The 60,948-nt window shown below is 41.4% G+C and overlaps 1 protein-coding gene across 2 annotated transcripts; it reads left to right on the top strand.

Moving 5' to 3' along the window:
* The first annotated feature begins 4,188 nt into the window (after window positions 1-4,188).
* Dct (dopachrome tautomerase) lies at window positions 4,189-36,563 on the top strand. 2 transcript variants are annotated; one of them, XM_076872496.1, is made up of 9 exons: window positions 4,189-4,483; window positions 11,901-12,200; window positions 14,335-14,435; window positions 15,314-15,480; window positions 18,701-18,880; window positions 20,301-20,436; window positions 31,659-31,860; window positions 36,159-36,164; window positions 36,391-36,563. In XM_076872496.1, exons 1-9 carry the CDS (start codon window positions 4,189-4,191, stop codon window positions 36,561-36,563), a joined length of 1,560 nt encoding a protein of 519 aa, XP_076728611.1. The 2 variants fall into 2 exon arrangements, with proteins under 2 accessions (XP_076728611.1, XP_076728612.1); XM_076872497.1 differs by lacking the exon at window positions 36,159-36,164.
* Window positions 36,564-60,948: the final 24,385 nt, after the last annotated feature.

The raw sequence follows: 60,948 nt of genomic DNA, 5'->3' as shown, positions 1-60,948 counted from the left end.
CAACCACAACTATGATCTGGGATCTTCTTGGCTTACGTCCTTAGATCTGAGTTTATGTACATCAATTTCTCACGGATTCTCCTTGAATTCTTTTCTAAGTTGTGTCTTGCTTACCAACAATGATTTGGCTGGATGTTTATTACTTTTAGATTTACATAGAAATATAAGTGTGCATGTATGTAACACTCTGCCTCATTTCTCAAAGGATTTGAGACAGCTGGAGAAATACATAAATTTGCAAAAAGATAAAATAAGAATCCCAGAACTCAGGAACCCAAGGGAGGGAAAATATCCAACTAAATACTGCATAAATCAGCAGAAATACTGCATGATGTGGGGGCTGCAGGTTTGGCACTACACCTCCTAAGTGGCCAAGGCAAAGAAAGAAACTCATGAGATTGACAGTCCCTGAATGCTCAGGACAAGCTGGTTGCTATAAGGATATGCAGCTTTTCTGGATACTGAGTGCTGAGAGAAACCTGTCCACTGTAAGGTATATAAGATGACATAAAAAATACCTTACAAGCTTCACATATTTTCTCACCCTTCATAAAGGCTGACAGCTTGATATCCAAAGGTAATTCAGTTAATGCCAGGCTAGTAGGGATCCCACCCTCTCTCAAGTACCATCAATCTCGTCTACCAAAATGAGGATTTCTTAGTAATATTCTGATCTGCTGAGGGCCTCTGTAGTGTTATTAAACAATTCATTTAAATTAGAAGCATTTAAATTTAAGTAGTTCCTTATAATTTAAATGAGTTCACAGAAGGCAAGGAAGGAAATTTATCACTGTACATTGCATAGAGTAGGAGATGAAGAATTTTCAGTTTCCATCAGTTCCTTATTTTGAGGCACTGTGGTGACTTTGCCAGGAACATGAATGAGGCAATGCTGCAGGGTAAAAAGATCATGACCTTGGGGTCAGGTAAACTGTTCTAAGTTTGCTAACTCAGGTTTTGCAGCCTTGGTTTCCTCAACTGTAAAATCAACATAATACATGAATAAATAAGTGTTATGCAAAAAATAAAACAATGCAACATGGAAGAAAGCAGGTGGTTAGATGTAGGTGCAGATGTGTTTAGATGAGCTGTAAGGGAAGACCGTGCTTAAGAGCGAAACTCGAATGACAAGGAGGGACAAGGAGGTTTCTTCTGAGCAGGAATATTCCAGGCACAAGGAACAGCAGTACAGAGGTCAAGGTGGAAACAGGAGGGATGCGTCTGAGTAACAGAGTGATGGCACTATTCTGCCAGTGCAGAACAAGAGGAAGGGGCAAAGGGCGGGTCACGGAGGATCTTATAAGTCAGATCTCAAACGGTCTGTGGTAAGGAATTTTTAAAAAAACTACTTTTAATCACAGACCAACCTGGAATCCAAATGCACGTGACCATCTGCAGCTCATGCCACATGATCATCACTGTGCAAATTTGACAACGCACTAGCTGGCTTCTGCCCTCTTTAATAAGACTACTGATCATGTGCTCAGTGTGTGCCGCTAATCGCTATGGAAGTTTCTAAAGGCTGGCTCTCACTCTTGGTCCTCCTTGTATTTGATGCAGACCAGTAACAAACACACTATTCATGTGATCCACAGACCACAATTAGAGTAATGCATGGAAAGAACCCTGGGTCATATGGTAAGTACATTAGAAAGCATATGTGAGGAAGGGGGTAAGGTAAGAATCAAAGATTCAAGGGCTGTGATGATTCAAATGTTTACTAAGATGGAGAAGACCAAGGGAGGACAAACAGAAGGAGGAAAAAAGTCCTGCTTTGAACATTCTAAATGAGAGATGTCTAGACCTCCAAGGGGTCAAATAGGAAGTTGGATAGGCAAATCTGGGGCTCACATCTGAGGTCAGGCCGGAGATGCAATTTGGGGGAGTCATGACTCCCTATATTTAGAACCTCAGATGAGCTGAGGATCTAGCATGTATCATAATGAAAGAAAAGAGATCCCAGGACCTAGACCTTGACGGGGGTGGGACATTCTGATGTGACCATGCTGCCTCTATCTGTCAGTATTCAAGAAATTTGATTCTCACTTTTCTGGAACTCCAAAGCTTCATACAATGTAAAATAAAATTCCGAAGTGTTACAGTACTGGCAGGAAGTAGTCAGAGTGAGATCCAGAATATCCTTCCTACTCTGACATGTTATGGTTCTAGTGTCATTCACGTTTTTTTTATTTTTCCCCCAGTCCTGACATCGTGAGTTGAATGGTGGTCCCTCCAAGGATATGTCCATGTCCCAGAATCTGTGAATGCGGCCCTATTTGGAAAGAGTCTCCTTTGCAGATGTAATTAAGATTCTTAAGATGAGATCATCTTGGATTATCCGAGAGGGCCCTAAATCCAGTAACAAGTGCCTTTATAAGATACAGACACAGAGGGGAGAGACACAGACAGGGGAGGGGATGCCCTGAGATCAGAGTGCTGCAGACTCCGGCCAGGGAAGCCACCAGAAGCTGGAAGGGGCGAGGGTGCTGGAGGGAACGCAGGGTGCTGACACACACCAGCCCTTGCCAACACCTGGGTTGCAGACTTCTGGCTCCAAAATTGTGGGAAAACAAATTTCTGTGGTTTTAAGCCACCCAGTTTGTGAACATCTGTTACCGGAGCCTGAGGAGACTAACTACTCTCAGGCTTCGGGGCTGCACCTCGTTCTCACTCAGTGGCTTGAAACTTCGGCTGTAGAGTAGGATTGCCTAGAGAATGTATAAAGATGCTCAGATTATGATTCCATAGGACTGAGCTACAGGCAGGCATTGACATTGAGCCTGACGTGAGAACTGCTATTTAATTGGTCACAACAACTCAATATCAATGGTGAGGGACATGGATGTCCAGGTGGTGGATACCTGTATCGTTTTTTCTTTTTCCTACCTTCAGAATTTGCTCTGAAATCTAACCTCAGTTCTCTTTCTGTCCAGATATAAAGTGTTTTTATGAACACTGAGGCAGTGTCAGTCAGCGGTCTGTACAGACCCTAATATAGTCCTGTGTCTCCATGAAGGAATCCTCAGATGCTCTGATAGGTGGTCACCTCTGTCCCTCTGGTGCTTCGCTTGCTTCCTCCAGGAGCACCGGGGAGGTGCTTTCTAGACTGGCACTTGATAATGCCTAGCTTTAATATAAATTAGCAGATTCACCTGGGATCCTTCCCTCCCAATTCTTCCCTGGCCTTCCTTGTAACTAGATAATGGCCATCATGGATTTCTGAGGTGGGCTAGATCACATAAATGTTTTAAAAAGTCTGCTGCACATTTGCGCTGAACAGGAGAAGAACAAATTATTATTTGGAAGGAAGAGAATTCATAATTTTGAAACAAAGCAACTCATTGTACACCAGTCCTAAATAAATATTTCTTTATTTTCGAAAGTGTGTGACCTCCCGTGGTGATCTCTCTTGCACATCATGAGCAGTCATGAGGGCGATGTAGTTAGCAATGTGTGCTTGTCTGCAAAGAGCCTTTGACTGAAGAGCTCACTGCATCTATTGACTCCCTGGGAAGTCTGAGGTCACAAGCTTGGCTGGAGCACATGGGTCCAATAAAGAGGATGGTTTTGCCCTCCTGAAACCAAGCCAGAAACTTTATCTCCTTCATTGTGCGCTTTGGGTCATGTGCTAACGATGAGGATTTCTCTAATACTAATCCCCCTAATGATGGCTTCTCCCAGCCCTTACACAAACCCCACCAGGCCCCGTGGCTTGGCGGGCCAGAAAGAATAAAGGCAGCACGGTGTTTGGCTTTTGAACTGAGTTCAAGGCAATTAAAGTCAAGGACTAAGGAGGAAAGAGGGAGGCTTAGAAATACCAGCATAATAAGTAGTATGACTGGGGCGCTCTGTAAATTAACTCAATTAGACAAAGCCTGATTTAACGGGGTAAGGATGGTGAGAAGTGCTACCCTCATTAAATTGGGCTGTTAGAGGTGCCTCTAATGAAATTAAATTTGTGTTAGTTGTTTGAATCATAAAATAACATGTGCGTGTGCACGTACACACGGGCACACACATAGCTTCTGATTTTTGTGGGTATTTTTTTTAGAGGAGAGGAATAGAACGCAAAAACGATAAATACCAAAAAAGAGAAAGACTTGACAAGTGGATGCTTAAGGATTCAAGAGTGGAAGGAGGAGAAAGGCGAGACAGGAGGAGTGTGCCGGGTTCTCCCAGTTCTCAGCCATGAGCCCCATGCAGTGGGGGCTTCTGCTGGGGTGCCTGGGCTGCAGAATCCTGCCTGGAGCCTGGGCCCAGTTCCCCCGGGTCTGCATGACCTTGGACAACCTGGTGAACAAGGAGTGCTGCCCACCACTGGGTGCCAGTCCAGCCAACGTCTGTGGCTTACAGGAGGGCCGCGGGCAGTGTGCAGAGGTGCAAGCTGACACCAGGCCCTGGAGTGGCCCGTACGTCCTGCGAAACCGGGATGACCGTGAGCAGTGGCCAAGGAAGTTCTTCAACCGGACCTGCAAGTGCACAGGTGAGGCCCCTCTGGGCAGGTCTGGGCCAAGCTCAGAGCTTGGTGGAGAGGGTCTCCACTGAGACGAGACAGTTAACACAGACTGTCAGACCAGGCCTCGGGAGGCAAACCTGTATGTGTTTGGTAGCTCAGTAAGTCCTGGTTATATCGTATCCTCCAGTGTATCCAGTTATGGAAACTGAATAAATATCACATGGGCCAAGCCTGGTTTTGAATGCAGGCCAACATACCTTTGGCTTGTTTGTTGGAGGGGAAGTTAAAGAGCTGGAGAGTAGGCTTTGAAACTCAGAACAAGTCCTTTCAGGATGCATTCGGTGCCCTCTCCTGAAATGGGTTCCCACATGCTGAAGGGGGGGTCTGTGTGTGTGCAGCTTGGCATGTGGACAGGGGCCAGAGTGGCAGGCAGGTGTTCCGCAGGCCTGGCCTCAGCGTTTCTCAAGATCTGAACGGCTCAAACAGGCTCCGTCTTTCTCACTACGGCTATGCCTGGGCTGTGACTTTGCCAGCTCTGGGGAGACAAGGCAAGACTGCGTCCTCAGTGAGCGGGGGAGGGGGGGGTGTTGTTAGTAGGTGACAATGGCTTTTTTTTTTTTTCCGCTCTTGTCCAGATTTTGAACTGTGCCCATTACCAAATCTGCTCAGTGTCCCTCTTTTAGATGCTGGTCTCTGTCACAGCTGTTTCTTGGGAATCTCTGTTCTGCTCTTTCCTCTGGCTCTTCTGGACCTTCTCATGTCTTCCTCCTGGTGTGTCCCCTCGGTTTCTAGCAGCCATGCACCATTCAGAGGCTGGTGGGGCCTTTCAAAAACAAAATGCAGTGAAGTCCTTGGATGCTGTGCTTTGGGGGCCGCTGCATCAGACGTTTTCCTTCTGAGGACGCCTCATCCTTGTCTTCTCACGTGATGCTGGAACACAGGAGAGTGATCAAGCTACATGAGGGTCTGAGGATGATTCACTAAGGGAAGGGAGCCGTGATGCGGATGTAGGCTGTCTGTGTCCAAATCCCTAAAATACTTCCATAATTCCCACGACAAGATTCCCACTTTCAGAAGTTGGGAATCTCCATTTTATAGACTCCCGGGGCAGATTTTAGTAATCAGATATAATCGTTAATTCTTCTTATCAACATCTCCCTCATATTTTTGACCTGACTAGCAAATTTATTTTTAAAAGGTGGAGGTGGAAAGAATAGAGCATGCAGGATGGAAGGAACAACTGCAGTTCCCCTTTGCTGAGGGACTGTTTATAAATATTCCTCTAGAGGTGACAGGGACATAGAGTCACAGTGACCTACTCTCAGAACAAAAGGGACCCCCTTCTCCAAAAGACAATGAGCCAGAATTAAGTCCAGCCTGTCTGAAGGAGCAGAGCTTTCTCATGGTCCGTGGTCTCCATTCCCAGCCACTGTCAAGGCCATGGCCGCCCCAGGGCCCCGTCCTTAGGCTCTGGCTCATCTCTTCTCCGTGATTTACTTTTTCTTGACTCACTCAGGACCATCACGCTTTCCCATAGCAAGTTCATGTTTTCTTTTCTTAGATAACAAGGTTTGCCGTAGCTATAAATTTAATTTATGGGCTGGGGTTGTGGCTCAGCGGTAGAGCGCTCACCTAGCACGTGTGAGGCCCTGGGTTCGATCCTCAGCACCACATAAAAATAAATAAAACAAAGGTGTGGTGTCCAACTACAACTAAAAAATAAATATTAAGAAATTAATTTATTAGACTTTTCCTTTATTACCAGCATTAGTGAGGCAGAATTGGCATACAAAACATTGCACCTACATACAAGTTGGTGCATTTGGACATAGGGATATCTATGTTACAGTCACCACAATCAAGGTAACAAACATATTTATCACTTTCAAAAGTTTCCTTCTGCCTCTTCGCTTTTTGCTTTTGTAAGACAACTTAACACAATTGCTTCCCTGATAGCACATTTGAAAGTGCATGGTACCTTGTTAACTACAGGCATGGTGCTGTACAGCAGAGCTTTGGAACTTCCTCACTTTGTATTGTTGCAACTTGATATTCATTGTGTGTCAGCTTCCTGCCATCCATTGTCTACTTCTGTACCTTTGACTACTTTTGATGCCTCACCAGAAGGAATCATGCAGTATTTGTCTTTCTGTGACTGGTTCATTTCACTTAGTACAATGCTTTCCAGGTCCATCCCCGTCGTGGCAAATGGTAGCATTTCTTCTTTTTCAAGGCGAAATAATATTCCATTCTGCTTGCATACCAACCTTGAATGGCTTTGGTTATGTTGGCTAGATGGATTTTTTCTTTGAGTCTTAGGGCACCAGACTAAGTCCTTAGAGCCTGAGCTGAAAAGTGTTAGTAATTACCATTCTGTGATGGGTCAATTGTCCCAAAGCAGGACATGTGTCCTCTAGTTGTCTGGAGTGAGGTACTCGCCTTCTAGGATAATTTTTTTTTTCATGGTTTGAGGGGGAGTCTTTAGAGTTTAAACTCGATCTTGTGCTTCCCAAAGACTTTCCCTTCTGGTAGCCTCATAATGGAGTCCCTGAAATTCTCTTAGCATCCTCCAAAAGTTATTAAGGAAGAAATGCTGATTAGCTTTGGCAGTCAACTAATAAGTTAGCTTTTGTTGATGTTTTTGAATTTTTAGAGTTTACTTGGAAAAATAAATATCCCATAGTTTCCAAAAGCATAAAGCTGGTCAAAGTAATATTGCATAATAAGTAAAAACAAATCCAAATTCTGAGATTAAAAAAAAAATCCCCTAAATTTTAATGTTCAAATTCCCCTTAGAGAACTTCACTATTCTCTGCAGGGATAAATTGTAACACAGTGTAATTACTGAACTTAATTGTCAGGAAGAGCTGAATTTCAGTAAATTTTGGCACTAGCCATTCACCTTATAAGGTTTGCTTGCCAGTTGGCATTTATGAGGACATTTCAGTTGCAGCTGTGTCTCTGGGCTTTTGAAAAGCTTGGGTACCAAATAGTTTTGGAGCAGTTGGCTGAGCACTTCTTGTTTGTACAAGTGACTAAGTGCCTCCATTTTCCAATCTCTGAAATGGGGATAATGATGAAACCGCAGTTGTAAGATCCTTTTGAGCTCTGTAGATGAAAGGACCTAGGTAAGTATAAAGTATTGTTATTAAAATAATAGAATCTCTAATTAAAAGGAATAGGCTATTTAGGGTTCCTTGTAAATTCACTAATCGGGGGTCGTTAAGCCTATTTAGCCTAATAGCTTTCTGAGGTTGAGCTGATGCGGGGCGTGTAGGAACGTGTGGGGTTCAGTCGTTCCAGTCCTAAGTAGGCAGACAACTTTGACTCTTTAAATTTAATTTTTGCTCAAGGACATACTCAATGGTAGATTGGTATCATCTATCCCCACCTCCTCCATTTCCCAGTAAGAACATGATCATTCTAAAATGTCCCACCTCTCTCTCTCTCTCTCTCTTTTTTTTTAACTACTGGTGGCTTAAGGGAAGAAAATCAATCATGTTAAATTGACCTAAGGGCCTACCAGGAAGCAGAATGAAAGAAGCAAATGTTTCTGGTGCTGGGTTTTCACGTAGTCACACTTTCCGATCGACTTCATCATCTCCATAAGTTCCTTAGGCCAGATCTGTAAGCTCAACAATGAAAGAGACCTGGCTGCAGAGATCTGGTAGTTTTTCTCTGAGACCTGTTGAAACGGAATTGTTCTCTTTTAATTGAGTGTATCTCTGGGCCACAGGTGAGCTCAGATGCAGAGAAACGCCTTCTCGTTAGTATTTAGCTGGTAGCTGATGCTTCACCACGGCAGGGAGGCAGCTGTGGTCTCCTGAGTCAGGCTAATCGTGTGGTCTTCGTCATCCCACAGAGCGTGGTTTCTTCCCATTTCAGTTTTCCCACAGACACAAGGGATGCTTCAATGGGCGTAAGCCCTTCATCTCCATCAGGCACCAGCATTGTGCCTTGTGTGTGTTTGTACCCCCTGGTGGCACAGCCTTATATTTAGCTTTTCACTGATTCTTCCAATGCCAGCCCAGCCAGCACACAGAGAGGGGGATGGACCCAATGTCTTTCTTAAGATGTGCTTGGTGTAGTGATAAGTGAGACGGATGCAAAAAACAAAAACTTGCTACTCGTTTTGATTAGTGGCATCTAAAAATACTAGGGATGCTACCACTTAAGACAGACTCTGTACCAGGCGCCAAGCTGTGCGCTCTGTGTATTAATGTACTTGTTTTTCAGAAGAGCTGGGTGAGATAGAACTCTTATACCCGACCACAGGCTCTGAGAGGTTAAGTTCAAAGTTGCCAACTCATCTGAATCAAAGTTCCAAAAGTCATAGGAGCATAGAGGAAGGTGTGCTGAGATTTTTTTTCTCTTTCAGACTTTACAGTGAAACTAAAATTGTTCTAAAAGTAAAGTTGATCAAACTACAGGAATTGCCCAAACCCCCTGTGCCCTTATGAACAGCCTCGCCCACGATCAAATTCCCCTTGTCTAGTTTGACTGCTCCACAAGTAGCGGATGGTCAGGGAATTATTTGCTGCATAAATAATCAGTTATTGATAATTTTATTTCTATCAACCAAGAGCCAAGGCAGTGTATAGTTGCAAGATTCACCAAATAAAGTTGCAAATTACTCAACTTCAACAACACGACCCCCAAGATTCAAAAACAGTTTTTGCACCTTTATCTATTGGTATGTATTGAATTTACCATTATAAACCTTCAGTGTGTTATTTCTTGGCATTTAAAAAAATATTTTTAGAGCGGTTTTAGATTCAAAACAAAATTGAACAGAGAGGACATCTACCCTGCACCCCTCCGAGGTCCCCCACCCTTCACTGTCCACATCCTTCCTGCACTGGTATCACTGTGGTCAGTGACACATCAATATCACCAGGTTTCTTAGCATTTTGCAGCAAGGAACGACTCTCCAATTGTAGAGCAGTGACTGTACATTTATCTCCCATCATCTAACCCGACTCCAGGAAGACAGCTGGAAGTTTGACCAAATTCTCCTCTGGATAGTTAATATTCTTCAGGCACAGAATTTTGCTCCATCACTTGTTGAAAATTTTCCTTTTTATAGAAATAAAATCTGCCAGAGTAGGTTTAATCAAATTTGTTTTTAAAAATAGAGATTGTAGAATTTTAATAAGGTTGCCTGAGGGGAAATGAATAGATTTCAAGTTCCATGAAGCAGGAAGCATCCTGTAAAGCAAATAGTATTGTAGTAGCTGCTCAATAAATACTTACTAAATAAATACTATGTATTTATTAGCCTTATTCCAGTCATCCACATATATTTCATTATTTATCTCAGACTATTAAAAAACATGATTTTCAACCTGGAAAAATAATTTTTAAGTATTTTTTGCCTATTTTTACTTATGTCCTTGCAGAGTACTGAAACAGGAAAATATAAAAAACTGACTTATCTAAGAGTAGCTAAAATATTTTTATATGTAACAAGGGAGCATAGGAGCCAAATAACTAACTATTTTTATATTTAGTTCTCCCTATCTATTGTATTTTTAATGAAATTTTCTTTTCTATCAAAAAAAAAATCTGTTGGGTTAATAAAAAGGGAAGCCTCTGCATTTTCTTTGCAGGGTACAAGCGCAAATGATTTTGTGTTCGTGGTTTCCTTTAAAGGATCATACAGGAGGAGCACTTGCCCAGCTAAGCCTGTGTGAGGCCCTGGGTTCAAGGCTGCCATTAAAACAAAACAAAACAAGGAATGACAGCGTGGAGAACCCCTTGTGAAGCTGCAGGGACCGGTTGGTCACCCGGGCAGGGAGGAATTTAGCAGGACTGGCAAAAGTATTGCAGGCACAGGGAGGGGCACAGAAGCGCATCTGGAGGCCCGTGGAGAGGGAGAGGGTGAGCGCAAGTGGGTGGTCTTCAGCGAGAGGAGCATCTGGGCCTTTCCACCCACAGGAGTTAAATCTGGTCTCCGGCTTGTCACCACCTGAGGATGAGGCCGTGGTTATGCCCAAAGCCATAATCCACAAGCAGGAAGGGCGAGAGGGAAATCAGAGGGAGGCTAAAAGAATGTAGCCCAGGGAGCCCCTCGGAGACCTGCCTGGGGCTCCGTACCACTGGTGACAAAGCGGGGACAGCGCTGCTGGCCAGAAACCTGCCTGTCAGGGCCGCCAACTCACCTTTACCACCTGCCAGCCACCCTCGATTTCGCCTCAAGGCCGGCTCCTTGGTGAAGTAAACCAGCATTTAAATGTCAGATTTCACCCCAATTCCTGGCGGGCAGCTTGTCTCTTTTCTTCTTATGGGTCCACTTTTGCTCGGGTGCATTCTCTTCACTCTCAATGTTGCTGCACAGCTCTGGGCCAGCCCTGTGGTGTGCGCCACGTGGTCAGCCGGCTCCTTGAGGACATCCCGAGGAGGCCTGGGGGGACATCAGAAGGGACATGACCAATTTATGCACCATGGGTGTGTGCATTTGTAAGGAACAGGTTAGAACACGTTGTACGGCAGGCAAGAGGCTGCGGAGCATTCAGCGGTTTGCTGGGGCTATGGGAACCAAGTACCAAGGTGGGGACAGGGTGGCTGGGGTGGCCGGGGTGACAGGGGAGCTTAAACAGTGGAAACTTGCTTTCTCCTAGTTCTGGAGGCTGGAAGCCAAGGTCGAAGTGCCAGCAGGGTTGGTTTTTCGGAAGGTCTCTCTTGTTGGCTCACGGATGACGGTCCTCTCTTGGGTCTTCGCAGCTCTTTCAACCATACATGAGTCTATTTCCTCTTATAAGGACACTGATCATGGTGAATTAGGTCCCACTTCAATGACCTAATTTTGTCTTAATTACCTTATAATGTTATTTTTTTATTCTCATTCTTATTATGTGTGATACTTGGGATTGAGCCCAGGGCCTTGAACTTGCTAGGCAAGCGCTTCACTGAGCTTCAGCTCCAGCCCTTGATTTCCTCCCTAAGAACATGAGCTCTAAGTACTGTGACAGGCTGGGGTACTGGGGATCGGTACTTGTGCATTTTGAGGAGACACAGTTCAGCTTATAACAGTGCTCATGCATTTCATACCCCGTTTCTTTGCTGGGAATATTTCTAGCTGGCTTTTTGATGCTCAGTTCACTTGGATTTTGAGAGGAGACTAAGGGAAGTCAATTGACTGTTATTTGTTTTGGACTTTATTTCTTCACATTTGTTGAAGCTGGAAGTCCAGGATCAAGATGTCAACAGCAAGGTTTGTTTCTTCTAAGGCCTCTCTCATTGGCTTGCTTCCCGGCCAGGCTTTACCTGGTCTTGTGTGTGTGTGTGTGTGTGTGTGTGCACGCTACACATACAAGTTGACTTGTCTTTACCCTTTTCTAAGCACCTTCATGTTCTCTTCAATTCTACTCCAAGACTCCAATTCAGAAATTTCTTCCAAACTATATAACCCACATTTTCTTTCATCTTTCCCTTTTTATACTAGGAAACTTTGCTGGCTACAACTGTGGAGACTGCAAATTTGGCTGGTCGGGTCCCAACTGCAATCAGAGGAAGCCACCAGTTGTTCGACGGAACATTCACTCCTTGACCCCTCAGGAGAGGGAGCAGTTCTTGGGTGCCTTAGACCTGGCCAAGAAGAGGACCCACCCTGACTACGTGATCACTACCCAGCACTGGCTGGGCCTGCTTGGGCCCAATAGGACTGAGCCACAGATCGCCAACTGCAGCATTTATGATTTTTTTGTGTGGCTGCATTATTATTCTGTTAGAGATACACTATTAGGTGGGTTTTCCCCTTGGCTTAAGGTTTATTACAGGTTTGCGTTTGCTGGGGAGATGGGGTAGGGAGTCTTTTGACACTAGTTAATTAACAAGAGAGCAACCTCAAGGCAGTACTAGGTTTATCAAAGTCACGGAATCACCAAATGCTACCTGAAGGCAGAAGGCAGCAGTTTCTTCCTGTATGTTGACTACAGACATTTCAAAGGGTTCTCTCCTCTAGTTTGTTTGGTTCAAAGTCTAAGCTGTTCTCCATGAAGCCCTTAATCTTCAAAGGCATGAGTTGGTGAAGTGAGAGCAAGTTCCTTTCCATTCCAGGAAAAAAAAAATTACAAATCTGGCTATGGAAGCCCTCTCTGACCTCTTCTTTCAATTAGAGGAATTAACCGAACAAATGCCAAAGCACATGACGCTCCTTTGTGCAGAACTGGAGTTCTTCTGTGGGAGGTGGGTAGTACTATAACCTCCAGGGTCTTTAGACTGTAGTTATATCATCACTCATGGTTCCCAGGCTGTGTTAGGAATGCCCAGGTTTTCTGGAGTTGTATTGTCAAGGAAAAATACAAGCTGGTTCACAACAATGTTAGAGTTCCTCCTGTATGGCCTTGCAGACCACGGTTACGTTGGATGCGTGAGAAAACGTGAAATGCAAATGATACTTGAGAAATACCAGGGACCCTTCCCCGTCCTGGACAGGAGTTGGACTGGAAGATTGTCTGCTGTGAACCTCATTAACCAAACAGGTGCAGCTTCATCCTGAGTTATTTATCAGTTGAGAGAAGCCATCAGTTTGTTCCAGGAGAATGGATGCATTCTAGATTCTTCTCATGGCAGCTGTACACGCTTAGCTATACCTGCAACTGGTCCTACTTTGGAGTTCCCTCATTGGGATGAGGGTGAATAGAGACATTGAACTCACTTGAAATGGTGCACTTCTCACTTGGTATTGCCCACCTGTGGCATTCCTTATTCCTGTTTCTTATGCCTCCTCATTATTACTTTTGGAGGACTTGAAACTTTGTGCTAGATTAAAACACTTGAAAAAAAATAAAAAAGACTTTATAATTTTGTAGCCAATGGCAGCAATAGCAGTTTGCTTTTGGTATAAGTCTTTTTAAAACCTGCCTTTCAGGTAAGCATCTGTCTTTCTTTATCGATAGGGAAGGTGGCTCTTCCGGCTATCAACCTTTACAGTTTTCCTGTCATCACTCTGAGGAGTCTTTGCTTTATGAGAGGGTAGTCTCTCAAGAGGAAAAGAAAACTTTAGTTTCTGGTCATATCTAGGAATTAAATTTATATTCATGTCTGTTCAGCTCTCTGAAGTTATTATAGGTACTTTGAAAAAGAACTAAAGTTAGCTAAAGTTTCTACATAACCATCAAAAGCTGTTATGAAAGAGGGAAGAAGGATGGAACAGGCAGCCAGGAAGGCATTAAATTGCCCAAAGCGTTTCACTGAATTGGCAGTTCCAGTGGCCAGCCAAATTGGTTTGAATGTAGTTTTCTCTCTCTGGTCTCGGCAACCATGCTTGTCAGCTAGCTGTTGTAGCTGATTGATGGACAAGGATGAATCCACGAAAGTTCTCTTTTGGTTATACAAAAGCTGCATTAGGACTAAGTGTGGTCGAAGTTGCTATATTATTAATTAATGCTTCCCTTATCAATTTATGCATTTGCAAGGAATGGGTTAGAAGATGTCTTTTAAAAAGTATATATTTCATTTCGCTCCTAATAGTCTACACTTTGGATACTCTCTTTCTTCTTAATGAATTGCTGTTGTGTAATGGGGCTCTTGATGCTGAGCATGACTTGAATTTCCTGGCTTTCTGCTTAAAATCAGGCTTTTAGGAAATAAAAGGGATTTTAACCTAAAATGCTAGTGGCTTCTGAAATTCCTTTGTCATTATTGCTACTGTTGCTTTTGAAGAGATAAAAGCCATATTTAGAAAGAATGTAGATATTTTAGAAAAATATATTTATCTTTTATAAGCATATAAACATAAATATATTTTATATTTTATAAACATATAAAAAATTTTTTTCCTAAAGTATTGTAGCTGTATAGACACATCCCATATAAGGATTAACATTTTAAATATCCTATTCTGTGATCTCTAATATGTTTCCCAATTATTTTAGGACCAGGGCGCCCCTACAAGGCCATAGATTTCTCACACCAAGGGCCTGCCTTTGTTACTTGGCACCGGTACCATTTGTTGTGGCTGGAAAGAGATCTGCAGGTTGGTCAAAACTTATGTTTGATACTTCTAATAGAAAATATATATATTTAATGAGTACTGTACAACATGATTTTTTAAAAATATGTTTTAGTTGTCAATGGCTCTTTTATTTTATTCATTTATTTTTATGTGGTGCTGGGGTTCAAACCCAGGGCCTCACACATGCCAGGCAAGCTCTCTACCACTGAGCCACAACCCCAGCCCTGCAACATGATGTTTTGACATGCTTGTCTTGGTATCCATGGTAAAGTGATAAGTACAGTCAAGAAATTAACATATTCAGGATCTCATATAGCTAACTTTCTTTTTTAGTGAGTGTTATGAGTATCTAAAGTCTGTATAGGCAAGTTGCAAGTACATAGTACAATATTATGAGGCACAGTCCTCAGGTTGTACCTTAGACCTCTAGACGGATTCTTCCTGCACAATTGCAACTTTGTACCTTTAGATCTGCATCTTCCCTTCTGCCTCCCACTGCCCCATCCCTGGTAACCACCAGTTTCTATGTATTTGATTTCTTTTTTTTTAAGTAAGTGAGATCATGCAGAATTTTTCTTTCTCGATCTGGCTTACTTCACTTAGCATAATGTTCTCTATGTTCATTTTTATGGTTGCAAATGGTGGGGTTTTCTTTTTTTTATAAAGGCTGAACAATATTGCATTAATGTATTTCTTTTTTTTTTGCTTTTTTTTAAAATTTTTTTTAAATTAATTTTTATTGTTGGTTGTTCAAAACATAATGTATTTCTTTATTCACCCATCTGTCATACCTTTAATCTCACAATGCATTTGGTCAAGACACCTGCCAGTCTTTGCCTTGTATGCCTTCCCATTGCATTTGAAGAAATTTAACAACTGGGCCTGGCCTTTGCTTTTAGCGACTCACTGGAAATGCATCCTTTGCTTTGCCATACTGGAACTTTGCCACTGGCAAGAACGAGTGTGATGTGTGCACAGACCAGCTGCTGGGGGCAGCAAGACAAGATGATCCCACTCTGATCAGTGAGAAATCAAGATTTTCCAGCTGGAAAATTGTCTGTGACAGGTAAAGACATATGCATTGCAGTAGAGAGCCCAAGACTGTCTTTTATATTTTATTTAGAGACAAGGTCTCACTGAGTTCTTTGGGACTTGCTAAGTTGCTGAGGCTGGCCTTGAACTTGTAATCCTCCTGCTTCAGCCTCCTGAGTTGCTGGGATTATAGGTATGCAAACTACACCTGGCTAGATTTCTGTTTTTAATGTACCCTACGTAGGATTCTGTTAATGTTTCTGAAAATAACTTTCCCTTGGGAGGTGGAATTTTTAAAATTCTAAGCTCTTTAGTTAAAAAAAAAAAGTACATGTATCAAAATTACACTGTGAATTGAATATGCTTGGCCATCACTTTGAGATCAACTGTTTTAAAATTAGGAGTAGTTCCTGCATTCAGTCAACCTTTGCTAAGTACCAATCATGTTCTAGGGATGCAATACTGCTAGGAATGCAAGATGGCTAAAGTACTGCCTCCCTTTTTATATACTTTTGTATTTAGCAAGACAGATTTCTTGTAATGAATTGCCATTTAGTCTGAGAAGTACTATAACCGGTACACTTGCAAAGCCAGGAAGAGAGTCAGGACAAGTCCCCAACGAGTGGAAATGATTGTTCTGAGACTCAAGAAGGCACAGACCTCAGCCGGATATAGGGGAGGGTGAGGAGAGTGTGGGAGGGTGGCAGGTGTGTCCTTGGTGGAAGGAACATCGTGTGTGAAACTAGGAAAGTCTCTGGAAGCAGCCTGCTGTGTCTGGACCATAAGATGCAGTTGAGGGGGATGGGAGCATGTCCTAAGAACCCCTAAAGACCACATTAGAAGGTAAGTGACCTGCAGCCTAGGAATCATTCTTTGCTCAAAGACTCCCTGAACCCATTTCTGTCTCTGGGCACAGTACAGTTATCTGACTTCAGGGGGAGTGTGTACCGAGCTTCTGGGATTACAGGTGTGTGCCACCGCACCTGGCTTAAAATAATTTTTTGATTAACCTTTCCTCTGTATAGTTTGCATCTGCTTTTATGCTGTTCATCTCTGTTTGCCTGCAATTTGCCTGAGATGCTTTCCTAGATCCACATAGCCACCCCAGTGGATGCCTGAAACCTTGGCTAGTACTAAATCTTATATGCACCAGGTTTTTTCCTAGACAGACATTCTTATGGTAAAGTTTATAAACCAGACACAGTAAGAGATTAACCATAAGTAATAATAAAATACAAGTATAACAACACTATCATAAAAGTTATGTGAATGTGTTCTTTCTCTCAGAATATCTTAGTTCCTTAGTGTATCACAGTTATATTTTCAGATTGGAGTTGACCGCAGGTAACTGAATCCATGGAAAACAAAATTGCAGATAAGGAGGGACAATTGTATCTCAGAAAACAATCCTCCAAGAGGATCCTCTGCCTGCCTTTATTCATTTCTTTTCTCTCAAACCTCTCTTTTATTTTTAGTTGTAGTTTAGTTTAGTTGTAGTTGTCTTTATTTTACTTATTTATTTTTATGTGGGGCTGAGGATGGAACCCAGGGCCTCAAGCGTGCAAGGCAAGCTCTCTACCACTGAGCCACAGCCCCAGTCCCCTGCATGCTTTTAACCCCGCTACTCTGCCTCTCCATCTTTAGATTGCACCTGGGCACTGAGCTCAGCACGCCTCCCGGCCCATGGCCAGCACTGAGCCTGGACGGGTATGTGTTCTTAGGAGCCCATGCCCCATGCCCCTCGACAGGGACCTCATCTTCCACATTCCCCACATGTCTTGCAGCAGGACAGGGCTCCAGGCTCCATGATAAGTGGAAAAACCCATCTGTTTTTATCTGAATTTCTTAATTCCATAAAGTGCCATTTCCAATAGTGTCTTGGGATATTAATAGATGATGTGTCAAGAGGTGTTTGTGATCATGTATTTAGAAAAAGCTGAATTTAAGAGTTTTTTTTTTTAATTTTAGAACATCTCTGAGCCTTAGCTATCCTTAGATAAATGTACTATTATTCTTCAAGAGGAACCTCAGTTGATCAGATCTTATCTCACAGCCCATCTGCCTGTAACACACTTGGGAAACGCTGATTTGGAGACCTTTCTTGCTTAGTGTTTGGGTTCGGGCTGCTTCTGTCCGTGTGTGTGTGCTCATTCCATTCTCCACAGCAGACATGACCCCTTGGCTTTTAAAACTCACATTCGGGGCCCTGGATTTGATCCTCAGCACCACATAAAAATAAATAAATAAAACAAAGGCATTATGTCTATCTACAACTGAAAAAAAAACAAAACAAAACCAAACAACAAAAACCCTTTAAAAACCCTCAGACAGTAACATCTTTAAAGCTCTGTCAATGAACCATGGTCTGAAGGTGGAATTCCAGGTCACCATGGCTGTGCAGAATGTGTTTCATGGGACCTTGTCAGCCCCTTGCTTGTCATGTAGCCATTGCACGTTTCTGGAGATGATGTTCCTTCTTTTAAAAATGTTAATTATTATTTTAATTGTATAAATTATGGGTTACAGTGTAATAACTTGTATTACACAGTGTGTAATAGTCAAATTGAGGTAGTTAACATTTCCATCTCCTTTAACATTAAAATAATTTTTTGACAGGGTACCAGGGATTGAACTCAGGGGCACTCAGCCACTGAGCCACATCCCCAGCCTTATTTTGTATTTTATTTAGAGACGGGGTCTTACTGAGTTGCTTAGCCCCTTGATGTTGCTGAGGCTGGCTTTGAACATAGATCCTCCTGTCTCAGCTTCCCGAGCTTCTGGGATTACAGGTGTGTGCCACCGCACCTGGCTTAAAATAATTTTTTGATTAACCTTTCCTCTGTATAGTTGCATCTGCTTTTATGCTGTTCATCTCTGTTTGCCTGCAATTTGCCTGAGATGCTTTCCTAGATCTACATAGCCACTTCCACCAGAAGTGGCTTGGCTCACTATAATGTGACTTCTCCTGATCTCAACTGTGCTGTCCCAGATCCAGATGCCCATCATAGGAGTTGCCATCTTGCTTAAAGGGCCTCTTACTGTCTTTTCAGTGGAACAGTAATTATTATCACATTCTCCTTGTATTCATATTTTGTGCCTCTTACATTCTTAAACTTCTTGATCCGGAGTTATTTTCAGGGATAGTACTTTTAGCAACTAACAAAATTTTTTACCATAACTATGAATATGATTGTTTGACCCAAATTTATATTCATGAGTTAAAATATATTATTTTTTCATCTTCTAAATCTTAGTCTGGATGACTACAACCGCCGGGTCACCCTGTGTAATGGCACTTATGAAGGTTTGCTGAGAAGAAACCGACTGGGAAGAAATAGTGAGAAACTGCCCACCTTAAAAAATGTACAAGATTGTCTATCTCTCCCCAAGTTTGACAGTCCTCCTTTCTTCCAGAACTCCACCTTCAGCTTCAGGTTGGTGCTCAAGCTCTTTTACAACACCTTTAGATTTTCAGTTTGAAGCTGAGGTAGGCTGGAAGGAAATCCAGGGACTGGGATACTTCTCCAAGTTGAGTAACGGAGAGGGGCTTAATAAGAAGAAGTCAGGCATCCGCCTCAGGGAAGTCTTCATCCACACACTGGAGCCAATTGTAGAATTTCTTCCCTTTGAACTCAGCTGTCCCAAAGCACCTTTTTTATTTCTAATTTTTCTCTTTATCTAGATATAGTCTTTGGGACCATGGCATTAAATATAGTGCTTTAAAAATGCCCATGCCCCTTTTTTTTCTTTTCTTAGTTTTTAATGTTCACATTAGAAATTTATCAGCCACAGACCTTAAAATGTGAAGACCAGCCATTACTTTTCTTCCACCCCAAAAGACTTATGAAGAATTATGAGAAGTAGTATAGAAATAAGATTTTAATGAAGAGGAAGAGGACTTCCAAAAGGGATGGTGGATATATTTATGGTCTTCTCCAAAACTAGAGTCTCTCTCTCTTAACTTCATGTAAATTGTACAATTTGTCTGGGGCCAAAGGCATAGTAGGCTCAACTGAAGTGCAGAAGCTGTGTAGGGTAGCAGGGCCCAGATTCTTTGCGGGAGCTGGATACAGCAGAGTAGTGTCAAAGGTAGGGAAAGGGCAATATTTAATATTGTTTTTAAAAGGAACATGCATGTTTTTTATTATGACAAAAATACTATTAAATTAGCTTGCATTTCCTATGGATTAGAGTTAGGAGAGTGCTCCCCCCAAGATGTGGAAGCACTTGGGAATTGGTTAGAAAAATGCAAATTATTGGGACCCAGCCCACACCTGCTGAATCAGAAACTCTAGGAGTAGGGGGTGATTTTCTCTCCAGTGATTCCCAGGTGTGCTTAGATTTAAGGATCACTGAGTTAAGGATATATGCAATTAAAATTCCTGAGAAATTCTTTCCTAAGGCATAAAGAAGGATACTGGAAATACTGGGATATGTTTAGGATATTATGTATTACAGTCAAGGTGAAGATCTGTTTAGTTGAGAAATATGCATAGGTAAGATTAGATATTAATTTATCAGTCACACATCATCATGGCAGGATATTTGACTTCAGCTATTAAAAAAAGAGGGGAAACTCAGACCCTGACCTTCAAGAGCATGAGAGGCAGGTATGAAGGTAAATAATTGTCACGGAGTACACAGATAACATTTAACTGGACAGAGGCAGAAGTAGTGTGGATGAAGAATTCCTTCCCTATGGAAGATTAACATCACAGCTCTGGGCTTACTCAAGTAGCCTTGACAGAGCCTCTCATATGCCCTGGATTAGAAATGGCCTTCTAGGCTGGAAACCATGAGAAGAGGCCTTTCTCCATCTTTGCCTGCTGTCTCTGATGTTCTGGTTCCTCTCAGGAATGCCCTGGAAGGATTTGATAAAGCAGATGGGACGATCGACTCTCAAGTGGCCAACCTTCACAATTTGGTCCACACCTTCCTGAATGGGACAAATGCTCAGCCACATTCAGCTGCCAATGATCCTGTTTTTGTGGTATGTTCCAAGACTCTGAGAATAAGATGGAGAAGTTTCTAGAGAACATGTCAGGTTTACTTATTTTTCAATAACATTAAGGTTTGGTGGGGTTTCATTCTCTGTGGGAACAAGGTGACATAGGGCTTATATAACCCATACCCTCGGGTTGGCGAGCTGGTATTTGAAGCCCCTAATCAGAACGTCATGCTTCTGGGATGAGTAGCTTTTGGATGATCTTAGCCAGAGGTTTACAGTCCAGAGTTGAGTTCATAAATTAATGTAGTTATAAATGGTTTCTTGTTGGTTAAATGAGTGGTTTTGAAGTGGGTTAACCATCTTCAATGAATTAATTACCTGCAGGAAAGAAAGGGTCTGGTAACCTAAAGAGGGAAGGAAAATGGAGATGGGGTGCTGGGCAAATCAACTTGACAAACACCTTCAACAGTGGCAAAAAGACAGAAGCTCACATTTGTGGTACTTGGTTTCTTGGCTTCATACCTCTGAGTTGGAAGACAACCAGAAGAGAGATTTGCGCTTAACCAGGAGGGGCTTCATGGTTCTTTAACACCCCATGTGTGGTAAACTCCCGCAATACATTGGAGTCTAATTTCTGTTCTCCCTCTAAAACAAGAGGAAAAAAAATTGGTAAAACTTGACCGTGGAATGTAAAGTTGAGAATTTCAAGCTTTTATTTGTCTGTAAGAGATGTTCACCAATGGTTTCTCCAGAGACAAACAAAATTAGGGAGTGCCAGTCAGGGCCACGGTATTCAGCTGCCGGGTAATCAATGCCCTGTAGCCAAAGTCTTCTGGGAGCACAGCTGTACGTTAGCCCCTTGCCCACAGGTTAGTTAGCCATGGCCAAGCCTGGTTTGAAAGAAAGGCTAGCACAGTACAAGGTACTTCAAGAGGCCACATTCATATGATCTCCCTTTCTTATTGTTATACTTTCTGTATTGTTAATTCTTGCTAATCTTCTACTGTGCCTACTTTATAAGTTAAACTTTATCATAGGTACATATGTATAGGAAAAAACACTGTGTCTAGGGTTTGTTACTCTCTGTGGTTTCAGTCGTCCATTGGGGACTTGGAATAGATGGAGCCTCTGTTTTTCACTACTGTAGTTGAGCACAGTGGGTTTATTACTCCTCATATGGAGACAATGGAAGATGGAAGATGGTGGAGAGTCTCAGGCAGCAGAGGTTAGAAAGGACCGATGGTACTTGGGCATGTGATAGGTGATTTTGGGGAAAAGATAGAGTTTTGCTCTGGATTAGATGATGTCAGGAAGCAGGGGTAGTTCTATGATCGAAGACCTCAATAGTTCTGCACAGGGAGGAAGGACTAGGCTTAGGTTACCAGTAAATCAGTGGTCAGGAAGGAAAGAGTTGGGTATTTTGTGGCTTGGGTCATGTTCACATTTTGTCTAGGTTCAGATGTGGCTATGGAGTTGACTGGTTTTTATCCTGGTCCATCACAGAGTGCCATGTCTGATGTTCTGTGGAATTATTTACGTCTGACTAGAAGACATCGAGGCTTGGGCCATGGTAGTAGGCCACCTCCTAGATGTTGGGGTCTGCTTTGATCCTCTCAGGTACAGATCAGTAAATCTGGCTTAGGAGGTTTACATGACATAACCTCTCATGTTTCAGCCACTGAACCCCAACAAAGGCTCTGCTTTACAGGCATTCATTTTACCATTATCTATTTTAACATTGTTTTCTGCTTTACATGTCTTAGATGGCTTGGGAGCAATTGCAAGAAGAAATTTCACCCCTTGTCCTTTTTGTTGTTTTGTTTGGGTAGTAGGGATTGAACACAGGCATACTTTACCACTGAGCTGCATCCCATCCCTTTTTACTTTTTTATTCTTAATTTTTTTTTTAAAGAGAGAGTGAGAGAGGAGAGAGAGAGAGAGAGAGAGAGAGAGAGAGAGAGAGAGAGAGAGAATTTTTAATATTTATTTTTTAGTTATCGGCGGATACAACATCTTTGTTTGTATGTGGTGCTGAGGATTGAACCCGGGCCGCACGCATGCCAGGCGAGCGCGCTACCGCTTGAGCCACATCCCCAGCCCCTTATTCTTAATTTTTGAGACAGGGTTGTGCTAAGTTGCTGATACTGGCCTCAAACTTGGGATCCCCCTGTCTTAGCCTCCTAAGTCATTGGGATTACAGGTGTGTGCCACTTTGCCAGGCTTCTGAGTTTATACTGGACTATGGCCAAAAACACTGTTCCTTTTTCCGGAGTTTACTTCACCTCAACGTGAATCTTAGTAATGTGTCTTAGTCTTCTCAGTCTGCCCTAATGAAATACTATGAACTAGAGAAATTAAATGACTGACATTTATACCCACCATTCTGGAGAGTCTGGGGTCTAGGATCAGGGTGCTGACTAACCTGGTTTTGGTGAAGGATTTCTGGGGTTCTTCACTGTGACCTCACATGATGGAGAGAGAGGGAGTGAGCTTTGCAGTGTCTTTTCGGATAAAGGCACTAATCCTAACATATCGGGGCCTCATCCCTGTGACCTTAGTTAGCCTTGGTTACTTCCATGTTTGGTGGTTCAGGCTTCAACATATGAATTTGGTCTACAGCACAACACACCCTCAAACTATCAGGTAATATCACTTTATTTTTCTGGGTTCCTGGGAGTCTACGTGTCATAGTAAAAAGAACGCTGGGTTATGAGCCAATTTGATTTTTTTTTAGTCCTTACTTGTGCAACCTTGGGAATGTCACTGAATGATGTGGAGCTGCTGTTTGACCTGATCTTGTGGTGATAAAAAGTGTTATGCTTATTAAAGCAACTCTTGTAGATTGGGATAATATGATGATGCTGTAGAAACTGTTAAGGACAATGCAAATGTTATCATAAAAATAATAATGTGTTTTATAGTAGTCAGTGGGAAGGAATGAGAACTATGAGTTGGGTTTGCATTTCCAAACCTTAATTAGGGTTCCTTATCTTGTTCTCCATAGTAGACAGTTGTACCCTGAGGCGGTTGACTGACAGCACAAAATGAGAGGTATTTCAAAAGTGATTTATTATTTTTGCTGAACCCAGGGTACGAAAAGAGGAGATATTCAGGAGAGTAAAAGTGAAGTTTCCAATGACTAAGCTTGCCTGATGACATGAAGAATGGAGTCGGTCAGGTCTGAGCATCTTTCTGGGGCTTCCCAATGAGATCCAGGAAATCCTGCAATAGAAGCAGTTGGCAGAGCTGGTTCTTCCTTCTAACATATGTTTCTCTGCTCAGCTTTGTGTGGTAGCAGTAAATGAAGGGGTTTTCATAAGTGCGGCCTGTTGGTCCCACCTGCAGCCAGGCCCAGGGCTTCTCTGTGAGGGCTCCCCAGCCACCTTTCTCATCTTGAAGCCTGCCTTGTCCAACAGTTCTGACTTGATCTTTCAGATCATGTTTCTGGCTACCATCTCAGCCCTTAGCTCATGCTGAGCACTTCCGGTGTCTGCCTTCTCTGCTATTTATCTATCTATATGTCTCGAAATATATTTTTTTTTATTAAAACAGACATTTTCAACTACATAATTAATACACATGATAATATACATAAGGAAAATGTCACAATACTTCTCATCCAGAATTCAAAAATATTATGAATGGAACCATGGACTCCTCTGACAAATTGGGAATGACACCCCAAACCTTTCTCTACTCCTACAAGAAATAATGGTGGTGCTAGTAATTTGGTTTTCAGCATCCCACCTCTCTAGAACTGCTAGCTCCTTCTTTGGAAGAAGCCAACCAGGTGCACAGGGGAAGGCAACATTTTTCTGCAAGTGGCCAGAGAGCAAATATCCTTGGCTTTTGGGACCAGATGGTCCCTATTGCCACTCCTTAGCTCTGCTACTGTAGTATGAAAGCAGGCATGGATAATGCATAAGCAAACAAGTGTGGTATTCCAATAAAACTTTATTTAGAAAAACAGGGGGTGGGCCCATATGGTATTTTTCTGTGCTTGGAATATTTCATTTAACATAACGTCCCGGGCTTTACTTTGCTGCCCCTTATTCTGGGGAATCAATGCCCTTTCTATGCAATCAGACTATCTCTAATATTACTCTTCCTACATGAGGTGAAAACCCATATTAAAACTTTATGGGTAAATAATCCCATGACTACGTGTAGTTCAAAGATATTAGTTATATAATCATGTTGGTCTTCATTACATTTAATATCTTTGATACTTAAAATTGTGCTTTCTTTGGAGACATGCTATCATATACACATAAATAAACCAAAGCCACAGACTTTCTTTGAAGACTCAGAGGAATAATGACACTGGTTTTGGAAAGACACCCCTTACCTTAGGCTATTTACAAACAGTTTTATGTAGAAGCCAATTCAGCCTTAAAATTGTGTTTTGTGTATTAAGATTTAAGTTAAAGCGTGTCAGTTTACAAAGTTATAGCTTCTGGAATTTCAAATTCAGGAGGTAATTCATGCAAAATATATTGAATATGAAATTTATTAAAATGATTTTTCCTGAAATATTTTCAAGCAGGAGAAGTACAACATTGTGTATGATCATAATCATGAGTAAAAAAGAAGGAAGAACATTAGAATACAGGAAAAGCTCTGAACCAATCTCTGAAATTCTAATAATTTTTAAGATAATTGAAAGAAATGCACACGTCATCATGGAAAATAAGATTAAGCCACAGAAATGCTGAGTTGTGCTGCCTTCAATATTAAATTTAGATATAATCCAAAAAAGAAAAAAAATAAAGGAAACCAGTAGATCATACAGTTAAATATTTTAACTGCCAAGAGGGAAACTGTGTTAGAGGTTAGTAACATTCTTCCCAATTCCTTAAAAGTACATTTGGATGTGACCATAAGGTGTTTGTCTTTCTGTGCTTGGCTTATTTCTCTTAACATACTATCCTTCAGGTTCATCTATGCTGTTGCAAATGACAAAAATTGTCTTTTTGATAACTGGATTGTATTCCATTATGTGTATGTACCACATTTTTCTTATTTATTTATCTGTTGGATACTTACAGAGATTCCATTTTATTTTGGGTATTTGTGAATAGTGCTGTAATAAACATGTGAGTGCAGATTTCTCTCTGACATACTGAGTTTATTTCCTTTGGATATATACCCAGGTGGGTTAGATCATATGGTGGTTTTATACTCAACTTTTTGAGGAACCTCTGTACTGTTGTCCATAATGGTGTTACTAATTTTACACCAACAGTGTGCAAGCATCCCCCTTTCCCAGGTCCTCAACAGTGCTTGCTATCTTCTGTCTTTTTGATAGCAGTCATTCTGATGGAATTGTGGTGACATCTTTTCACCATTGTCCTTTTTAGTGAGATTGTTTGGTGAGCTCTAAGTTCTTTCGATTCCTTAGTGTCTGGAAAGAACCAGTTGATTAATAGTTGCTACTCACTAAAAAACTCATGTATTTGTTTTCCAGTTTATACACTGAAATTCTACCTGGACTAATTTACACAAGTCTTATTATCATTTTTATTTCATAGCAATAATAATCAATTGGGTAAGATAGATTCATTAATTCAGGAATATAAAACAAGAGAAAATAAATTTCTAAAAACAAATACCTAATAGATTTCCGAGAGTTAACCCTGTAAGACCACTTCTGATTCTACTGTCCTAGGCTACAATATAGGAAAATGAAAAGTTCTCAATAACAAGTATGAAATACTTCTGAGTTTAGCTGAAGTTTTATTTTTATTTTTTTTAGTTGTAGATGGACACAATAGCTTTATTTCATTTTTATTTATTTTTATGAGGTGCTGAGGATCTAACCCAGTGCCTGATACTTGTGAGGCAAGCACTCTGCTGCTGAGCCACAATCCCAGCCCCTAGCTGAAGTTTTTTTTTTTTAAAGAAGTAAAGTATATTGCTTCATTCTCCCCAAGAGTGAAGAACTTAAAAAGTATCTACTTTTTCTTCAAATGACAAAAATCATAATTTGACTGACAGCTTTCAAAATCAGAATAGCATTATTTCATATCAAATTTTTATTTTGAATAAGTTAATGCCTTTTTCATTATTTATAATAACAGAAAAGTTGGTTAAAAAATTTGGTCCATAATTCATCTCAATTTTTCTGATTATTTTCTCAAGTTTTATCCAGTTGCAGCTATAATGCACACATTTCATACAATATCTCATCTTCATTTAGTTTATCTAATTTTAAGGTTGTTGCATAGTTCCCTGAATTCTTTACTTTATTCAGTTTTGGTGCTGAGGACTGAACCCAGGTGCTCATGATGCTAAGGAAGCCTTTTATCACCGAGTTAGACTTCCAATCCTCCCTAAGTTTTTTAATCTCAAAAATTTTAAATAGATAATTCACATGAGAATTCAAAAAATGAAGTCCTTATATCACTGCTATCTTCCAGCCACCCATTATAATTATTTCCTCTAATCTTCCAGATTTTATATATATATTTTATATATACAGAAGCAAAGAGGTTTACATCCTTATTAAAATGGAACATACCATAGATACTTCTGTGCCTTCCTTATCTATTTATTTATAATTATAGATCCCTGTAACAGTTCATTAAGGGTTTTCTTTTTGCCTCCCCCTCCCCCTGGCTGTATGACATTCTATTGTATGGATTTATCCTGAAATTTTTAACTGGTCTCCTATTGCTGGGCACTGTCTTTGCCCATTTTGTATTGCTTTAACAAAATACCTGAGGCTTGGTCAGTTATACAGGAAAGAGATTTTTTAGTGCACAGTTCTGGAGATCTAAGAACATGGCACTGACATCTGCTTGGCTTTTGATGAGGGCCTCATACAGAGTCAACTCGTGGCAGAAAATGAAAGACAAGTTGGTAGGTGTGAAAGATGTATGTGTTAAGAGAGCTGAGGCGAGGGGAAACACACTCTCACAATAAATAATCCAGCCCCCATGAGAGTAAGAACAAACTCATGGCTATGAGAAAAGCATGATCCACTCATGAGGGTGGATCTCTTATGACCTAATTACCTCTTGAAGTCCCACCATCTCTAGCTTGCATTTAGTGGCTTCTGATTTTTTTGCTTTACAAACGATGTTCCAACAAATAACCTTGGACTTTAAAATAATGCAGTCCCTGGGTTGAGGGGCAAATGAATATTCCTGATGTTGGATGGATGTTGTAGAATTGCCTCCCAAAGGGAAAGGACCTACCCTCTGCACACATGTACATCAGAGTCACAGCTCCCTCACTCACGGGGTCTTTGTTATTAGTTATCCTACCTTTTCATCTTTGCCAGGTAAAATGGTACTTCTGTGAGTTGTAATGTGCATTCCTCTCCTTCTAAGTGAAATTCAGCATCATTTTATCCATTTCAAATTCTGTTTGCTGCCAGGCGTGGTGATGCACACTGGTAATCCCAGTGGCTCGGGAGGCTGAGAAAGGATGATTGTGAGTTCAAAGCCAGCCTCCGCAAAAGAGAGGTGCTAAGCAACTCAGTGAGATCCTGTCCCTGAGTAAAATACAAAATAGAGCTGGGGATGTGGTTCAGTGGTTCAGTGCCCCTGAGTTCAATCCCTAGTACCAGAAAAAGAAAAAAATTCTGTTTGCATTCCCTTTCTTGTGGTCTGTCTGTTCATGTAGGACCAGGACTTCTGGAAAAAGAAAAACAAAATAAAACAAAAATCCATTTAATAGAGTCAGAATTAGTGGAAATGGTTTGTTCCCCATGTAAGTAAATAACAAAATACAACATTCTCTTTAGATATCTTATTTCCCGGAAAACCTAATAATCTGGTCATATAAAAAGATGTATTTTCTAGGTTTCATGAGTTTGTGGGAAGTGAACGGGATCATTGACAACATATCCAACCTCCAGAAATGTTCCCAGCAGGTAGTGGATGCTCAGTGAATTTCTGTTAGGGGTTGGGGGTGTAGACAGTGGAAAGTGTGTGTTTAGTATGAGTGAGGCTCAGGGTTAGGAGAATGTTATATACATTATTAAGCCTTTATTCTGTGACAGCCACTGTGCTAGGTGTAATGCAGATTTAATCTCTTAACTCCACAAAGCTGTGTATGGTGAAGTACTCTTCTTATTTTTTACATATGGGGACAATAGAATCCAGAGAGGCTAAGAAATGTGCTCAAGTGCACACCATTCAGTAAGAGGCTGAGCAGAGACTGTAAGAAGTTTCCTACTCCTCGTCCAGCCCTCTCACAGCAATTTTGTCTCTTGTCAGTTTAAACAATTCTTAACTTGATCTCTTCACAATTGCTTTCATTATAGCTGGGATAATTTAGTCCTGTTAGATCATGTTAATCAGAATTAACACTAATTGGAGAAGGGTAGGTCTGAATAATTTTTCATGGCTTTTGAAAAGATGAGGCCACTGGTTTTATTATATGTAGTTATGTTTCTTAAATGCTTTATTTACTTTTTTAAAAAATATGCAGTTTTAAAGTAACAGACATGCAGCCACACTCTCCTGAGCAGCAAACATCTGGGTGAGTTTTAGAAGAGCTGAGGTATCAGAGAGGATGGCGGACCACCTGTTTGGAAAGGACTCCAGGTGGCAGGATTTCTGTGGGCTCAGTCTGGGATGTTTTTGTTTTTTAATTTGGCAGGTGCTAAATGTCATCTGAAGATGTCCTTTCCAACTCTAGGCTTTATAATCTTCCTTACATGTACTCTACTGAGAAGAACTAAGCTTGGGCTAAAAGATGCATTATGCACACTTCATTATCTATGAAATAAGGCACGAACAAGTGGCAAGCCACAACTCATATACAAATCTAAGAGTTCTTGCACTGATCCTTTCTAAAGTTTTGATGATCTAGTGGCCAAGTGTGGCTTGGGGACAGTTCTGCTTCCAGGTAGGTTCTCCTCTTACATTACTTTGCTTCTGTCTCCTCAACCTGACATGTTGCTTATGGATGTATATTGAAGGGGTCCCTTCTTCTAAAGCTGACACACTCTCAGCAGTACCCTGTGGAGTCTTCTGTTTGTATCCGTTCAGGGTTTAATCCATAAAGTAAAGGCTTTCTTTTTCAAGGGACTAACAACTGAGTTTCTAGTGCTCTGGCTATTTTTCTTCTACATGATAGTATATCTTGGGCAATGTATGTTGTACACACTTCATGCATTTGTATGTATATCTGGACACAGTGCTATTACATACATCTAGGCAGAAGTGAGGGTTTCAGATGTAACTCCTTCAAAATGCTGGAAAAATACTTTCTATTCTGTCTGCTCAGGGTCTAGTGAGTGTAGATAGGGAATAGAGAAAATTAGAGCAAAATGGCAAACAAACCATCTTTGCCAAGCTCTGCCTAGAAGACACTGTTACTGCTCAAATGTCCTTTTCCCCTACAATTGTGTCTTTGTCCACACAGGCTGCTATAACACAGATACCATAGACTGTGTGGCTTATTAAATGTTCATTTCTCACAGTTCTGGAGGCTCGGAAGTCCGAGCTCAAGGTATCAGCAGGCTCCATGTGTGGTAAGGACCCTCTTCTTTCTGTGTCCTCATATCACTGAAAGCAAGGGCTCCATTTCCATGACCTTCACCTTTCGAAGGCTTCACCTCCTGACCCCATTACATTGGGGGGTTAGGATTTCAACATATGAATTGGAGAGGTCCCCTACTTTCAGTATAGACAGGAGATAATTTCTCATGTTTCACTAAAATGTTCCCAGGAAAAGAACTTAGCCGGCTAAGTAGAAGCCTGTGTGCTGTTTAACTATTTCCTGCCTATTACATATATATGGCTTATTTAGGAAAATCTGAAAGCAACCTTCTGATTATATTTTGCTTTAAATCCTTGGTAGAACAAAGGAGGGATAAATAAATATTTTCATAAAATAACAAGTTTGATAACATTTTTCAAAATTGCCATCAGGAACTATCTCATTTAGAAAAGTGACTGACCTACCTTCTTATTTTTACCATCTGCCTTAAGTTTGAACTTGGGAATTTCCATGCTTACCTGTGTCTGTGTCTACCATGTGACTTAAGGGATCACCTCTGAATTCCCATTTTGGTTCTGATTCCTAGAGGACTGGAGGAGTCTTGCTTCTTCTCCTTGGGGACCTAGAGACCTTTCCCTACGCATGCTAGAGTAAGCTGGAGCCTGAGACTGTATCCAGGCCTTTCCCTGCAGTTCTCGTTACTTAAGAGGTCATCACAACACTTAGTGGCTCGAAGCATCAAGAATCATTCCATTTCTCATGATTTCTATGGGTCAGAAGTTCTAGAAAGGCTTGGCCAGGCGGTTCTGGCAGTTCTGGGATTATGGTGAGACAAGTTATGGGATGCGCCTGGGTCTGTCTGTGTACTTGCGCCAGGTGGTGCAGATGGTACAGAAGTCTCAGGACTTTTGCATGGGGTTTCTCATGGGGGTTGGTTTGGGCTTCCTCACAGCATGGTTGTTTCAGAACCGTTGGACTTCTGTGGTGGCCCTGGGGTGTCAATCCCTGGGGCACAGGAGGGAAGAGAAACAGCCACCTTCCCTCAGCCCCATGAACTTGCAGTCTGCCAACTCTAATCACCAGATACAGGAGTCTTGCATTTATATCCTGTTGTAGAGTCAGAGATGTACAAATGGAAATTTTGCTGTTAATGTTTTAAAACACGTTAATTATTGCTGTATTTGAAAAGGACTTTAACAGCTTCTCAGAGAAAATAAAAATGAGCACTACCTGCATTACAACATCTTTAGATTCCCTATTGCTTCATAGCACCAAGAATTCAAGTGAGGGGTTTATAAAATGAATGGAGGGGTGTTCCCGATGAGGCAAATTTAAAAGCTCATTTCAAAAACATGGAGATTTTCTTTTATTGCTTGTTACTATCTTTTTATATTACCATACTGTAATATTGTCACCTGTTCCTCTTTCCTATTAAACCAAAACATTTGAATATTTACTAGCGTATAGATCTCATCATACTTGACATATTTTTTTTTCTGAAATTAAAATCAACACACCCACTATGAAGGCCTCAAATATTCACAAACCAATGTTAAAACTGCAACACGAATTTTCATTTGTTCACTTGATGAAGGGTCTACAATCCTGTTTGGAGAGAGATGTCCACCATCCCTGAAAACTCAGTAAGAGATGCCAGTGTGTATGTTGTTGTCAAGGGTGAATTGGGCACACAGCAGCTCCTTGGGTCAACAAGAGCTCTATTCCATTTGGAGAAAGCTCCAGTCGGGTTGGTTGGTTGGTTGGAATGGGCCCTTCCATGTTAAACGCCATGCTGTGCTGTCTTGCAGGTTCTCCATTCCTTTACTGATGCCATCTTTGATGAGTGGATGAGAAGATACAACCCTCCTGTGGATGCCTGGCCTCAGGAACTGGCACCCATTGGCCACAATCGGATGTATAACTTGGTTCCTTTCTTTCCTCCGGTCACTAACGAGGAACTCTTTTTACCTGCAGAACAACTTGGCTACAGTTACACCATTGATCTGCCAGGTAGCTAATACAGCTTCTACATGGGTGATTCATTCAACTTCTAAAAGAGCTTACTTTCTTTCTTTCTTTTTAATGTAATGTAAACCAAGACCTTTAATTGAAGCATTCAGGCCTAGTTAAGTTTATTGGCTATTTTCTGAAATATATGTATTTAACAAGATGAGTCGTTAAACTGCCAATTAAACATCAGAAAGGCACTAGTTGGCACCCTGTTGTTCTCGGAAACTGAAAGTTATTAAGGGACCTTATTTCACAGAGGAACTATTGACTCCTCCGCCTGATTTGACAATTCTATCAGAATTAATCAAATGAATCGAAAACTGCTTTATGGCTGTTTCAAAAGTCCAACCAATAAAGTCTAAATGAACTAGCCACATGTGACCAGGACTAGCAGGATGTAGGGATCCTTGCTTGAAGGTGGGGCTGGGATTATGGTGAGACAAGTTATGGGATTCGCCTGGAGCACAAAATTCAAAGGGAGGCCCAAAGCTCAGTAATTGTTGTAAGAAATAATATCAGGCAGTATTTTAAAAGACCAAAATGAATGTAAAAATTTGATGATGAGTAACACACCATCACCCTTTTGAATGCAGACAGACTGTTGTGTGGGTCTTTTACACACTTATGTTCTTTGTAACTGGATTAGTCCTTTTCATCCGCCTGTACTGTTCAACCCTGCGGGGGTAGGTTTATGATGGTTGACATTGGCCTGCCAGCAGATTGGGCTACATGGGGCTTTATGTGATGTTTATAAGTTAATGTTTTCTGAGTCATGGTTTTAAATCATAGAACGTTTATTGACTCATCTCATTTGGTTCAAAATTGGAGAATATTTTTGTCAGCATATCCCGGGAAATACTATGTTCTTTTGGCCCAGACCTTAATATGGCTTCACATGCCATTTCAAGAATTTTAGGAAAGTTTGAGAAAAGAAAGATAAAAAACAAACAACAACAAAAAAACCCAACAACAACAAAAAACCACCACAAAAATATCTGAATTTTCAAGAAATATGCACAACAATAATCTTCTGATCACTTTTTCCCATTTGTATCTATTTCATTTTCCCAAAATCTCAGTCTACAAAGAGATCAAGATGATTTCTGTGGTCCCCCATCGCTCTCTGACCTCGGAGTCTTTCAGGCACTAGAATCTGTCCCCTGTTTTTCTATCTAGATCTGCATCTCCTTATTCTTCTTTGAAGTAACTTTGAGTAATTGAGGATATGTCTTTTCAATTTCTTTTTATTTGCTCTGGGATGAAACAAAATAATAATTGAAAATTTGGAATGTTCCCTCTGACCTGTTTCGATGTCCTCTGGTGACAGCTGATCAACATGTATCATCGGAGTCCAAAATATGCCCATAATGTGCTAACTCGTCAGAAGATGCAGATTCATATTCACTTACTGGCTCGACAATGAAATCTGTAGTCCTGCCTGGGCAGATTTAACTGTAAATAGTAGGGGACTCAAAATACGCTTTCCTCTCTAGCTCTCACATTCACTGTAGTGGAGCCCAGCAAATGAGCAGGACAGAAGGACGATCAACAGCACATGGATTTAATTTGATGTTAGTTTGGATGTGCCATGGGGGAACTTTCTAGAAAGGAAGTGAAGAGCCAAAGAAGTAGGTAGTCCTGAGAACTTCCATACTGTTTTGTGCAAAGAACCAGCAGATGTGAAAGACAAAGGAAGAAGGGGTATGGACTTCCAAACGTGGCACTCTGTAGGAAGGTAAATGTGTGGAGGAAACTACCAGAGGAGGAGGGCTGTCTGAGCAAGGTCTGTGCGGGCTCTGGGAAGGCTTCTTTCTGCATCTGCTGAATCTTAATTGCCTTCATTTCTAAGTCACCCTCATGCCCAAGGGGTCTGTTCTGGGGAGGCATGTTCTGGGGTGAAGGACTGGGGAATGGCTCCTTCAAGGAGGTGGGCATTGAGCTAGATTTGAAGAGACATGCAGAGGAGAGGAAGGTGAGGGTATATGTCAGACTCAAGAAGGAGGGGGACAAACAGGGAAAGGCACATGTGGTCTAAGCGTGTTTTCTGTACGGGGTCAGAAAAGTGTCTCTCAAAGTGAGACAGATGGGCAGGCCAAATGCTTTGAGCTAAAGGAGAACCGAGGTCTCTCTGTCCTTCTCCTGCCCGCTCCCTGCCATCTTTCCTCCCAAATTGCTGAAGGGCTGTCTCTGAAGTTCCCCATTCTACCTGAAGGCAGGTAATCCAGAAGATGAACCCGCAGAACAAAGACTAGAGGTGACGCCCAGTCAGAGCCAGGAGAACTTTGTCCCAGATTACTGTATGTTTTTGGGAGTATGAATCTCTCTTAAAATCATTCACTCTTTCCCCCAAAGTCACCTATAGCCCCAGTTCCCTTTCTCCTGAAAAGGGGCTATGTGAGCATCAAGATGCCCTTCTTTCAGCATGCCTCCTGCGACTCTCTTGCACATACACGTTCATGCTTGTGCGCTGAACCTTTTGTTAATCTCTTCATTGTTAGTTTGTTTTATAAACTCAAATTATCAAACCTTCATAGAGTGGAGAGAAAGTGCCTTTCCCTCTACACCTGGCTGTAGTGAAAGGCCTGGACAGGGGATTACTGTGAATTAAGGTCTGACCTGTAAGAAGGCTGATTACAAAGGCCTTCAAGAGCCAGGCAGAAACCCAGCAAGATACCATCTCATACCTATTAGGGTGGCTACTGTTAAAAAAGCAGGATATAGTTAGTGTTGGCAAGGATGTGGAGAAATTGGAACCCTTGTGCATTGCCGATGGGAATATAAAATGGCACACCACTATGGGGAATTTCTTAGAAAACCGAATGCAGAATTACCATATAATCTAATAATTGCACTTGTTGGTATACATCCAAAAAATCAAAAGAAGGATTTTGAAAAGATATTTGTCCATTTATGTTCATAACATTATTTTTCTCAATAACCAAAGGTGGAAGCAACCCAGGTGCCTGTTAATAGATGAATGGATAAACAAACTGTGCTATATAAATACAATGGAAAATTATTTAGCCTTTAAAAGGAAGAAAATTCTGTTATGTGCTGCAACAAGAATAAACCTTGAGGACATTAATGTGAAAAAAGCTAGACATAGTAGTACAAATATTCCATAATTCCAGTTATTCAAGAATATAAAGTAGTCAAATTCATGGAGACAGAGACTGGTTTTCAGAGGCTGGAGGGTGGGGTGAATGGGGAGTTACTGTTTAATGGATACAACATTTCAGTTTTACAAGATAAGAGTTCTGGGGACAGTTGATGGAAATGATGATAATGGCCTCACAACAATGTAAGTGTCCTTAATGCCAACGAGCTGTATTAAAAAGTGGTTAACATGGTAAAATTTTCTGTGTGTATTCCAACACAATTTTAAAAAAAGATCACTATAAAAGTTAGGCAGAGGATTTGGACAATACTAAAAGGCAATCATTTTGGGTGCCTTAATAAAGAAATGGCAGAATAAAAATCTGTTTTAAGAAGATGTAACTGGTCGCGCATGGTGGTGCTCACCTGTAATCCCAGTAACTAGGGAGGCTGAGGCAGGAGGATTGAGTTTGAAACCAACCTCAGCAATTCAGCAAGGCCCTAAGGATTTAGAGAGACCGTGTCTCAAAAGAAAACTGAAAAAAAGGACTGGGGATGTGGCTCAGTGGTTCAGCAACCCTAGGTTCAGTCCCCAGTACAAAAAAATGGGGTGGGGGGAGAAGAGGAAGAGGAGGAGGGGGAGGAGGAATGGAATAATAATAATAATAACAACAATGGAGGAATCTGGTCAGGATGGGCCCTGGCCTCTATGGAAAGAACAGGGAAGGTAATATTATGTTTAGAAGGGTGTAGGGTATAGAACAAGGGACTGAATTTTTAGAAGAGCTGATAGTGGAAAGGATATTTTTTTGAAGAAATGACAAATAGTTCTAAATATATTAAAAATGAAATCACTAATTTTGTGGAAGGGTGCTTGTAGAGGGTTATATTCACCATGTAGAACATTCAGATTTTACAACTATTTTAATGGGCTACAGATCTATCTAATTCTGCTATTGAATGTCTCTTGTTTTAAGAGCCGGTCGGATCCCTTTCACATTTATCATCTATAAAAAAGGCAGAGACATAAGCAGATATTCCTACCTGATGGTTGCATAATTAGGGGTTGTAATTCCCTAGATACCATTTTAGCATGCATTTTTACAAATGAGTTCCTAACTTATAAAATAGTTATATACTTCCTTAGAGGGTTTATCTGCACAAAAGCACTTATTGTAACAAAATTTTTTTTTAAAATGTAGTAAGTTGTATTTAAATAATGAGGTGCCCTTTCCAACTTCCTGGAGAAAACAGTCATGGCTATGATGAACAGTTGGTGAGGAAAGAGAAGATAAATTGCATTCTGCAAAGGTAGTTTTGCTTTATCAATGAAAATGCATGTGATAGACAAATAAGTTTATTCTTCCCTTTTCTGAGAATATTCAGCTGATGGAAATCCTGATTGTGGAACTTTCTATTCTGCTTTAATTTCAGTGGAAGAAACTCCAGGTTGGAGCCCAAGACTCTTAGTGGCTTCAGGGCTGCTGCTGGCTATGGTGGGTCTGTTTGTACTGCTGATGTACCTTCAATACCGAAGGCTTCGAAAAGGATACACACCCCTGATGGAGACTCATCTAAGCAACAAGAGATATACAGAAGGCGCTTAGGAGGCTCAGACTCTACCCTAAAGAAGAGTTGGCATTCTGACCTTTAAAATAATAGGACAAGTCTTCACTGTTTCTCTGGCATAGCTTCCCCTCTAGTGATATCATCCCCAATACAGAGGATGTTCAGCTAAAGGTTCTGGTTTGCTTTATTTAACAAACTGTAGCTAAAGTGCTTGGGTCCTAGCTCTATTGTCAAATTGAGGTAGAGTTGACAGTTTTTGGTATCTGATAAGAATTCTCCAAATGGAAAGCACCAAAAAATAAATAAGTGAAATCATTATGCAGATTTATTGAAATGTGCAGTGCAATTTGCGACCTGGACAAGACTGTAGTTACATTTTGCTTAAATCAAGTGATCAAGGGTCTTTGACATGGAGGTGAGAAGTGTGTATCAATTAGCTGTTCATTATTATCCTAAAATACCCAAGGCAGGCTAACTTTATAGAGAAAAGAGTTTTATTTGGCTCATAGTTCTCTAGGTGCAAGATCCAGGGGCTACATTTGGTGAGGGCCTTATTGTTGGTAGAGTCCCCTGGAAGTGCATAGCAAGAGATAAGGAACACACCTGTGTGAGCGTGTCTATGTATTCCCTCTCCCTCCTTTTAGAATCTCTAGGGCTCAATCATGGGGTGCCCCCGTGGTCACATCTAATTCTAATTGCTTCCCAAGGGCTCTACTTCTAAACAATAGGGACTGCATGCATGTCAACATGAAGCCTTGTGGGGACACTCCAACCACATTCAAAGCATAGCAGGGCTGCAGGTGCAAGATGAATCATCTCCAAAGTCCCTTTTAATTCCAAGTGATGCTTTAGATGCCCTCCTGTCTGTCTTCCTTGGGCATCCTTTTTTTTTTTCCTTTCTCTACTTTTCCTCTCCAGTGTTAAAGATGAAAATAGATCTTATTTTCCATATAGGATGAAGAATGAATAAATGATCAAGTCAATTTTCTTTATACATTAGACTTCACAGAATGTATTAAAAACGTGCATTTCTTAATAATGGACCTACTACAAGATTCTATAGCTGGATAAACATCAATGCTATAGTGATAAGTAAACAGATAAGGGAATAAAATTATAGTGCTTCCTTGTTAATTAGCATGCTGTTATAAACCCATTAACAAGATGGAATCACTCCTTCCAGGGAAGGCTGACTGGAGAAGCCTGGTGAGGCTATAATCCCAAGCATGAGACAATTTGATTAGTGTCCCACTACTCTCAGGTCTCCTTTGGCTTATCCTCAACCAATTCCTTTGCGAGGTAACTTCCGATGGAATTTTTTTTACATGTAATGCATTAGGCTTATTTTTAAGAGTTGACTCTAGATTCATTAATGTTGCACTGTACTGATAGTAACTCATGAATACTAATCAATGAAGTCTTATTGTTCAGAAGCAAACCATCTGTTTTAAATACAACAATTCAGAATTAAGTGACTATGTTCTTCTAAGTAATTATCAGATCATGAGAAATAAGAATGAGGCCCTTTTTGCTATGATGTTCATACTTATCCTGATGTTCCCCACTTCTGAAAAGTTAATGGTTATTGAGATTTCAAAGCAAATTTCATCTGTTCCTTGTGTCTGTGCCTTCTCAGGAGTGGGGCTGAGTTCTAGAGCCTGGCTCTTCTGTTGTCTTGTTGCCCCTTGGTTACAATGACCATGAATCTGTCTTCCACATATTGGGGGGACCAAGAAGGGACAAGATTCAAAGAACCAGCATTTTACTCTGGAGTGAATTCTAAAGCCAGAGAAATGGACAATACTCAATTGCTACTGAATTTGAAGGTGAATCTCATAAAGTTACAGGTGTATCTGAGAGTAAGCTCAGCAATAACAACCCAGGTAACCTGGTGTCCTTTGTGGATTGAGATTTTTGGTCACAGTGCCACATGTGTAGATCTCAATTTCTGCTATTAACAGTATTCATGGAAAACATGGACATGTATCGTTCATATGGTCCTTTCTGGAAAGTTTATGCTCTGACTCAGGATTGTTGGGGAACACATTTTTACCTCCTGCTTTCAAATAAAAAAGGAAATACATTAAATAAATAAAGATATAATTGTACATGGAAGATACGTTCCTGAAAAGTTCTATATAAATCAATTATATGTTAAAAACACCCGGGAAAATCACATTTTTATAGATGAACTAGAATGAATAATTCTATAAAGCAAATAACCATCTCTAGTTTATCTTTCAGGTATATCAGAATTTTCATACATCATATTTTCATAAGATTCAGTTAAAGAAAGACCTACTTGAGGTAGAGATAAATAGTAATCAAATTACACTTGTGCAACTTTCTATAAATATTATGTTTTATAAAGTCTTCCTGAAAGAAATAATTTTCTAATTTTGTAGTTCATAGAAGAGGAATAAAATTTTGTAACATTTTCTAATCTTACAGCAAATCAATTAAGAATGCATTTTAACTACTCTAAAGGTAGGATAAGCTTACAGAATAAAAAGTTGGAGTTAACTTACATTGAATATTATGCAAATAAACTCAGAAAATGTCACTGGGCATTGCAGGACTGTACTTTTCAATGAGGGAGAAAAATATTTAACCTTGAAGAAAATGAACAGATCACTTTATATGCTTATCCTGAGTATTGGGAAAATTATATGTATATAAATTATGATTTTAATAGAAATGCTTTTATAAAGGTGATATTCAGAAGTGAAATGCAATCCAGTAACATCTTTCCGTCATGAATTCAATTATCTTCTAAGTCTAAAATTTTGACGTTTATTTGTATCTTGCTTAAGATATAACATTATTAGTTATAATACTTCAAATGAATAATTTTAATCTCACACTAACAAGTATTAGAAAACTTATTAAAGAGGAAAATAAAAATAAATGTTGTGTTGCACATTATATTTGTTGTTTGGAGATTATTTTTTAGTTTAATTTTAAAATTTTGATTAATTTCCATCTTTTGGGCACTTGTCATACATATATCAAAATACAAATATGTAGAAGATAGAAAATCATGACTTCACTTCTGAAAATTATTTCCAAAACTGATATGCTGCTTCTTGGGTGAGTTTCTGAGCAATGGCTGCTTTTTGGATGTCAACTGTACAGGTCAAAAAAGGAGACTGCAGCCTTTCCCAGGTGAGGGGTTTTACTCAATATTCCCCAGTTGAATGACTGATCCTGAGGTGGGCAGCTGCTTCAAGTCACTGGTGAAGGAGGATGAGCTCACCTGCTGATCCTCCAGGTGAGCCTTATCTATCTGTTGGAGACCTCCAGAAAAGGAAAGGTGGGGCCAGTGGGTGATGGTTATACAGTGTTCACTTGCACATCTCCATGTGAACTTGGAGGTCAGTGGCACGCTTCCAATGGCAAATGTTGGCAGTTAATTGATACAGGTTGCATAAGAGTTACCTCCCCTGCCCAGTGTCAGGTAATCATCCAGTGCAATGCAATGGCAAATCCCAAGGTTTAAGTCTTCTTATTTCTACACTGCCTTGCACATCCTGAGTACTCTATAAGTATTTTTGAATGAATGAATGGATACATGAGCCAGTCACAAAGTAGAACATTTCATTGAGGGTTTCTGGCATGTGTTTTAATGTGTACTGGGTAAAACATGAGAGTGGAGTCTTATTTCCCAGCTATGAAATTAACAACCACTTATCCTTCATATTTTGAGTTGTACTTCCATTGGGTGGCATTTCACTCCATGCAACCTAACACAAGGGGACACTTTGGCCTCATTTTCTCTCTAGATGCATCTCCTTCCCACCACTGGCAGGCCTTAATATCTCCATCGAGAGGGACTAGAATAGAACATTAAGATCTTCACTAACTTCTCCCCAAATTTCTTACACATGTCACTTTACGGCCCACCATTGTCTGATGTCCTTCAGTGGAGAGAGCTAATGGGTGAATCATTTATTCAGGCAAACCAGGGCCTCTCTCACAATGATGGACCCAAGCAGCATCACTCTGAAAAGCTTGGTTCCAAGAACACTTGGGACAGATTTCCCTGGGTATGTGGGTGGGGATTCGTTCTAGGACCCTTTCCACCATGATACTCAAATCTGAGGATGCTCAAGTCCTTTATAAAAAATGGCATAGCATTTGCATATAAACTTCTGGTATCCTTCTGTATACTGGAAATCATTTCTGGGTTACTTGTCCAATGTAAATGCTACAGAAATAGTTATTACACTGTATTGTTTAGGGAATGATGACAACAAGAAAAACAACAACTCTGCATGTTCTGTACAGATGCAATTTTTCTCCAAATAGTTTCCATCCTTAGGAAATGCTGAAGTGTAACCCACCGATGCAGAGGGCCAAGTGTACTTGGACTTCAGCTGCAATAGCAGTTCAAGCTGAAAATAACCTCTGTGAATTTAATTATGTTTTGGCAGGTAGTTTACAGAAATCTTGAAAATGACACACTAGAAAGCTGTAAGCTCTGGAATGTGTTAAAGTTTCCTTAAACAAAATGAAGCAGATGAAAATATAAAGTGCCTATTCAAGGCCTATAGGCTGTGTATATTTTCACCTGTACTACACCTTTCTGGTAGAAACCAATAGCCCACTTGTGTTCTTTGCCACATCCATTGAAGTCAGACTTCTTGGGTATAACATGATGGAATTTGGCCCTTCCTTGTTTTAGCCATTCTATGCTCCCATGGCAGTTTATAAACATACACTAAAACTATTACAGTGTTTTCTAAGTGTAATTGTTCTCTGTCTTGTAAATAAGGCTAAAGAGAAAGGTTTCAGCATGACTTTATTAAAACAATAGAGTTTTCATTGCCAAAGTTACCCAGCATGAATACTCATTCACTTTGTATGTTATTGAGTGTTTCTGAATTTGCAATTAGCACAATGACCATCTTGATTGCTAGCAGATGGAATTAGGCTTACCATAAAGCAAAACCTGCCCTCTTGTGTTTGATTAGAAAATTGCACAATGTGGTCAAGTTCTTATTGCTCCACAATGGTTAATTGCCTGACCAAACAGGGATAGGGGAGGACTGGAAGATTTGCCCTAAATTCAGAAATCAGAACAGACAAAGCATAATGTTTAGAAGGAAGAAATTTCCAGTGCTGGCTCTCAGAATTTCATTTGTCATTTATCTTGGAATGTAAATGTTTGCAGCAAGCCATAAAAGTTGGGGTAACCTTTCAACCTGCTGGACAAAGCTCTTTTATTCTTGGCAAATACTCAGAAGGTATAATTTATTTAACTATTATTTACATGACCGTATTGTAGCTGGAAATTTGGAAAACGTCTTTCCTAAAAACTTATGGAGAAGCAAATTTTTTGAAAAGTTTTTAGAATAAATATTGGATCAGTGAATTGGGAATGATATCTATCTATCTATCTATCTATCTATCTATCTATCTATATCTGATTTAACCATAACTGAATTCAGTTTGGTGTGAGTGTGTGCAGTATCAGAAAACATTCTTCACTGAGGAAATTCACTCTTCCAATCTGGATTACTGTCACGATGTGGCAAAAGCAAATATTTATTGGGTGCTGATTGTGAGTTAGGTTAGGTGGACAAAAGAGGGATTTGGATGATAAAGAAAACATGGCCTCTATTTGGTTTTTGTAAAGCTTTCCTTTCTAGGACACATTTATGGGTCAAGATTGAAGGGGAAACCCAGGGGCAGATCATTTATTTGCCAATTCTGAGAAATTTTGCGTAAGAGGAGAAAGTAGGGGGCCAAATTCAAAACACTTGGCTGCCCGCAGAGGCAGTCTTCCCTCCGGGAGAACCACGGCTTCCTCCCTGTTGCTACTTAAGGAATTATGGGACACATTTTGCTGAAGACTCCATTTGGAAAGCAGCAAATTTATTATTGACATTCTTATTTTAAGTTTCATTTCTAATAGTTTCATCTGCTTCTTTAAATAGTAAGTTTTGTCTTGATTAATAGCAGTTTTTTCTTCTGAAAAAATATCTTTGTGTCCCAGAAATCTTCCATTTTGAATCAAGGAGCCAAGTTTGCTGAAACCTACATGTTGGTGTATCGTCACTTGATCTATTTATACAAGGAAATGATTAACCTTGAAAACAGAAATGTATTCTTAATTTTTTTCCCCCTTCTTTTCTGGTACCAGGATCAAACCCAGGGGCACTCAACCCCTGAGCCACATTCTCAGGCCTTTTTATGTTTTATTTTAAGACAGGGTCTAGCTAAGTTGCTCAGGGCATTGCTGAATTGCTGAGGCTGGCTTTGAGCTCGCTAACCTCCTATTTCAGCCTCCTGAGCCACTGGGATTACAGGTGTGTGCCACCATGCCAGGCGGTAATCTCAATCTTAATCTGTGCCTTTAGCTCTCTGTGTAGTGGTGACTCTCTTCTTCAGCTCACAGCTCCTGCCTTTGCCAGCTCCAAAACTTGTAGGTGAGCTGCACGTTTCCTCTCCTTCATCATCTTAGGGTTCTGAGTGTGGGAAAATTTGTAGACTCAAGGTCACTGTCTTTCTTTCTGTGCATTTCTGTGCCTTGTGTTTTAACCATTTTACTTGAGATATTCTCAACTCTTTGATCCCGAGCTGACTGCACCCTTTGCTGTCAGCCACTCTGAGGGAAGATCTTGTGCATTTCAGGTGCCGCTCAGGCTGCCAGGCTTTTGACAGCATTATCAAGCCTCTCCAACCATCAAAGGTCTCTTACAACCCAGTAACATGCAAATTTGTTCCTTTTCTGCCTGACTGTCACCATCTACGTTTTCCAGCTTAGCTGCACAAAAGAAGGCACGATAAAAATCATCCCGAGGTCGACTGCTGGGCATAAAGGATGTAAATTCACTGTTTTTAGACAACTCCCACTCAGACTGTCCAATTACCATGAACTCGCCTTGCAGCTAGATGGCTGCCTCGGACTTGGTTTTCCCCTGGTTGGAGAAAAGATGCAATCAAGGGGCTTTTATCCCAGAGCAATCTGCTGGCCTTTGTTGTAGCTGTCCGAAAGGAAGCCCCTGGTGTCCTCCAGGTTTGCTGAGGCTTCTGGGTCTGTGCCTCACCGTGCATAGTCACAGGAGAAGGCTGACTCTTCTAGGTGCAGCTGTTGTATCTCTCAGCCTCCCCACCGTCCCCCAACTCATTCCCTCCATAGAACACTGAAATGCCACTAGAAAATATCAGGTAAGCACTGGGCACTTTTCCCCCCATTTAAACCACCAAAAAGGAATTTGACCTTAATCACCTCCCTGTATGAAATCTCTGGGAGTCCAAGATAAGGGTCTTCAGCTCCCATGAATAGCATCATGTTTCCTGAGCCCTGTCACAAGTTGCTGTGCAATACGCTGTGGAGGCAATTCTCCCGGTTGACATTTGGCAGGTTGCTTTCCCTGCCCGGGGGCCCTGGCACTGCTTCAGTGGTCAGGAAGGGCTCCTGAGGGTGCCTTCAAGAGCAAGGGGGTACTTCAGGGGGTGAGATACCAACTGGCTTCAGCTGCTGAAATGCATTTGGAGCATTTTTTCTTTTACTCTTTAATTCCTTTGTGTGTGTGTGGCAAAATAACTCTAACATAAAATCTGACATTTGAAGCAGTCTACAGTTTAGTGGCATTCAGTAGACATGCTACAAGCAGCACCGCCACTTGTTTCCAGAAGTTTGTCATCCCAAATCGGAACTCTGTGCCTATTAGATGCTAACTCCCCATTCTCTCTCTCCCGGCCACAGACAACCTCTAACAAGGGGTGGAAATGTCCCCCCACCTCCATCCAGAGACCCTCAGCTCTTTGATTTGGGTGGAAACCTAATTGTCGCAAACCAGTCACTCTGCTCCTTATCCTTGGTCACAGTGATGAGGTCATGAATGTGAAACAGAAAGCCAAGCGATGGGTTCTGTGCTGAGAATTCTGGGAGATAAAGCCAAAAGGACCATGGTCTCACCTCTGAATCATATGTGTGAAGATGTGAGCTCTGGTGTTGCAGCAGCCATTTTGCCTGCTTGAGAGAGGAAATGCGTACTGGGTTCAATCTCAGAAAAACCCCAATAAATAAATAGATAAATAAATAAGAAAGAGAGGGAGAAACAGTGCTGCTCGCTTATTTGTGTATTTATTTATTATTTCCAGATACCATAAACCCTGACTTTAACTGAATAATTTTTTTTTTTTTTTTTTTTTTAAGCACACGAAGAGGGAGAGCAATGCCTTAACACACAGTGAAGAATGCCTCAGAATATACAGGCACAGCAATGTTCAGTGGTTCAGCTTATGGCCTCTGGAGGCAGACAGAGTACAAGCAATTAAATTCTAGCTCAATTGCTTATTTGCCATGTAATCTTTTCCAAAGTTTTATTTTTTTAACCGCTCTAGGCTTTAATTTCCTTATCTGCAAAAGGATATTAATAATGCTCTTCTTGTTAACACACACACACACACACACACACACACACAAGTTGTTTGAATAAATTGAGTTAATATATGTAGCTTCTTCAAAACAGTGCCTGCATATTAGGTGAGGTAGTATAAACAGTAGAAATGTATTTTCTCACTTCTGGGAAGCTGGAAATGCAAAATGTAGGCGCTACCAGCAGAGTTGCTTTCTCCTGGGTTAGCAGATTCCCATCCTTCCGCTGCCCCCCTCCCCAGTGTGTGTTGTGTGTGTCTGCATCCCTGCTGTGTCTTTGTGTGCAAATTTCCTCATATAAGGGCTCCGGTCAGAGTGCATTAGGGTTCACCCTAATGGCCTCATTTTCAATCACATCTTTACAAGGCCCTGTCTCCAAATGTGGTTACAGTCTGAAGTTCTTTAACATAGGAATTTGAGGATACAGAATGCATCCTATAATAGCCTGGAAAAGAGAAGTTGCTCAGTGAATGTTGATTTGTCAAATCCTTTTGGAGTGCTTGGAGTGGAAGCAACACTGCCAGCTAAAGTCCACGGATCAAGACAGGAAATCCTGGCTCTAGAACTTGAACATGGGCTCTGCTGTAGAACCTGAGCTCGTGCCTCTATTTGTGGTGGAAGGACCTGTGTGATTTCTTGCTGCTCACGTGGGTCACCGCAGATGCATCTCACCGCTGGGTGAAGAGAGACAGAGAGAGGTGCTTCAAGGAGAGCCAACCATCCAGCTAAGCCCCAAAGGGCACCGTTACCTTTTTCACTTGGTGGAAAGAGAACTGGAGTGTAAATGGTGTGTGAAATGTTAAATGTGAGTGAACTTTAAGCAATTGACATGGTGCTTCTGCTTCATTACCGATTACATTTTTTTTTTTTTTTTCCTGCTAGTGAAGTCAGAGAAAAGGTTCCTGGTTTCTAGTTCTTTCCCAAAGATGAAGAACTTCAAGGTTGAACTCAGGTTGCATTTAACACAGATGCGACTTGGATAATTAGAGCTTGCTCTTTTCTTGGTTTGTTTCTCTTGGCTTGGATTTGGGGTGAGAGAGCAACAGAAAACATGTGGGACAGGGAGGAAAAGGACTGACTAGCCCCCCTCACTCACAGGAAGCAGAGTCCCCTCTCTGTTCAGCCACGTGCCCAGATACTTGCTCACTTCGATTTGCGGTGTTCACTTTCCCGGGGTCGTGTACTTGATTTTGCTGTTTTGTCTGCTGCCTTTCACACATCTGAGTGTTGGAGACGAACATATTCTTCCAGAAATCATGCATTGACACTCTCAGGCTGCCTTTACAGGTTGCTTGTTGGGTTTTATCATTGAACCCAAAGCACCAGTCACCATCTGCCTGCCGCACAGCACCTGTTCCCACAGAATCTGAGGTTCCCCCTTCCTGTAGTATTTGTGCACCTATTTGAATATTTAATTTCATGTTTACTCCTCAATATTCTTAAAAAGCAAATAAAAATGGAGCAAAAACAAAACAAATAAACCAATCAGGAAAAGGTGGGGGGCGTTAATTCCAATAAGTTCCATGAACTTAATCCATTTAGAACAAAAATGGAAATCACGTGGGGGAAGTTTAGCCTCAGTAGAATGTAAGCTGGTTAACTGTGGGTTTAATTGTAAAGGAAAAGAGTGGTAAATACAACACAAAACCCTGAAAGTACATCATCAGCAAGTATATCAAAATGGTGGAGTGTAGTTGTTACGGTTTAGACACAAGGTGTCCCCTCCAAAACTCATGTGTGACACAACTCAGGAATGTACACAGGTGAAATGATCAGATAATGGGAATTGTAACCTAATCAGTGAATTCATTCACCGATGGATTAACTGGGAGGTAATGTAGGCAGATAGGGTGTACCTGGAGGACATAGATCTTGGGGGGAGGGGTGCCTTTGGGGTTTATATTTTGCCCCTGGTGAATGAGCCTTGGCTCTCTGCTTTCTGGCTGCCATGTCCTGAGCTGTTTTTCTCCACATGGTGGAGTTGGCCCACCATGGACTAATCTTCTGAAACAGTGAACCAAAATAAGCTTTTCCTACTCTACATTGTTCTTGTCAGGTCTTTTGGTCAAAGAAATGTAAAATCTGTCTATAATAGTAGTTAAGAATTTTAGTTTTTCTTAAACTCTCTGGGAATTTATATTTATTTATCTCCAACTTCTTTGGTTATTTATTATCACTAGAATTTAAAATGGCTGCTTTCAGACCCATGGTATTTGGCTGAGGCTAATTTTAACCTGTAACCCCAATCTGAACTTTTCTTTTGCATTCTGTGAGAAATCATCAAAATAATGTGTATTTATTTAAACTGTTAAATCTAAGTAAATTAAACTGAATTTTCTCCCTCTTTGCCAAACAAAATTTAAAAAGTCAAAGGCAGATGTAACTGGATCATTTTACCAGTCATGGATGTTACCAACTCAACACTTGAAAATCGAATTCCTAACCCTAATTAAAAAGTATTTTTCCAAAAGTACCAGGCACAACTGGGATTGTAATCTTGGGGTCCAGAAATGATCATATCTCCTTTTTTTCCTATTAATTGCTATGTGACCCACTTGCTAAATTAATAAAAAATCTAGAATTTCTTTCTTAGCTTTCCCCTTCTTGAGTTACTAAAAAATCACCTTGGGATTATGTGACTCTGTCTGACTTTCACCCCTAAAAAAAAGTACTAGTAATTTCTCAATCTATTCTTGCTAATTCTCATTATCCTGTGGTATGGATTTTGAAAGTAGTGGTACCCAGGTACTTGGGAGACTGAGTCAGGAGGATTGCAAGTTCAAGGCCAGACTAGTAATTTAGGAAGATTCTGTGTGAAAATAAAAACATAAAAAGAGCTGCAGAGATAGCTTCGTAGCAGAATGCCCCTGGTCCAACGGTTCAATCCACAGTCTCTCTCTCTCTCTCTCTCTCTCTCTCTCTCTCTCTCACACACACACACACACACACAGAGAATTGATTTTTAAAAAATGAAAAAGAAAAATGGTAAATGGTTCAATAGATAGCTCTCTTTCACTGTTCTGGAAGGATCCATGCACAGTTGGTTACCCTTGCCTTTTGAGATGGGAGAAGGAAAAAAAATGGTGTAAGCTTCATGAAGACACAGATGTTTGTTCATTTGCAGTGCCCAGAATGGTGTTTAGAACAAAGAAGTCTCTTAGTAAATATTGGTTGAATAACAGAATGAATAAATAATAACAGCTTTATTTGATTTAATGACCTATAGGAATTACAGACACAAAGTTGCACTTAGGAAGAAATTCAGAGCTGGAGCTACCATAGTAGTTTGGGAATAATTTACAGTTGGTGATCACTAAACCTTGTTAAATGTGAAGACATCAGCGACGTGGCCCTAGAAGTCAGGAAGATGGGAACAATTAAACCACAAGGAGGCAGTAGACTGTAGACTGGACCCAGGGATTGTAGACTGCGGAAATCTAATTTTAATTTTTTTTTGTTTGCTGGTAGAGTAATCTTGGGTAGCCAAGTTGGCCTCTCTGAGCTCATTTTGCCTATCTGTAAAATTGGGGATTTGGGATTAGATAATCTTCAAGACCCCTTCAAAGCTTAAAAGGAGAAACAACATGCTTAACAGCAGAGACCCTGAACTAAGAAGCAGAAGGAGGTGTCTAAATTTCTTTACTAACCTTTTAGTTTTAACCTTGGACAAATCTTGTATGCTCTCTAACCTCAAGTTTCTACTATTGCAGAGTTGCAAGCATCAATTTAGGCAACGTGTATAAGGAGACTTAAAAAGAACAAACGTGAAGCAGAAGGAAAGAAGAATTGATGATCCCTTATCCCTGATGTAATTCAGTTACATTTGGACACCACATCTAGCTCTGAGCTTCTTAGTGGCTAAATGAAACCTACAAATACTTTGGCTTTTATAATTAGCAACAGAACCTTCAGGAAAGCACACACACTTGTTTATAGAGGAGTTATTACATCACTGTGCAGGGAACACAGGCAACCTTGGGCAGTGTCTTCAACCATGGTTTGATAATTGTTGGGAACCAAAAAACCCACAAAGATGGAGTGAAGCTTTTTATTTATTGTTTGTCAGGTTTGGTGTTCTGAGAATGGGAAGATGCGAGTGATTTCAAAAAGGAACAATAGTAAACTAGCCTGGGCTTCAAGGCATAGAAAAAAGAATGAGATAAAAACTGAACTCCATAGCCTCCCGCCCCCTGCCCTTAGTTTTCAATGACTCTTGATGTTACTTTTGAACACAGAACAGACTCTCCTATTTAGCACACAATTTTTATTTGATACTGGGGATTAAACTCAGGGGCACTCAATCACTGAGCCACATCCCCCGCCTTATTTTGTATTTTATTTAGAGACAGAATCTCACTGAGTTGCTAAGCGCCTCGCCACTGCTGAGGCTGGTTTTGAACTCGCGATCCTCCTGTCTCAGCCTCCCGAGCTGCTGGGATTACAGGACCATTTATATTTTTAAACAAACAAACAAGATTTTTCTACACTGTTTTAGATTGTGAGAATTTCACTTGTCGTGTGAAAACAGAAACAATTTACCTAAGGAATAAAGATTGTATATAACTTGAACGCTTTAGACACAGTGTGAGTTGTCTCCATTTTTGTCCCTGAAAAGATTTAACAGGGCTCTTGCCTTCCCCTCCACACTGTACTTCATACATTTTTTTTTTAAATGCAGAAAAAATATTATGATTATGTTTCGAGCATTAAGAAAAGATGTCACAGCAGGTTCTTACTAGACTCTTGAGTTAGGACTTCGTTATCCTTGCAAGGAAAAGAAAGCAGAATGTGAAGAAAAGATAAAATCCGGAGGAAAATGAAATGACCCAAAAGTCAACTTCAACTTTTCTGTACACACGCACTAGTTCTATACACTGCATTACAAGTGAGCAAAACAGGGAGGCTTTATTATCTCATAGCTCTTGTGGGTCTGGAGTTCAGGCCCAGCAGCTGGTTCCCTGCTCAGGGTCTCACCAAGGTGTGATGAAGGCCTTGGCAGGGGCTGGGGTCTCACCTGAGGTTGGACACAGGGAGAATCTATTTCCCGATCCACGTGGTCATTGGCAGCTCTCAGGTCCTCCTGGCCTGTCCAACTGGGGGGCCTCAGTTTCCTGCTGGCTGTATCTAGATGCTGCCCTAAGTTTCCTCCTACCTGGGCTTCCCAGTATGGCTGCTGGCTTCCTTCAAGCCCTCAAGGGAGAGGAATTTTGAGGAAGACAGGCATCGCCGTTTGATTTTATATAAGGTGCTTCCCTTCGCCATTGACGCTTTTTAGTGGTTAGAAGCCAGTCACAAGTTCCACCTGCCCGAGAGCAGAGTGGGGCCCAGGGGCCTGAAACCAGAGGCCGTGGGGGCCACCTGAGAGTACCCCCGAGTCTGTCCTTCACCATCCACATCTGTGAGTCGCAATCCATTTCAGATAAAAGTTGTGCAAATGGTTTTTTCAATTGACAATCAAATCTGCAGAGCCAGCAATCAATTAATAACCAGTCCTGGCCTCTGGCTTCTCTCTCTTTTTCCTTCATCCACCCCTCGGAGCCTTCTGCCGACATCACTTTGGGCTCTTCTTCCCTCCCTACCTGCGCTCAGTTTCTGGAAATTGCTTCCTCTCATTTTTCTGAAGTTTAAATTCTTGTTCTCACCGACAGAGTTCAAACAGCAGCACCTCTCTCCCTCCTTCTCGAAGCTCCTTGTGTGGCTGCTTCTAAAACAGGCTCTCTGCCTTCTACCTTCTCTTGTTCTGTTTACCTCCGTGGCCCCTCTTCAGTCTTCGTGCTTTGAAGAGTTTTCCACTTCAGACTCTGGAGATTCCCTCTTTTCTTCAAATCATTCCCCGTAGGCACCATTGATTTTGAAAAACCTGCGGATGTCCGTCTCTTTCCAAAGACTTGGAGCTTGGCTTTCTTTTTCTTTTGCAGTGCCGGGGATGGAATCCCAGGCCTCATGCATGTTAGGCAAGGGATCTATCACTGAGCTACACTCCCAGACTTCAGTGCAGTTTAAAGAAACTTCCTGTAATTTGCTCAGTTAGCTCTCAGTTAAGGTCCAGAACTTTCTTTTGGATAACTGGCACCTCCCCAGGCTGAATGACCACATTCACCATTTCAGTTGCTCATTATTTTCCAGTAAGCCGGGCCTTGTTTTCATGACTTCCCTGTCTAGGTTAGAGAGTGTTTTCCATAAATAATTAAAGGAGCTCCACATGGGTCTCAGGCATGTGGCCCAGCCTGGGTTGTGTGCCAGGGCCAGCTTCATGTGTGTGACCTGTACTACTGTACTATGGTTTGAATATGGATTATGTCCCCAGAGACCCCAAGGGTTAAAGGTTTTGACCCCTGGCAGCACTACTGGAAGGTGGAAGAACCTACTGGTAGATCTTTAGGTCACTGGGGACCTTGAAGGGGATTCTGGGTCCCCAATCTCCCAGGCTTTCTTGGCTTTATGGCTTAAGATATGAGCTCTTGCTCCAAAATAAACTCATGCAATTGCCACCCAGTGCCCTCATCAGAGGTCAAACCAATGGGGCAGCCCAGTTTTGGATTTGAATCTCCAAACTGTGATATAAAAAAATCTTTTCTCTTCATAAGTTAATTGCCTCAGGTATTTTGTTGTAGTAACACAAAGCTGACGAATACAAGTCACAAAGAGTCCCTTGCTCAGAGCACCCCATACTAGCTTTAATGCTCTATTGCCACTGTCTTGATATTTTTATTTGAACTTGTGCTTTGTATGTAAAGTCTGATGGGACAATACAATATATATGTGAGCAGGGGATATATGAAGAGCATGCACATCTGCTGTCCCTTATCACCTCTCTCATGTGGCACATGCAATGCCCTGTGTGCATAAAATTCCAGCGGACCTATGTGATGCACAGGGGTTTGGTGAGACTCGAAGTAAATACTAGTAAGGTTTTACGTGCATGGATTAGTCAGCAGGGATGCGGGTGCATGGCAGACCTTGCTTCCATCTACATGAGAACTGGCCTCTAGGCAGAAGGACAGCAATGGTGTTCTGAGTGCACAAGTGACCAGGCAACCTTGATGCTTCTCTTCTTACTCGTGGAACTTCCCCATTTATCAACAACTTACCCTGAAAATGATGACACACCTCCTTTTCCATCCTCTCAGTCCTTTTTACTCACCCAGAAACTGAAGGTAGGAAACACTGGTAGAACGTGTATCAAGAAGTGAAATGAAAACTGGGAGCTGGCTGTGGGCCGTATTGTCATTGTTCTGGCAAGGACAGAGCACGTGGGCATGTCCCTGCCAGAGGACGCAGGTCATGCATTTTCAGTTATTTCCTCAGTTAAATGCGCTCATATTTTCATTTAAAGCTGGCAGTGCCCAATACAAAGGTGGACAATAGAATTCACACAAATATTTTTTTATTTAAGAACAGCCCCACAGAGTGTATTTTGAGAATTCCTGCTATGACACAGTGAGAGACAGACCATGGAAGAAAGGTGAATGGTTTCTATTTTCATACCTGTTTGCTTGTATTTTTCTCCGTCCCCCTGCCCTTTCCTTTCAGTGGGCCTGGTGAATGATGTCACTGTGTCTGCTAGGGGTCCCGATGGAGACAGAGGTAGGAGTAGAATTCCCTGCATTCAAAAAGGCATTGATGACATCTGTTGGGTTTTTGCACCAACAAAAATCTACATGAAGACTCTGGAATATTCCTTACGAAAACTCATCGCTCTCCCTCTTATTCCTTAAAGCAGAGGTACAGGCAGCCGCCGAGGTACTGATTTTCTTAGCCTTCAGGCTTGTGGGCAGGGCCAAAGTTGGTGAAGAGCCCTGCGCTGGGCTCCGCTGGGCCCCGGCAGTCTCAGCCACATATATGGAGGGCAAGGTTGGGAAACATTACCTCGGGTCCCATGGTGGTTGAGATCAAAAGACATTTTTACAAAACCTGTAATCGAAGAAGCTAATGACGAGACTAGAGAAGGTGCCTCCCCTAGAATGGACATGATCTGACCTCAAGACCCTGCTAATGTTGTCAGGTAGGGTCAGAGCCTGCTGAGCGGGGAAGACATGAAGCCAACAATTCTGAGTCGATTCCCATCATTCAGGGTAGTTCTGTAAAGTCATGGGAAGTCTGAGTTGGTAAATTCCGAATCATTCATTGTCCTCAGGGGAAATACAGGGCTAGCAGCCTACCAGCCTCTGATCATAATATTTTCATCAACTGGTTGACACAGAAGTTTGTTTTATGCGTGTTCCTATTTAAAGACAACTCCGAATACATACGTAGTTGATTCATTGACATTAAACTCCCTGCCACACTAGAACATTCCTGAGCAAAGCTCATCTAACATGTGAGACCCAAGACAGACTCCTTGACTTTAGGAACTCCAGACAGCACTCAGCACCATGTTGGCGGGGGGAGGAGGGCATTTTATTTATTTATTTTTTGTTTCTTAAAATTAAAAACAATTTTTTATAGCTATAGATGGACAGAATGCCTTTATTTTATTTGTTTCTTTTTTATGTGGTGCTAAAGATCGAACCCAGTGCCTCACACATGTCAGATGAGCACTCTACCTTCAGCCCCGCTGGGGGGCATTTTAAACCACAAAATCACCAACAAAAAACATGAAAATGTGAAAAACGAGGCGCCCAGTAGACAGTGAGGACAGGTTGACGCGAGAGTTCCAGGGAGAAGGTAGGCATCCCCTGGCTGAGCTGGCCACGATGTGCATGGATTGACTCATTTTCCCTGCTCCGAGCCTCCCCACGTCTATGAATGACTGAATGCACCATGAGAAGTGATTTGGGGGTTTCAAATAAATTTGAGCAAGCAGCTGAATTTGAAAATAGGGGATCCATGAATAACGAGGACTAACTGTGTTAGGGGAAAAAATACAAAAATGATAAAGGACGTGAAGGGAGCAGGAGGTAGGGCACCTGATTCCATGTAATTCTTGAAGGGTTATATGCGAGAAGAAAAAACTTCTCCCTTACCCTCTTGGGCAAAATTAGGCCAAAGCCTGAGTGCATGTTTCATAGAAAAGAAAAGTGTATACAACAATGCAAAAGAATATTCCAGAGTTCATTTCTGTTGCTGATCTCATATTTGAATAAATATGGCAGGAAAATTTTCCAGGTCCGTGACTTGAGTTAGATAACATGCTTTAATTGAGAGGCTCACCTGCTAAGGTCCCAGGATTTGCTGGTTAGGATTTTGTAGGGATGCTAAATTCTCGCTGGAAATGTGGATTGAAAAATAGGTTGAGGGTTTAGCCACCTATTTTTAGGGTTTTGAAAGGGGGGTTGCAAACTGGTTCTGAGGAAGGGGATTCCTGCTCTTTACCAGCTGTGTGTTGAGTGCATTCTTTAGAACTGCACAGAAATTCTTCAGGCAGAACTGGCACCTGCACCTGGCTCACCTTTCAGGCCACCACTCATCTCTCACCTTGCAGTTCTCACACTTGTGTCACCTGTGCCATCAAGGGGGCAGCTCTCTGGGCCACCCCAGCCCTCCACTGAGTTCTTGGTAACAGAGCAGAAGCAGGAGCCCTCTGCCTGGCACTGCCCTGCGGTTCTCTTCCCTCCCCTGTCCAGGACAGAGGGGCTTTGCTGTATTTTCCTGTATTTCTCATAGTCTTGACCCTCCCTAGTTTGGACTTTTCTGCATTTGGATCTTACTGTTTTGAAATAAGAAAAGACCTAATAATAGCAAAAAGACGCATTCAGAGGAAAATCAGAAACTTGAGGATTTAGAAACTCTCTATTCTTTATCCTTTTCATGGTTCACAATGTGGGAGTCCACACAGAACCTTCGCCATTTCTTACTGCTTAATTAAGAAACATTTCAGAATTTTCTCCCTATTAGTTTCAAGCAGATTAGGAGGAAAAAAAATATTTTAACAGATGCTAAAGAGTCTTTCCAACAATTTGAAGATTAGGAAAATGCCTTTTTATAGAGCTCCCAAGTGTTCCCTGGCTGCTTCTGCCAGAGTTGAAAAGAATTTAGTGGCTGACTATTTAATGGAAAGCCAAGATGCTCTGACAAAGCACTCCTGGGCAACTATTACTCTGACTCCAAAGAGTTATTGCAAATTAAATTTTATTCCTGTCCTTTATGATCTATATCAGGCAGTAGGAGTAACAGCATGACTGAAATATTCTTGTCTTAACACTGCTGTTAATAAAAGCACCCATTCATTAATACATGTGGACCGGCAGGAAAAATGAAGCAGAGTGTTCCAGTTGAAATGCCAGATATTGTATTGTCAACTTTGTAGGCAAAAGGCAAGGTAAATACAATCCCAGAGTTTGGGGACAGGGTAATTACTGTCTCCATCTGGTAGCGCTTTCTTTGTCTGAACTCACACCTCTTTTGTGTCTTAAGTGCTTATGGGGCATCTAGCTAGGCAACCTAATAAAGGATTACGTTTTAAATGTTACCTTGAAAGCTTTTCAAGACTGCCTTTGTCTAATGACACAATATCACATCTGGCATGATTGCCATCGCTGTAAAGCAAAATCTTTTAATAGTATTTATTAAGCACTTTTTCTGAAGACGCATAATCACCAACGTGAGTCGGTGTTAATAGAGACTCATTAGTCAGCTCGGTCTTCAATATTTGTGGGAAAGACCGGCTCAGCAAGAAACACATAATGAATGTAAAGCAAACACAAAACACAACATCCCTGCAGTCTGACTCCTGCCCTGAGGGATGGGAAACAGCGCATGTCATGGTCTAGCTGCTTGGTGATTTCTGAACACTGTCTCTAAAATATCTGGCACCGAATATCATGAGCTAAACAAGTACGAGGAACACAGCAGCTACAAGGAGCCTTACGGGGAGCAATGGTATTTACTTTAATGACCGTGGCTTAGGAAATTGCCATATTCCATACTGGGTTAATAAAGGCTCGGGGCCAAGTGGAGAGAGAACCACAGGCAGCGGTACGGGCTGAGGCGGTGGAGGAAATGTCAAGCTCCATCTCTGAAACATCAGAACTCTCCCAGCCCTCTGCTCCTTCCCCAGCCCCACAGGCCTGGAGCAGGGCTGGGCAGGAAGAAGAATTCCCATCAGGACAATTCTGCAGTGAGGAGGTGCTTTCTGGTAGCATCTGGATAATGGCGTGCTGTACACAGGGTGGTAAACGGGGATGTGGTTCTAAAGCGCTAATCCAGTCGGGAGGCCCAGGGAGTCCAACAGTCAGCGCAAAGCCTCTGTGGCTTGTCTTCTTGTCTTAGATCATCAGGACCTTGGGATGGGGCATGCGCTCTGCTGGGCAGTATTTTTCCTTGCTTGTTTCTTTGGGGTCTAGGGAGTGGGGTTAAAACCAGGTCCCCACTGGAACAATTATTCTAAACCATGTATAATATCTCTATGTGGGTGTGTAAGTCTTGGTGTGTATCCTCCTAAAGCTATACAGTCTCCCCGGTCCCAGGACATAGGCAGAAGACACAATTTTTAACATCCTGGCCTTGTTAAAGCATACATGGAAATGGCATGACCTTTGACTGTCTGCCGACCATGGAGCCCACACTAGACCTGTATTTCCAAAGGCAGGCTCTTCCTTCACTGTGCTACCACACAGCAGAGTGCTTTGCCTCCGGCTTTGGCAACTCTGCCATTTTTCTACCTGCTAATTTCTAGCTCTGTGGGACCTTGGGTGAGTCATTTAACTTAACCGAGGATCACTTCGGTTTCCTCATCTATTTAGAACAACATTAGTAGCTACTATTTTTTTTTTTCAGAATGTCCCGTTTTTAGAATAAGATGAGTTAATATATGGGAAGGGCTTTGCTCAGTCCCCAGGTTAGTTATTGTTGGTGTTGTTTTTGTTCCGATCTTTAGTAGGTGTCATATTTTCTCCTTGAGGAGAGAGGGTGTCTTGACCAATTATGTAACTTTTCAAACATAAAGTCCTACTGCAGGGCTCTAAATGCTAAATGCATGAATTGAATTGCAATCTCTGGCTAGACTCATGGGTCTTGTATAATATTCCAAATTCTAGTAGAAACTTTCATCACTCTTCTGTAGACAATGTGAATGCACACATTTGTGTCCAACTGATACTTAAAGAATATCTTTAGGAATTGGTAATCTTGCAAAAGGAAGCCTGAAGCATCCTATGAAAAGCTGGATGACTGAGTCAAAGGGTAACTTCCTTTCTGACACTGGCCATCAATCTAAGAGGTTTTTCTTTTTATGTGTTAGGTAGGTGGCACTTTTGAAATGATACTTTGTTCTCTTTGGAACACATCATCCCAGGTGACAAGTGGAGCATCATAAAGGTATTATGACTGCAGTATAGGCATTGAATGGAAAGTATCACAAGTAGCTTATGAGAAATAATAACTGTGCGATGGCATATGCTTGTAATCTCAGTGGCTCTGGAGGCTGAGGCAGGAGGATTACAAGTTCAAAGCTAGCCTCGGCAACTTAGCGAGGCCCTAACAGCTCAGCAAGACCCTGTCTCTAAATAAAATATTTAAAAAGGGCTGGAGATATGGATCAGTGGTTAAGTACCCCTGGGTTCAATTCCCACCTACCTCCCAACCCCCCAAAAAGGAAAAAAAGAATGGATGAGCAGAATCTGTGAATGACTTTCTATAAGTTGGAGTGGATTCATCATTAACTGGATGATAACCTCATGCCCGTTTCTTTCTTGAGTTTTAGTTTGCTCTTTTGAGTGGGAGAGAAAGGGGTGGGGTTACATTTAGTACATAGAAAATGATTGATACCAACGGATGTGAATGTCCCAGGCCCTGTGTGCTAGGGCAGGGCAGAGGGGACATCTGGTGTAGCTGGCCGACTCAGCAAAAGGGGCAAGAAATTAATCACATGTGTGACTCAAAAAAAAAAAAAAAAAAAAAAAAACCAAAGAAATTGCTTATAGTTGTTCTGGGACTGCTAAGATTGGCAAATGGAGAAAATGAGCCTCAAATTACATCTCTCAACAGCAGCAAATGGATCGAAAATACAACTTCTGGAACAGCACCAATTGTCAGTGGTTTTCCACTGGCGTATCCAGAAAAATGGTTTGAACACCAGTAAGGGTCAATCACCTGGGGTCGCGTTGCAAATGTGTGATCTGTTTTGAGATGAAAGTAGGCTGGTGTTTAGGACTGGGCATTTTGAGTTGAGAGTAGAGAGGCTACTGGGTGATGTCATGTTAGTTTTTGGATCCTTGATTCTAATTTTGATTCCAGATGTTTTTCAAGACAAGCAGACAGATTTAAATACTTCTTCCAGCTGGGTGGGTGTCTTGAAAAATTCTAAGGTGTCACATCCATTTGAGTGTAAATTGATTCGTGAATAGCCATTATTATACCTAAGGTAACCATATCATTTATCATTCAAACCAGGGGACACTGTAGAGAATGAAAGAGATGCTGTTGATGGAAGTTATATGGGACAGCCAACGTAACGGGGACTGTCTCAGACAATTTGGGACATAAGGACTTGTGATTTATACCTGATGAGTGGAGAAGAGTATTCATTCAGTGTACCACAGATCCTCACGATTTGGTTTTATATTTTTCATCAAGTACCATTATTTTATATTACCTGTGGGGAGTCTTCCCTTTGAGAGAGAATTTCAGGATGGTGTCTAGCAATGGTCAGATAAATAGAGGTCATTTATCTTGGGTTTTAATGGCACTAGATTTCATTCATTTCCTTTTCTTCTTTTTACCTCCTCTTGGTCCATCCCATGTCACTCCCTCCCTGATCCTAAGACACCAGGAGGGGGAGCATCAAAGCCCTGCTCCAGAGGCTGAAGGATTTCAGGTATGGCAAACCATCTTTTCCTCAGAAAGCCATGTTGCTGGCCCATTTCTCCTGGTTTTATGCTCTCTCTCCAGAAATATACTACTCGATGTGCACTCTTCCCTCAAATAAACAAAGACCATTGTGTTCAGAAACAAACACATGTATGGAACCCAGGCATGTTTGGTGATACAAAAATAGCCTGTACATGCTAATTCATATTCAATGGTTCAAACAAAAACCAGTAAAATTACTCGTGTGTCACTAACAAGTTTTTAATCATACTCTTGGCTTACTGTAATTTGGACAAACTCATTTCTCACATTCAAGAACTCAGTATATAATTCACAACCTATGATTCAGAACTGGAGCTGAACAGGAAGACGGATGGAATGTCATTCTACCAGATTTACCTTGGAGGACTGGTTCCTGGGTTCCTGTGGCTGAACTGATGGTTTGGTTCTACAAACTGATAAGAAGTTAATAGGAACCAGAATGATTTATATTCCTGAGGATTTGGATGGGCCAGGGATAAGGGATTAAAAAAAAGAAGGGAGAGGATAAACCAAGGCAAGGGGAGATCTTTTTTTTTTTTTTTTTTTTTTAAAGAGAGAGAGAGAGAGAATTTTTTAATATTTATTTTTTAGTTATCGGCGGACACAACATCTTTGTTTGTACATGGTGCTGAGAATCAAACCCCGGGCTGCACGCATGCCGGGCGAGCGCGCTACCACTTGAGCCACATCCCCAGCCCGCAAGGGGAGATCTTGGCCTGTGCAGCTTCTCAGATTTGTGCAGAAGGGACAGTGGCTCCTGCCTACTCTGTGGAAGTGTGGTGACAATTGTGAAAGTAAATGAAATTAGAAAGCTGCCCTCAGGGTGGAATGCTCTATGCAAATGCAGGCATGTTATGTCAAGAAAGAAATCAACAGAATTTTGTGGACAGACCTTTTCCCAACTTGAAGGACACGATTCTCTCTTGGGAAGGAAGGTGGTGACCCTGCCTTTTAAGCAGGACAGGTGGAGATCGACAAGGGAAGGAGCTTTAACTCCAGGAAGAGGAAGAGCCCCAAGATCTGTACAGTTCAGTCTTTATTTTAACTAAGGAAACCATCACCAGGACATAGACTGGGCGTGGTCTTCGGTGTCACCAGTACTTCTGATGCTTTCCCAATTTAGTCAACAAAGAAGCCACACTGTTTGAATCTACTCATTGTTGAATTATTTTGAGTTTCATTTGGGGTCAACTTGACCTTCATAATAGATAAATAAACCACAGACAGGGCTAGTGTGTGGGAAGCGTCATGGGGGATGGGCTAAGCACCAGGGCCACTTGCTTTCCGTGAATGTGATGTCTAGGCCAAATTGTCAACAAGGGGAAGGCAGAGTTGACATGTGTCCCTGTCCTAGCCATCACACTTTGGTTCATGGCAGCTAAAAGTTCAAGATTATGCAAGAACCCAGAATTGGTAGTTTATTTACTTAGGACTTTAATCTCTCTCTAAAAAAAAAAAATATTAAGACAGAAAGCAGCTAAATGACAGTATACCTCATAAATAAAAATTAAATGTATGTCCTCTGAACAAACAAAAATCTATGGATTCCTGTTCTCATTCTTGTTGCTATTTTGTATACTCACTGCCAATTCTCAGAGCAGTTTCCGATAATTCAATTGAGTTTGTAATTAAAAAGCTAAAATTGTTCTCCTATACCTTCATTTTTCTGCCTAGTTCCTACAGATCTGGGCTTACGGCACGGTCTCCTTTCTGTGACTGGACAAGTTAATTAATCTTACTATATCACATTTTATTTATTATAAAACAAGTATTATTATTCTTATCTCCTAGAGCTTCATAAAAATGAAGCACATAATGATCTTGGCAGAGTTCCTAATTAAAACCTATTTAAAAATGTCAGTCAGTACTACCAGCAGGGTGGCGGGCAGGGCTGTGTCCTCTTAGGCCTTGGGCCTTACCAGGGGCTAAGGGGTTCAGCCCTTAAGCTTAACATGGCTGCCTGTTGAGCTCATTCATCTCACACCAGGGGCAACTCACTGACGGGTCTCCAGACCCACTGAAGTACAGAAGACCGTTTCTGGGCTGAGACCTTTGCGTCAGCCTGGAAATCCCTGTCCCCAGGTCTGCTCATGGCTGTCTCCTATCATTAGGTCCGAGTTAGAAGGCCCTCCCTTGAGGAGCCCCTCCTGCACCACTCATCTGCCCACTTCTTGATTTATGCCCTCATGGCACTGCCCCATTTCTAGTCCCCTGTTCACGGGTCACCTCTGGGCTGTCTCTTG

This window comes from Callospermophilus lateralis, chromosome 12 (assembly GCF_048772815.1).
Source record: "Callospermophilus lateralis isolate mCalLat2 chromosome 12, mCalLat2.hap1, whole genome shotgun sequence".
NCBI classification, from domain to species: Eukaryota; Metazoa; Chordata; class Mammalia; order Rodentia; family Sciuridae; genus Callospermophilus; species Callospermophilus lateralis.
Note: the sequence above shows the minus strand (reverse complement) of the source record. Positions and strands in the feature narration are given on the sequence as shown.

Excerpts from the sequence above, each read along its gene's own strand:
- Dct (XM_076872496.1), top strand. The coding sequence starts at position 4,189 with ATGAGCCCCATGCAGTGGGGGCTTCTGCTGGGGTGCCTGGGCTGCAGA. Across the intron at positions 15,481-18,700 it reads TGGAAAATTGTCTGTGACAG|TCTGGATGACTACAACCGCC; the intron begins GTAAAGACATAT and ends TCTAAATCTTAG. Across the intron at positions 20,437-31,658 it reads CCAATGATCCTGTTTTTGTG|GTTCTCCATTCCTTTACTGA; the intron begins GTATGTTCCAAG and ends GCTGTCTTGCAG.